At 38.9% G+C, this 72,089-nt stretch overlaps 2 protein-coding genes across 2 annotated transcripts; both read right to left on the bottom strand.

Annotated features, from left to right (window-relative positions):
* Positions 1-13,568: 13,568 nt before the first annotated feature.
* Positions 13,569-16,192, bottom strand: LOC142554682 (uncharacterized). Its single transcript, XM_075665348.1, has 4 exons — positions 15,720-16,192; positions 14,766-14,784; positions 14,332-14,666; positions 13,569-13,896 (listed from the first exon to the last, which is right to left on the bottom strand). Exons 1-4 carry the CDS (start codon positions 16,190-16,192, stop codon positions 13,569-13,571), a joined length of 1,155 nt encoding a protein of 384 aa, XP_075521463.1.
* Positions 16,193-34,756: 18,564 nt separating this feature from the next.
* Positions 34,757-36,250, bottom strand: LOC142554681 (uncharacterized). The gene is made up of 2 exons (XM_075665347.1): positions 35,434-36,250; positions 34,757-34,968 (listed from the first exon to the last, which is right to left on the bottom strand). Exons 1-2 carry the CDS (start codon positions 36,248-36,250, stop codon positions 34,757-34,759), a joined length of 1,029 nt encoding a protein of 342 aa, XP_075521462.1.
* Positions 36,251-72,089: the final 35,839 nt, after the last annotated feature.

Below are 72,089 nucleotides of genomic sequence, written 5' to 3'. Positions count from 1 at the left end.
GATATCGGAGCCGTTCCTGGCATAAGCTCAACGGAAAACTCCACCTCTCTCTCTGGTGGCATACCAGAGACGTCTTCGGGAAAAACGTCTAAGAAATCTCTAACAATCGGAACATCTGAGGCTGACTGGCTAGGTTCCTCGGGGACAGATAAAAGGGTTGCTAGAAATGCCCGACACCCTCTATGCCTGAGCTTCCTAGCCTGAACATAAGGAATAATGCGCGGTAAAGGAAAGTACCTGTCCGGCTCAAATAAGAACTGCTCCATTCCAGGCGGTCGGAAAAGAATGGATCTCCGCTGGAAGTCTATCAACACTCTGTTCCTCAATAGCCAGTCCATCCCTAGGATGATGTCAAATTCCGGCATCGGTAGCACAATCAGATCCGCATAAACAAGATTACCGTGCAACTCAAGGTCTATATCTCGGATAACATTGGTAGCTGCCATCTCCTCTCCTGACGGCAACACTACTGAAAAGGCTGTATCTAGCCCAATGGTCTGGATCTTGAGAAAGTTTGCAAAGACCTCCGAAATAAACGAGTGAGTGGCCCCTGAATCTATCAAGGCCTTGGTAGCGGAACCAGATATAAAAATTCTCCCTGAAAGAGCGGAGCTCTAAGTTGAATCCCACTACAAGATCTAAACTTATAGACATGCAAAGGTCTAGGTTCCTCTAGCTTAATTTCCCCGAAATAAATCTGAGTAGAGCATGCAATCCTATAACAGTTCTAAGTTCAAAATCTAAATCCCGATTCCCAAAATGTTGAAATTCGAAGAATAACTTAAAGTTTAAAGGTACCTGTCAACAACATAGTCTCCGGGTTGGCTTCCGCGGCATGGAGAGCAAAGACTCTGCCTTGGGTAGGCAGATTCCTCTGAGGGCACTGCAGCAACATGTGGTCTGGACTGCCACACTTAAAACACTTTCCTGAGCCAGCCATACATGCTCCAGGATGGCGACGTGAGCACCTGGGACAGACTGGGTGCTCCTGAGTCCTCGGGGCTGGGCGTCCCCGCTGCTGCTGCTGGCCTCTGTTCCTGGGCGGTCCATGAAAAGACCTCTTATTCTGCTGCTGATGCTGAAGAGGAGGAGGGCGGTGCGGTGCCTGGACTGGGCGCTTGCCCTGGCGATCCCTCTCGATATCCCGCAGATCCTGCTCTGCGGCTAAGGCCTTGGAGACGGCAACCTCATAAGTAGCAGGGTCAGATACCCTAACATCCCGGCGCAAGATCGGCCGTAAACCCACCAGGAAGTGCATCAGCTTGGCTCTGGCATCATTCGCTATCAGGGGCACAAAGTGACAGCCCCTCTCGAACTTACGGATAAACTCCGTAACCGACATATCCCCCTGTCTCAGGCTCATGAACTCGGTGGTCAGCCTGGTGCGAACCTCCTCAGCAAAATACTTGGAGTAGAAAACCTCCGTAAAGCGGTTCCAAGAAAGTGTAGCCAAGGTCAGGGCTACCGAAGCTCCTTCCCACCATAAGCGGGCGTCTCCAGTGAACAAGTAGGTGGCACATCGGACTCGGTCTGCGTCCCCCAGCTCCATAAAATCGAAGATAACCTCGAGGGATTTGATCCATCCCTCGGCAACCATGGGGTCAGATGCCCCAGAGAATTCCTTCGGGCGCATCTTCATGAATCGCTCATACACTGCCTCGGGCCCTGTCGGCCTGGCTGCGGCTGCGGCTACGGCTGCGGCATTGCCCCCCGCAAACTGTGCGAAGAACTGTGCCATCCCAGCTAACATCTGGGCATTCATGTCCGGTGGGGGCGGTGGAGGAGGTGGTAGGTTTCCCTCCGGTCTATGCTCCTCTCTGTCCTCTCGGCGAGGCTCCACCTCTCTGTTGCGCTCTAAAATGCGTCTAGGGGGCATACTGTTCCAACATAACCCATACGTAACTAACATGCATAATTCCATAATTTATTTTAAATGAGCTCTGAAATACTGAAAATCTGGAAGCATGCTGACAAAATAATTCATGCTATAACTGAAATGCTGAACAAAATGCTGAACTGAAAAACTTACAGACCAAAGGCGTGGCTTCGTGAGCTTCTCGCGGTCAGTAGTAGTGAAACCCTATACAGAACCACCGCTCTGATACCAACTGTGAAGGCCCTCGAACTACTTGCTTGAAAATTTGCGGAAAATTAAAAATTTTCTTTTTAAAAGAACTTAAATGGCCTCATTCATAAAATCACTGGTGGATCAAGTTCAATATTTCAAAATAATTGCAGCGGAAGAAAATAAAGTTTGCCAAAAATCACAATTTAAAAATATCCAACAACTGATAAAATTGTTTGCGGAAAAACATAACAACTGCTGCACTGAGGTCCTCGGGTGCCACTACTGCCGACCCAAGCTGGCTCACTGGTCCCCACCCTCGGCCCTGGCCTCATCAGTACCTACAACAATCAAGTCTAGTGAGCCTAAAGACTCAGCATGCATAAATCGCAGGTAACGAGTAAAAATCTGAATTTAAAATATGCATGTGATAAAATATCCTGTCCTGAGGCATACTGAAAATAATATGTACTGAGCAATTATAATACGTGCATAACTGAACTGGAAGTCACTGTAAAAATATTTGCTCCTTGGAGCCTGTACTGAAATAACTGATAAAATTTTCTGTTGAGATTATGTTCTACGCCTGTGGCCACTGCACTAAGCTGAACTGATCGGTAACTGGCTACCGGGGAGGCTGAAACTGATCTGAGCTGGCCGGTCACTGGCGACCGGGTGGTACCATACTGAACTGATCGGTCACTGGCGACCGTATAAAATAACACTCCCACATAGTGAATGAACCACAAGCCATATCGCATAAATCTCAAAAATAATCATTTTCTATTTAATGCACGTAAAATAATTAACTGGCATAATGAAAATTCCTGTAATTTTACCAACTGGATTGGATTGGATCGTTCCCAGGCTCGCTGCAACCTAACTGTGCCATGAAAAATATGCAAATGCTTAAACATGACCAACTATGCAATTTACGTTCAAAAGATGCGACTATGACGCCTAATGACTTCGCATTTAATCATGACTCCGAGCCAACCTGAACCGACACTGAACCGACGTATAGTCATGATTAAAATACGCTGAAAAATCATAAAATAATGCTCCTAAAATGATAGGGTCGAAATCTAGGTGAAATGGAGGCCAAAACACGAAACGCTCTTTCGAGAGTCAATTTGGCACATTGCACCGTAAATTCTCGTACGACCTCAAAAATGATCCAAATGACAAACGGTCGAAAACATGACCTTCCCAACTCAATGAGGCACTGTCCAGTCCAGGGCCATGGGCTAAAAGCCAACCAAGAACTCAAACAACGCTTCTGAACAGCAGCATACTTGCTGTCAAAAAATACAGCAGCTGCGCACTACAAGACTTGCATTGGTTTCGAGACTATCGGCCATTAGGGGCGTGAACCACCGACCAGAGACTCTTACCAACATCCCAAGGAATGATTTGAACCATGGCTAAGGGCCCTAGGCCAGCCACAATCCGCATCACACCAAATCTTAACCGAAGGGTCCAACCGAGAGCAACGTGCATGCGTGTGTAGTGTTTATGCTATGATCGATGTCTTGCGTCGTTCCAGTGGCCATTTGATTGACCATGGCACGATCTAGACATCTAGGAGCATGATATGAACCGTGGCTAAGGGCCATAGGCCAACCAAGATCCACACCAAGCCACAAAAGAAACGAACCATATGCTGAAAAATGGAAGGGCCGAATGGGGAAAGGGGCTGTTCTTGTTGATTATTTAAAAACCGATGAGCCATGGACCAAGCCACCAAAAGGGCAACTTATTCACGTCTTAGACATGCTAGGGAAGTGATCCAACCATGGCTAAAGGCCCTTGGGGCAGCCAAGATCAGATCCACAACCCTTGACACAAAACTGAAATTTCGAATCACATTTCTGCACTTATGGGGAACTTGCTGTCATTCTGAATTTCCAGCAAGCATGGGGCTGGTTTGAATGGACCAACATGGTCCTAATGCATCCTACTACATGTATACAAGCCGCCTTGGGAGCCTGGAGTCGATCCAATACCTGAAACCATCAAAACTAAAAGAAACGTGAAGCTTGCCATGAAGTGCCGAAATTCTGCATGTGTTGTTTCAAAATGTTTTGACATGTATCTCGGTTTTTGCTTGCTAAAACATGATCATGTACTGAAAAATAAATGATAATATGACTTGATTGAGGTTTGAAAGAAATCTAGACATGCCTGGTTTCGTTTTGAAAGAAAACGAACGAAACAACGACGACGCGGCACGGAGGAGGTGGAGCGCTTCTCTTGCTCTTTCTAGTTCTCGATTTTTTTCTTGCCTTCCCTCTAGCTAAGACTCACGATTTTTACACTGAAAATGGATCTGAATGGTGAGGTATTTCGGTGGAGAGGGAGAGGGATTGAGTGGTTATGAAGGTGAGGAGAAGGGTGCACAAAAATAGGATCATATCAAGACCAAGTCCACTCCCCTTTTGAATTTGAATTTTGAATTGATATCAAATGAGTTGGTGGATGCTTCTAGGAGGTGGTGGCCGAAATTTTGCTTATTTTCTAGTCTAGGATATGTCCATTAATTAATTAAATTGTGCTCCCAAAAATCCTAGAATTATCCTACAACTTACATGCAAAGAAATGGTCAAAAGGTTGATGAGTTGGCAATTAAATTGTCTAGCAACTATGGGGGCCGAAAATTGCAATAAAATGAAGGGGAAATATTGTTATCTAGTCAACTAATAATCCTTGAAAGCCTTACTAATCCTTTAATTAATTTAGTGAGCTAACCCATTAATTTAATAACTTAAATGAGTTCATTTCTTAATCACCTCAAATAATTAAATTAAAATCCTCAACTAACTTAAATAATTCCTTAAACTTCTTTTTAACTTAAATGAACTTACTTGCTAGCTAAATTAACTTCTGGAAATATTTCTCAAATCTTAAATTCTATCTCAAAACTCCAACTCCAGTCCGGCCTCACTGAAATAACTGAAATGCTAAAAATCAAACTGCTGAACTGAAATAATAAATAATTAACTTCAAACAAATGCATTTAAAATAATCATGCAATGAAGTCAATTAAATTTAAAAATCTAGAATTATGCATGGCTTATACGTCTACTGATTTACGGGTTCTACAAAAAATCTCCAAAAAAAATTCAAATTGATCATCAATAATCTTCTTCCTAAATCTCTGTGGGTATGGAAGAGTCGATTTCAGTATAGGAATCCGTTCAACTTTAGTTTCAATCCGAGACTCCTCAACCTTGTTCTCCTTTCCATTTTCACACTCATCCTCCTCAACTCTCTTCTCATTTTCCTCATTCTCTTTGGATTTTTCAACCTCAAGTTCTCTTCAACTTCTCAAAGTTACAGCTTTGCATTGCTCCTTTGGATTCACTTCAGTATTACTTGGGAATTGACCTCTATTTTGATCTCTCAATGTATTAGCCATCTGTCCAATCTGTGTCTCCAATGATTTCATTGTAGCACCCATATTTCCCATGTGAGTTTCCATGCCATCAAGACGAGATTCAGTCCTAGCCATCCTTTTACTAGATTCAGCAACAAATGTCCCAACTAGATCCTCAAGTGAAGGCTTTCCTTCCCTCTTCAATGTATTGAAACCCAGTGGAGGATTCAACACATTCATATTATTATCACATGAAAAATTCTCATGATTTCTCAAACCAGGATGATAAGTGTTAGGGATAGGGTTACCTCGAGATCCTCCGTAGCCACCAAAATTCCTATTGTTGATATAATGAGCCTCATCAGGAATATGTGGTTCTTCAATAACAACCGATGCATTTTCAACCTCTGCTATACTAGCCTTATTCATAGCTGCAATTTGAGTTTTTAAAGCTAAAACTTGTACGGTGAGTGATGTAATAGGATCTATGGCATAAACTCCAGCAGTCTTCTTTACTCTTGACCTCTCAGACGGCCACTGATAACTGTTAATGGTCATCTGTTCAAGCAAATCATATGCTTGATCAGGTCATTTGGCAAATATCATGCCACCAGCTGCTGCATCCACAGTTCCTCTTTTTTGTCCATTCAAACAATTGTAAAACAATTCAATCTGTACCCAATCTTCAAAACCATGGTTTGGACACCTCCTCAACAACTCCTTATACCATTCCCATGCCTCATATAATTGCTCAAAGTCAGTCTGCCTAAAAGTACTTATTTCAATCTTCAACTGTGCAGACTTCGCAGGTGGAAAATATTTAGAAAGGAACTTGATTCCTAACTCCTGCCATGTAGTGATACTCCCCAAAGGAAACGATTGGAGCCAACCTCTTGCTTGGTCCCCAATAGAAAAAGGAAACAATCGCAATCGAATTATATCATCAGAAACACCATTTATTTTTACCGTGTCAGTGATTTCAAGGAATGTTCTAAGATGTAGATGAGGATCTGTAGTAGCGGCTCCCCCAAATTGGTTCTGTTGAACCATGTTTATCAATGTGGGCTTGAGCTCAAAGTTGTTTGCATTAATAGTCCCTCGTGCTATGCTCGAATAATGAGCATTTAGTACCGGCCTAAAATGATCTCTGATGGGTATTGCCAGGGGGTGGATTTTCATTATCTCTGTTGTCAGTCATTGCTTGAATCTCTTCTCTTCTCGCCTTTTTTAATCTTATTGTGGTTCTTTCGGTCTCAGGATCAAAGGTAAGCAAGTGAAGATTTTGCGATCTTCGCATGCACTGTCAAACAAAGATAAGAAACAAATCAATTTTTAATGAAATACAATAAAAACAGCTCTAAACTAAAATCTAAACTAATTGGAAACAATACTAATATAAATTTAAAATAAACACTCCCCGGCAATGCCGCCAAAAACTTGTTCCTTGTTTTCTTGATTGCTCGCTAGTGCACGTCGTCAAGTTATAGTAAAATGTATTTTTGAGTATAAGTGTCGATCCCACGAGGAGTGTGTATATAAACGTATATCAGTGCTTGTGATTAAAATAGTCTCGACTTTATTTAGAATAATCAAATTAAAAGATTTTTTTGCAAGAATAACTAAATTGAAAATGGATTTAAATATAACATCAAATTGTAGCAAATAACAATGGAATAAAAGATCTAGAGGTCCGATTTCACGCACCCAACCACCATGTGTAATTTCTTGTAACTATGTTATAAAAATTCTTCTTATTCATTAGCAAAGAATCCTATAATTATCTAATCCCTCTCCCGAGTGTTAAGTAGATAATAATTATCTAAAAATGGATTGCGACGTCCCCATCAACAATGTACAATTAAATAACACATCAAGCACTAGATTCTCTATGGGCTTCAATAGCATTATAGGCCCTCCCGAACTCTATAAATACCAGTGACGTATTTTTTCCCTTTTTTGTGAATAATTTTATCTTTCGAGTGATAAATTGTAAACATATAAAATATTCAATTTATGGCCAATAGATTAAAAACATTAAAATTAGAACAATACAAATGAACAATATGAAGAACTTAAATAGCTTAGTTCATAAATTCAAACACATGGTTTCTAGTTTTGTTCCATCTTTCCTCTAGAAATAAAAATTAGTTCATAATAACACAAGCAAACCAACAAATCATGGTTCTAAAACAAGACATATCAAATGAAAAACAAAAGAAAGAAGAACTTAGAACAAAATTTTGAAGTGCTGATTCCGTCCCCGGAGTTGTGCAAAAGATTTCCCAAAAACTTGATGAACTTGGGTCTTCAATCTTCTAGCAGCAGCCTCCACTCCTTCCTTGGCTCCCCAATATCCTAGATGGTAAAAATATGATGTATTTTATAGTCCCAGACAAGCCCTAATTCGCAGCACAATCACATCTTGTACTTCCATGCACAGCACACCAAAATACAGATTTTCCAGATTCTGTCTTGCAAGGACCGCGGGTGCGGTCAGGAAGTCATATATCGCTGGTGCGATGCAGCTACTGGTGTGTAAGCGCGGGTGCGGTGTGATTTCCAGCGCGAGAGCGGTGATGCATCGCGGGTGCGGTGTAAATACAAGCGCGGGTGTGCTGTAGCTTCTGTATTTTTGCATCTTTTGCACTTTCCAATTCAACATTTTAATACTCCAAACTCTCATCTTAAGCTTCCAAGCTACAACAACAAAAACAACAACAAATCGCATAAAACCTGCTCAAAAATCACAAAATTCCAAGTTAAATACAAGTAATAAAAGTGCAATAAATTGCACTTCTCAGAAATACTCAAAATCTTCCAACCAAAAAAAAAAAGAACTCCCTCTCGATTTGAAATATCTCAATAAATTCCAAATAACATTATGTAGACAAACATTTATTGTAATAAACTAACATCAAATTTTAAAATACATGCTTCTGTTTAAACATTAAAAAAATTACACACTATATTATATATGTCACATAACATACTCATATAAAAACATCGAAATGAACATACATACTAGCATGTCATCTTCCTAAGAAAAAACTAATTTCCTTTTATTGCACATGTGGGTCATCATTTTGGTCATTCCCTTCGAGAGTCTAAATAATGGAGCGAAATTCAAAATACGAACTCCAGAATTTATCTGTAAAGATAATATCTTCTTCATATAAAGTTCAACATCTTTCTCCCATCTTTTAATAAATGATGACTTCAACTCATAAAGGTAGATCATTGATCCCTTCTGATTAAGTATATCATCGATTATGCTCTTCCGATGTCCAGTTAGAGAATCTTTTAATAATCCAACTATTACATCATGTTCAAAATGATGACACAAATGCATAAGTTATAAACGTTTGTTATCTCAAAATTTAATATGTTGAGGCAAGGTGTGTAAGGTATAGAAATTCGAACAACGTAACTTGACTGCATGTAATCTAGGGTCTTGCTAAAATATGTGTTTTAATTATTTTTAATGCATTAAATGAATGATTGTGACATGAATATGTATTTTATTTATAAATTACTAGATTTCATTTATTAGGGCTTTTAGCAGTATTTCACGCTCGAATGAAGTACGGAGACCGGGACAATTAAGGCAATGTTTTTATTAAATAATTATTTATAATTATTTAATATATGATTTATGTAGCATCTACTCATTTAAAAAGTGCGGAAATATTTTTTTTAAAAGCTCGTATTCATGAAATGACATTTAAAATAATCATATTTATTTGACAATAAATATAGCGCAGTTTAAAAATAACCAACGTCATCCAAGTTCAAACGTAAACATAAACGAGTGAAGATCATGATATCATCAACGTATAAAAATGTTTAACTCCTCTCAAAAGTCATAAGTCAAATGCGGGAAAACATGCGGTCCTCGGATTATGTCACCGCACCAGAGCTGCCTACTCAGATTTCAGCACCTCCAGTCTCCTCAGCATCAAACTCACCTGCATCACACACGCCTAGTGAGTCTAAAGACTCAACACACATGTACCAGGAATAACAAGTACATATACATGGCACACAATAGTGGAAAATATCATGCTCAACATATCTTTCATGAACTTAAAAGCATAACATAATCGTGTCGTGTAAAATCATATTATGTCAAATCATGTCATCTCGTGTCATCATATACGTATACATTTTTATTTAATTGAATTCAGATCATTAGTTGTGACTTTCATATCAGCTCTATCATATCAGGTCTATCGATGGATCCATCTACGTATAACCACGGTACCGGGCGAATGGGACATCAGCGACAGCATTACCCGTCCACAGAGCCTTGGCCTCAGCTCATCATATCTCATGTCATCGTATACATATATATCGTCAGTCACAACTAATTATCATCCTTCAAAAATATCATCATATTCACCACTTAATAAAAACATGCATTTTACGTAACTTTTTCTTAAAACTTAGCATGCATCGTTTTTACCATAATTTCATTAAAATCATAAACGTAATGCATAAACATTTAAAATATCAAAAATTTGTGCTCAGGGTGTTGCCAGTACCAAAATCTCACCCCAGGTGCAAAATGACCATTTTGCCCCTCGAAACCAAAAAATTACCGTTTTATCCCTGGACCTCTAAAATTGACGCGAAGCTTACCAAACTCCTTAAAATATCCCAAAACATATTTAAAAGCATTCCAAGACGTAAAATCGAGCCTTTAACCGATTCTTTTTAAAACTTGAACCGGGGTCTCGGTTTTAACCCGTATCGAACCGAAACTCAAGTAAAATTTTCCCAACTTTTTACCACCCCGTAAACCCATCTAGAAGTCCTAAAACCTCAAAAATCAGACCCCTAAACTTTCAAATTTTATGATATCCAGCTACTGAAATTTTGTGGCTTCTTATTCCTCCAAATCCTAGTGCACTACTTCCCATTTTTGCTCCCTAGCTCACAACCGATTGGTTCAGCCCTGTCTCGGCCCTCCCTAGGACACTCAAGAACCCTCTAGACCGAATACACATCAGCTCCCTACCCCATGCAGCACCCGCAACTCACACAGCTCCTAGCCCCTCACGTAGTGTTTCCGATCATCACCACATGCACGACGCTCAAGCGACTCTCCTCCTCGTCCCAGCTGTGTTAGAACCACCCTTGACCATGGTTTAGACCCCTCACAATTTGTTCCATATCTCGGGATACCCTTGCACAGCCGAGACTTCCCCAACAGCCGATCTAACCTCACGCATCTAATCCCGCCTAGGTTCGCTCATTCTCCTACTAAACCATATCACACCTCAACCTCAACCCTTAGACATCATAACCTTGATCTTAACAGCACTCAGCAACCCCTCGACAGTCCCCTTGCACGCAAAATATCAAAAAGTGAGTAACAAACCATATGATGCAAGTTTCATGTTAAAACATCACCAAAAACGCAGCCATATAAGAGATCGAAGAACAACCAAACACATACATATATTACTGCATACTTAGGGCGTAAGTGATGAGAAAATAACAGTACAAGCGTGCCTTTGATGTTTGAAGAACAAGAACGAGACGAGGAAGACTCTGGGAGGATTTTTCTCTTGAAGAAATGGGGTGGACGATGCTATTCAGCTGCTGGGGGTGTTGAAACCGAGAGGGAGATTCTGAAATTGAGAGGTGTCGGCTGGAACAAGCTTTAGGTTTAGGTTAACTGGTGATTAGGTATTTAATTAATTAGTAATCAGCTAGCTAATGGGCCCTAAATGGTTAATTAAAGGTCTAAAAAAATATTTAAGGCCAATAAGCTTAAAATTAGGCCCATTAAATCCAAACACACTCCCAAAAAATATTTTGTGTTGGAAAGTTTTTCAAAATATTAGTTGAACCCTCAAAAAGTCCCACAATTCGATAAAATTTACGTACCGCTAAAATTAAAATCATTCTGGTAAAAATACCCAATAAATCTCATATTTTGAAAAATACACTTAAAAACATCTTAAAATAATTAATAAAATTAGTTGTGTAATAAAAATAATTTTCTTGAAAATTCTTTGGTATCCGTTCCTCGCTCAAGCGCGAAATGCATCTAGAAACCCTAATGCCTGAATTTTTAAAATTTCATGAATTAAATCCTACCATGCAATAGTTATGCATAAAGTGCATAAAAATAATTAAAAACATAATTTAAATAAAAATCCTAGATTGCATGCATTTAGGTTACATGAATTAAATTCATGGACCTTACAAATCTCTCCCCCCCCCCCCCTAAACAAAATTTTGTCCTCAAAATTAAGAACGTACCGAATAACTCCGGATAGCGACTCCTCATCTCGATCTCGGTCTCCCAAGTGGCTTCCTCCTCGGAATGATTTAGCCACTTGACCTTGACAATCTGGATCACTTTGTTCCGGAGCCTCTTCTCCTGCCTGTCCAAAATCTGACTGAGTTTCTCTTCGAATGACAGGTGCGGTGTCAGCTGAAGTGGCTCATAGTTAAGCACATGCAAAGGATTCGACATGTACTTCTGCAGCATAGAGACGTGGAAAACGTTATGAACTCCCGTCAGATTCAGCGGTAAAGCAACTCTGTATGTGAGTGTCCCAACTCTCTCTAGGATCTCAAATGGTCCGATGAATCTAGGGTGGAGCTTGCCCTTCTTCCTGAACCTCATCACACCCTTCATCGGTGAGACCTTAACGAAAACATGATCCCCTACTGTGAACTCAAGATCTCGCCGCCTCTGATCAGCATAGCTCTTCTGATGGCTCTGTGCAGTCTTCATCATGTCCCGAATCCTTGCCACTAAATCTACCGTCTGTCTGACAATATCCGGACACAACTCTACTCTTTCTCCTACCTCGTCCCAGTAAACTGGCGACATACACTTCCTCTCGTAAAGTGCCTCGTACGGAGCCATACATATCAATGCCTGATAAATGTTGTTGTATGTAAACTTCACAAGAGGTAACTTCGGATCCCAGCTGCCCTGGAATGCAAGCTCGGAGTAGGTCCTCCAGAAACTGAATCACCCTCTCTGATTGACCATCTGTCTGAAGATGGAATGCAGTTCTGAACAATAACTTAGTACCTAGCGCCTGGTTGAGACTCTTCTAGAATGCAGACGTGAATCTCGGGTCTCTGTCTGACACGATGGACACTGGAATCCCATGCAGTCTGACTAACTCTCTGATGTACAGCTCTGCATACTGAGTCATGGTGAATGTCTTCCTGATTGGTAGGAAATAAGCTGATTTAGTTAACCGATCAAGAATCACCCAGATGGCATTGAATCCTCAAGTAGTCATCGGAAGCCGTGTCACGAAGTCCATAGTAATGTTCTCCCATTTTCACTCAGGAATAGAGAGTGTTCTCAGCTTCCCTGCAGGTCTCTGATGCTCTACCTTAACCTACTGACAAGTCAAACACTCGGAGCCGAATCGCAGAATATCCTGCTTCATGACTGGCCACCAATACAGAGTCTGTAGATCCTTATACATCTTCGTACTCCCAGGATGGATGAAGTACGGTGTGCTGTGGGCCTCGCTCACGATATCTGCTCGAAAGAAATCACTGTCAGGAACCCGTAGGCAGTTCCTATATCTGACTATGTCGTCCAAAATTGTGTACAGTCTCTGGCCCTTAGCCTCGTCCCTCTGTTTCCACTTCTGTAACTTCTCGTCAGAAGTCTGCCCTGTCTGGATTCTGTCTCTCAGAGTCGGCTGTACTGTCAGAGTAGCAAGATTCAGGGCCTCTCCTCTGGCATAAACTGCATGCTAAAATCTCTTAATCTCAGCCTGCAGCGGTCTCCGCGCTGACAGATGAGCAATCACTGCGTGCTTCCTGCTCAAAGCGTCTGCAACTACATTAGCATTACCCGGATGGTATCTAATTTTACAATCATAATCCTTCACCAGCTCCAGCCACCTCCTCTGTCGCATATTCAGCTCCTTCTGTGTGAAGAAGTACTTCAGACTCTTATGATTTGTAAAAATCCTGCACTTCTCCCCATACAGATAGTGTCTCAAGATCTTCAGGGCAAATACAACTGCTGCTAGCTCGAGGTCATGAGTCGGATAGTTCTTCTCATGAACCTTCAGCTGTCTGGACGCATAGCCTATAACTCTGTCCTGCTGCATCAGAACTGCGCCCAACCCAAGCTTAGATGCATCTATATAGACCACAAACTCTCCTTGCCCCGATGGCATAGCTAGTACCAGGCGCGGTGGTCAATGCTAGCTTCAATCTATCAAAGCTCTCCTTGCACTTGGGTCCCCAGATAAACTTGGCATTCTTCTTCGTCAAGACGGTCATAGGCACCGCAATCGAAGAAAAGCCCTGGATAAACTTCTTGTAGTAACCTGCCAATCCCAAGAAACTACGGTTCTCTGTCACACTCTTAGGAGCTGACCAATCTCGGAGTGCCTCTACCTTTCTGGGGTCGACCTCTATGCCATCCGGAGATACAATGTGGCCCAAGAGTGCCACTCTATAAAGCCAGAACTCACACTTGCTGAACTTGGCAGACAATCGTCTATCCTATAGAGTCTATAACACTGTCCTCAGATGTTGACTGTGCTCCTCCCTGCTCTTCGAATAGATCAGAATATCGTCAATGAAGACTATGACGAGCTGATCTAAATATGGCTGAAACACGCGATTCATGAGATTCATGAAGATCGCTAGTGCGTTCGTCAGAACGAAGGGCATCACCAAGAACTCATATTGCCCGTAACGCGTCTGAAAGGCTGTCTTATGCACATCTGACTCCCTCACTCTCAGCTGGTGGTATCCGGATCGAAGGCCTATCTTGAAGAACACATATGCTCCCTGAAGCTGATCAAAAAAATTGTCGATTCTCGGCAATGGATACTTATTCTTGACCCTGACCCTGTTCAGCTCTCTGTAATCGATAAACAGTCACATGCTACCATCCTTTTTCCTAACAAAAAGAACTGGTGCGCCCCATGGAGAAAAGCTAGGGCGAATGAAACCATTATCTAACAAATCCTGAATCTGGTCTTTGAGCTCCTTCATCTCTGTAGGTGCTAACCGGTAGGGTGCCTTAGATATCGGCACTGTCCATGGCATGAGCTCAATCAAAAATTCCACCTCTCTGTCTGGTGGTATGCCTGCAACATCGTCAGGGAAAACTCCGGAGAACTCCCTGACTACATAAATGTCCTCCAGCCTCTGACTGACTGGCTCTGTCACTAATACGATGCTGGCTAGGAATGCTTGGCAGCCTCTCTTGATAAGCTTCCACGTACAGAAGAAGGAAATGACGTGCGGGAATTACTGTGTCAGGCTTCCTCAAAAATAAATGGCTTTCGACTGGGTGGTCTGACAGAAACTGACCTCTGTCGAAAATCTATGACTACGCCATGTGAAGATAGCCAGTCCATACCTAATATGATGTCAAACTCTGGCAACGGTAGTACTATCAGATCTGCCTGTACTACTTTCTTTGCAATCTAAGCTCCAATCCTCTCACTATCCGGGATGTGAACATCTGATCCCCGGATGGAACCGATACTCTGAACCATGAGTCCATCGCTACTATTATGATTCCTAGTCGCTTCACAAAAGGTTCGGATATAAACGAATGTTTAGCCCCTGAATCTAGCAATGCATGTGCAGCTGCACCTGCAATATATATCCTCCCTGCGACAAAACATACCATCATATCTGATCGTGTTAAAATAAAAAAAATTTCTTACCGGCAATTAACCAAAAATCCTCAAAAAATCACTGAATTATCCCAAACATAAATCCCCAAAATTCGAAATTCAACCTTAGAAAATCGAAAATTGAAAATTATCCATCAAAATTTCGAAAATAGCACATTGGTCCTTGAATGATTCGAAAACTACAATTTGACCTCATAAAATCATTGGACGATAATTTTGTTCTCAATCAAATAATTACATTCTTAGTCTCAATTAGTTAGACCATGTATCCTAATTCCTTCTAAGTCATCAATTCCAATAATTAAATCCTCATACAAGCATAAAACCCAAGAAATTGTACAGTAATTTAAAATCTTAAACAAAAGGGTTACCGGTAATCATTGTCGAGTCTGGTGCTGCCTCAGCCTCCTCAACGTGCATAACATAGCCTGGCCAGTAGTGGGGCCTTTGTTCCTAGGGAAATCCGCTGCTTTATGTCCCTCCTGTTCGCAAGCAAAGCACTTGAAAGTTCCCCACCTGCACTCGCCGAAATGGAACCTGCTGCACTGAGGGCACGGCTTTCTGTCATCTGGCTAAGGCACCCCTGGTGCCTGAGGAGGTCTCTGCTACTGTGGCCTCTTACCCTGTCCCTAGGGTCTCTGCTGCCCCTACTGCGTTCGGTGGCCCAATAAACTGCCTCTTGTGAGGCTGGGAACCGGACTGAGCCTGCTGCCTTTTCCTATGCATCTCATGGTCTATGTCTCGCAGTGCCTGATCTGCCTGAAAAGCACAGGCAGTGGCCTCATCATAACCTGCCGGCCTCATTAGCATGACGTCCTGGCGAAGAGTGGGTCTCAGTCCATCAAGGAAATGCCTATGCTTCTGGGAGGCATCTCCTGCTATCATGGGCACAAAATGGCAGCCCTTGTCGAACTTGCGGATAAACTCCACCACAGATAAGTCCCCCTGCTGGAGGCTCATGAACTCTCTCATCAGGTGGCCCCTGACGTCAGCTGGGAAATACTTCCCAAAGAACATCTCCCTGAATTTCGCCCACGTAAGAGTAGCCACATCCACTGCATGTGCAGCTAGCTCCCTCCCACCATAGGGACGCATCATCCCTCAGCATATAAATGGTGCACCTGGCCCGGTCTCCATCCTCCATGTGCAGATAATCAAAATGTAACACCAGCTACCTAATTCATCCCTCTGCAACGAATGGATCAGTGCTACCCCCGAACTCCTTCGGGTTGAGCCTACGAAACTGCTCAAAAACATCTGTGTGAGGCCTAGGAGCATGCTGTATATTCTCCAGTAATCTATTCATATCCTTCAGAACTCGGGTGGCTGGGTCCCCTGACGGTGGTGGCGGAGGTCCTCTGTCCCCTCCAGGAATCTCATCCAGCCTATCAATAATGGGCGCACGTCTGGGAGGCATATCTGAATACAATCCAATTTAAAACGTAATCCCTCATGCAATTAATCTAGTTTGTAAAACAGTAAATTCCTAAATTGTAAAAGTAGTTAAACATGAACAGTAAATCATCGTAAAGCATAAATCATGTAAACATGCAGGTGATAACAGTCAATCATTTAAAACCTTTAAAACATAAAGCTTACAGACTTGAGGCTTGAAGGCTGAGCGGCAGAAGCTGATGGTGGCACAACCCTATACAGGACCCTTTCTCTAATACCAAAAAAAAAAAAAAACTGGTACCAGGATTGCTTTTCCATGACCTATATGTCCAAGAGGTCTTGGGTTCGAATCCTGGGAAGGTAAAATCTCCAGTGCCTGGGCTGGAGAAGTTCTATGATTAATGACGCATGGGAAAGTCCGGGAGGAAAAAGACCCCAATGTGAACCCAAGATGGGACAACGCCCCTGAGGGAGCCCAAGATCGGGATAGCCCATGGTCGTTACAGTTTAAACATGTGTGATTTTTGAAACTGGGCTTTTGTAGGGTATTTTTACTCATCGAGTCATATTTTAAACCGGTATGCAATTTTTAGCAAAACGGGGGGCTTTTTGAGGATTCGGGCAATATTTTCGAAAACGTACTTAAACCAAATATTTTACGAGTGTGTTATTGGGCTTAATGGGTCTATATTAAAATATTTTGGGCCTAGACTCCTACTTATCCTCATTAAATTTAATTAGGACCCATTATGCATCTATTATATGTATCAAACTCTACCCCAAAACCATATTCCCATCCTCACAATCACTCGGCCGCCCATTTATATTGTCCTGCAGCATCTCAAAAATTTCCAGCAGCTTTTGATCCACTTTTTTCACGAAAAACTCGGTAGAAACGTCACCTCGTCCTCCTCTGTTCGTCCATCGCTCAATTAGTCATCGTTTTTCATACGTTTTTACGCAAGGCTCGCCGTTAACCCTTTTTCTTCGCCTCGATCACATCATAGTAGGCATTACGATGGCATTTGCATGTTATAATATAGACACGATTGTTCCAACGATTTATGCATGGATTTTTCATGGATATATAGGACTTTCACCATTTTCAACTCATGTTTTTTATTTGTTGTGTAATGGGCTACCAGAATCGAGAATTATAGGCATGAAACCATGGCTAGAAAATGTTCTTCGAAGGTTAAGAGTAGGTCGACGCTTGTTTGGGGAGTGGTGCGATCGGGTCTTAGGTTTTTGAGGGCACAATCTGGCATGGGGTGTAGTGCAGCCGCGCAGGTGCTGCTCAGGACCGTGGATCAGACCCTGGTGGGTCCGAGATGTTTTCTAGAGTGGCCTAGGCACGGCTGGTTGTGGGCTAGGAGTAGGTCGAATGGATTGGTCAGGGTAGAGCTCGGTTTGTGGTGTTCGTTAGAAGCTTGCACGTTCGCACCTGCATGGGGCTGTGGCCTATGGTTAGGTTGTTCCAAGAGATTCCAGTAATGTCCTAGGGTGGTCTGGTTCGAGGCTAGCCCGGTCTAATTTGGGGTTGGGTCGAAAATCTGAGGTTAGAAGAAATAGGGTTTGAAGGTAGCAAGGTTCAGAAAATTGCAGCCGATGTTCTGTCATTTTTGAGGGTCTTAGGTGGTCTAAAACAAGTGGCTTAAGGGCTAGTCATGTAGGTTCAAGTCATGGTTTAAGTTGAGAAAATTTTGGTTGAGTTTCGGGTTATTTCGGATTAAAACCGGGAACCCCGTACAAGTTTTAAAACAAATAGTATAAGTTCTTGCATGGGCTCGAGGTTACGCCTAGGAAAAAATTATAAATATGTTTTGTGGTGTTTCAATACTTTCGGTTGGCTTCAGGTCAAAATTTTGAGGTCCGGGAGTAAAATGGGCTTAGGGTTTCCAGGGGCAAAATGATCATTTTACACACGGGTCGAGTTAGCAGTCCAGACAGCGCCTTGATAACCATAATTGCATGTTTAAATGTATATGTTAAATATGAACATGAATTTTTATGAAATTACAGAAAATACGTTGCATGCTTGGTTTTAAGGAAATATACGTATATGCATGAATTTTATAAGTGGCGAATACGATGGCATGTTTTGAAGGAGGGGAGTTGGTTGTGACTAATGCGAACACGAACACTAACATGAACACGAACATGTAAGGCCAAGGCTCAGTGGATGGGTAAAACTGTCGCTGATGTCCCCGCCTCCGGGTACCGCGGTTATACGTATTTGTTATAACGGTTTAGGTGTTTATGTTACGATATGTTGAAGTTCATACTTTTAAGATCATGAAATTTATTTTAATTACAGTACTTTTCACTGTTGCTTGATATGTATATGTATTTGTTATAACGGTTCAGATGTGTTGAGTCTTTAGACTCACTAAGTGTGATTGATACAGGTGATCATGATGAGGTAGAGACTGGAGGTGTCAAAGATTGAGTAGGAGGATCTGGGAGTGTGCACGATAACCAGAGGACTTTACATTTTTCAGCATATCATGTTTATGGGTCATAGATGAAAACTATGTGATGGATCGGTTCGGACACTTATGAAGGTGCTTCAAATACAATATTCTCAATGAGCTGCAATAGCTCGTGTTCTAAGAATGTAAACACCAATGAATTAAATTGAGTTTGCTTTTAAACCAAGTAGAAAATACTCGAAGTAATCCTTCGTTAAGAAAGCTAATCAGTTTAAAGCTTTTAACTTGTGTAAACTGATTAACTGATATAAGGGGGATCAGTTCTTGCATATCAGTTCAGTTATGATGAGAACTGAACTGATAACGGCTCGAACTGATCAAATCAGTTTGAAAACAAATGTTAAACAGTTAAGTACACAAGATATGTGTTGGAACTTTTCAAGTTCGCAATCTTGATTTTGATGTTAACAAAACTTGTTATTGTGTTTCTAACATATTTACTCAAGTGTGAAGTTGCAAACACAAGAAGCAAGCTAAAACTGAATTTTGCATAAACTGAATTTCTGGCGATTTTCGGTATTTTGATGATATCTCTCAACTGGATTATCTAAATGACAATCCGCCAACTAAACTGATTAGAAAACTCAATTTGGAACGAGTCGTATTTCACGTCCGTTGGGCAAAATCGGATGTTATCATGGTCTAACTTATCGCTCAATTACCTAACTGATCACACGAAAACTGCAATCAGTTGAGTTTGAACAACTGCGGTATTTTGGTCATATCTCTCAGCTCGGTTATCGAAATGAAGAGATTCAGTATGCGTTGGAAAGATAAGACGATGATCTACAAATCATCTTTAGAAGTCAAAGTCTGAATCAAAGCTTAAGATACTGATAAATGACGATGAAGTTACTGGTTCTGCACAAACTGAAATCAGCTAGGCTGATTTCAGCACACCAGCTGAAACTGAACCAACTGAACTAACTGCTGACCAGCTGACCAACCAACTGAACTGAACCAGCTGCTGACCAAATGAAACTGAACCAGACCTGCTGAAGACCAATTGAACCAGACCAGCTGAACTGAACCAGACCAGCTGAAGACCAGTTGAACCAGTCCAACTGAACCAGTTGAACTAACCAGACCAACTGAACCAGTTGAACTGATTGACCAGTTGAGTTGACCAGTTGACCAGTCGAGAAAATGTCCAGCAAGACGAATTTGACCGTTATAATTCCAAAAACAGTACAGAAACTTTCCAACGGTCATATTCTTGTGTCTAACGTATATATCAGTGTTGGAGCCTATAAATACAACATATTGAAGATCAAACAACAGCTTTTGAAGAGGATTCAAAGCATGGACAGTTAGCATGAAAAAATCAGCTAGTTGAGAGCACAAGCCCTTGTGTGAGAATACATTTGAGATGCTCACTGTAAATGATAAATTCCTCACACACAATCACTCACACATATACAAGAGAGTTGAACTTCAAAGATTAGTTGAGTGAGTCTTGCACAAAGACAATAAACTTGTGTATGTAGTCTTTGCATATGAGACATTAAACAATATGCTGATTGTGAGGTGCTGCCTACAATCTTGAATGCTAGGAGTTCTAGTTGGGTGCTGCCCTTCCGAAATGGGTTTGTACAAGTAGTTGTATAAATCAAAGTCTTCTAGTGGATCCTTCCCAAGGGGAAGAAGGGGTGACGTAGAAGTATTTGAAATCTCCGAACATCCATAAACAAATTCGTCTCTATTTATTTATTGCATTTACTTATCATTTCCATTAGTTTTAAAGATGCATTGTTGAAGCATTTTATGTGTTCTTCAAATACCAAAATATTACATACCAAGTATTTGATAAAATGCTTCAACCCAAAATATTTTTTAGTCATTCAACTTGCATATATTTTAAATGCTTTACAAAATATTTAATTGGTTTCTACGAAGGATTATTTCGAGTGTTTTTCGCTTGGTTTGAATACCAAACTCGATTTAATTCATCGGTGTTCAATATTTCAAGAACCGAGCTATTGTAGATCAACGATTACCCCCTAAACGATCCCAACAATTGGTATCAGAGCGGGTGTTCTTGAAAGAACATTAAAACTGATTTTGATGTTTAAAATTCGAAAATTTCAGATTTTTTACACATATATATGCAAAACTGAATTTTCGCGCAGCTTGTAGCGACCATGGGAAAAATGGCATATCTCCTTGCTCGAGTGTCCAAATGACAAACCGCTTTGTGCGTTGCAAACTAGACTCATAGAGCTTTACAGCGGTATAAAATTTGCAGCCTAATTTTGCACGAAAAAATACAGTTTATTCGTTGAAAGCAGGGCATATGTGCTGCAGCAGAAAATGAGCCATGGAGAAAATTTGTCAGTTATCCTTCTTCTTTTATAATTTTCAAAATTTCAAAAATATAGGGGGAGAACTCATTGTAATTTTAATGGAGTTATTATTTTTAAATATTGAGGGGGAGAAAATTTTGTTTAAAATGTTTTGAAAATATGACTTTTTGATTCACACAAAAAGGGGGAGAAATATGTTGGTCGAATTGATTGTTTATCCAAGTTTTGTGATCATCAAAAAGGGGGAGATTGTTGGAACTTTTAAAGTTCGCAATCTTGATTTTTATGTTAACAAAACTTGTTATTGTGTTTCTAACATATTTACTCAAGTGTGAAGTTGCAAACACAAGAAGCAAGCTGAAACTGAATTTTGCACAAACTGAATTTCTGGCGAGCTTTGGTATTTTGATGATATCTCTCAACTGGATTATCCAAATTACAATCCGCCAACTGGACTGATTAGAAAACTCAATTTGGAACAAGTCGTACTTCACGTCAGTTGGGAAAAATCGGATGTTATCATGGTCTAACTGATCGCTCAATTACCAAACTGATCACACGAAAACAGCAATCAGTTGAGTTTGAACAGCTGCGGTATTTTGGTCATATCTCTCAGCTCAGTTATCGAAATGAAGAGATTCAGTAAGCGTTAGAAAGATGAGACGATGATCTACAAATCATCTTCAGAAGTCAAAGTCTGAATCAAAGCTTAAGATGCTGATAAATGACGATGAAGTTACTAGTTCTGCACAAACTGAAATCAGCTAGGCTGATTTCAGCACACCAGCTGAAACTGAACCAACTGAACTAACTGCTGACCAGCTGACCAACCAACTGAACTGAACCAGCTGCTGACCAACTGAAACTGAACCAGACCAGCTGAAGACCAGTTGAACCAGACCAGCTGAACTGAACCAGCTGAAACTGAACCAGACCAGCTGAAGACCAGTTGAACCAGTCCAACTGAACCAGTTGAACTGAACTAGACCAACTGAACCAGTTGAACTGATTGACCAGTTGAGTTGACCAGTTGACCAGAGTTGACCAGTCGAGAAAATGTCCAGCAAGACGAATTTGACCGTTGCAATTCCTGAAACAGTACAGAAACTTTCCAACGGTCATATTCTTGTGTCTAACGTATATATCAGTGTTGGAGCCTATAAATACAACATATTGAAGATCAAACAACAGCTTTTGAAGGGGATTCAAAGCATGGGCAGTTAGCATGAAAAAATCAGCTAGTTGAGAGCACAAGTCCTTGTGTGAGAATACATTTGAGATGCTCACTGTAAATGATAAATTCCTCACACACAATCACTCACACATATACAAGAGAGTTGAACTTCAAAGATTAGTTGAGTGAGTCTTGCACAAAGACAATAAACTTGTGTATGTAGTCTTTGCATATGAGACATTAAACAATATGCTGATTGTGAGGTGCTGCCTACAATCTTGAATGCTAGGAGTTCTAGTTGGGTGCTGCCCTTCCGAAATGGGTTTGTACAAGTAGTTGTATAAATCAAAGTCTTCTAGTGGATCCTTCCCAAGGGGAAGAAGGGGTGACGTAGAAGTGTTTGAAATCTCCGAACATCCATAAACAAATTCGTGTCTATTTATTTATTGCATTTACTTATCATTTCCATTAGTTTTAAAGATACATTGTTGAAGCATTTTATGTGTTCTTCAAATACCAAAATATTACATACCAAGTGTTTGATAAAATGCTTCAACCCAAAATATTTTTTAGTCATTCAACTTGCATATATTTTAAATGCTTTACAAAATATTTAATTGGTTTCTACGAAGGATTATTTCGAGTGTTTTCCGCTTGGTTTGAATACCAAACTCGATTTAATTCATCGGTGTTCAATATTTCAAGAACCGAGCTATTGTAGATCAACGATTACCCCCTAATCGATCCCAACAATTGGTATCAGAGCGGGTGTTCTTGAAAGAACATTAAAACTGATTTTGATGTTTAAAATTCGAAAATTTCAGATTCTTTACACATATATATGCAAAACTGAATTTTCGCGCAGCTTGTAGCGACCATGGGAAAAATGGCATATCTCCTTGCTCGAGTGTCCAAATGACGAACCGCTTTTTGCGTTGCAAACTAGACTCGTAGAGCTTTACAGCGGTATAAAATTTGCAGCCTAATTTTGCCCCGAAAAAATACAGTTTATTCGTTGAAAGCAGAGCATATGTGCTGCAGCAGAAAATGAGCCATGAAGAAAATTTGTCAGTTATCCTTCTTCTTTTATAACTTTCAAAATTTCAAAAATATAGGGGGAGAACTCATTGTAATTTTAATGGAGTTATTATTTTTAAATATTGAGGGGGAGAAAATTTTGTTTAAAATGTTTTGAAAATATGACTTTTTGATTCACACAAAAAGGGGGAGAAATATGTTGGTCGAATTGATTGTTTATCCAAGTTTTGTGATCATCAAAAAGGGGAGAGATTGTTAGAACTTTTCAAGTTCGCAATCTTGATTTTGATGTTAATAAAACTTGTTATTGAGTTTCTAACATATTTACTTAAGTGTGAAGTTGCAAACACAAGAAGCAAGCTGAAACTGAATTTTGCACAAACTGAATTTCTGGCGAGCTTCGGTATTTTGATGATATCTCTCAACTGGATTATCCAAATTACAATCCGCCAACTGGACTGATTAGAAAACTCAATTTGGAACAAGTCGTACCTCACGTCAGTTGGGAAAAATCGGATGTTATCATGGTCTAACTGATCGCTCAATTACCGAGCTGATCACCAAAAACAGCAATCAGTTGAGTTTGAACAGCTGCGGTATTTTTTCATATCTCTCAGCTCAGTTATCGAAATGAAGAGATTCAGTAAGCGTTAGAAAGATGAGACGATGATCTACAAATCATCTTCAGAAGTCAAAGTCTGAATCAAAGCTCAAGATGCTGATAAATGACGATGAAGTTACTGGTTCTGCACAAACTGAAATCAGCCAGGCTGCTTTCAGCACATCAGCTAAAACTGAACCAACTGCTGACCAGCTGACCAACCAACTGAACTGAACCGAGCTGCTGACCAACTGAAACTGAACCAGACCAGCTGAAGACAAGTTGAACCAGACCTGCTGAAACTGAAACAGACCAGCTGAAGACTAGTTGAACCAGTCCAACTGAACCAAACCAACTGAACCAGACCAACTGAACCAGTTGAACTGATTGACCAGTTGACCAGAGTTGACCATTCGAGAAAATGTCCAGCAAGACGAATTTGACCGTTGCAATTCCAGAAACAGTACAGAAACTTTCTAACGGTCATATTCTTGTGTATAACGTATATATCAGTGTTGGAGCCTATAAATACAACATATTGAAGATCAAACAACAGCTTTTGAAGGGGATTCAAAGCATGGGCAGTTAGCATGAAAAAATCAGCTAGTTGAGAGCACAAGTCCTTGTGTGAGAATACATTTGAGATGCTCACTGTAAATGATAAATTCCTCACACACAATCACTCACACATATACAAGAGAGTTGAACTTCAAAGATTAGTTGAGTGAGTCTTGCACAAAGACAATAAACTTGTGTATGTAGTCTTTGCATATGAGACATTAAACAATATGCTGATTGTGAGGTGCTGCCTACAATCTTGAATGCTAGGAGTTCTAGTTGGGATGCTGCCCTTCCGAATGGGTTTGTACAAGTAGTTGTATAAATCAAAGTCTTCTAGTGGATCCTTCCCAAGGGGAAGAAGGGGTGACGTAGGAGTGCTTGAAATCTCCGAACATCCATAAACAAATTTGTGTCTATTTATTTTTTGCATTTACTTATCATTTCCTTTAGTTTTAAAGATGCATTGTTGAAGCATTTTATGTGTTCTTCAAATACCAAAATATTACATACCAAGTGTTTGATAAAATGATTCAACCCAAAATATTTTTTAGTCATTCAACTTGCATATATTTTAAATGCTTTACAAAATATTTAATTGGTTTCTACGAAGGATTATTTCGAGTGTTTTCCGCTTGGTTTGAATACCAAACTCGATTCAATTCATCGGTGTTCAATATTTCAAGAACCCAGCTATTGTAGCTCAACGATTACCCCCTAATCGATCCCAACAATATGTTTATGGATATTCGGAGACTTTAACTGCTCATACATCACCCCTTATACCACCTCGGGTATGATACACTAGAAAACTTTGATTTATATAAAGCTATGTACAAACCCACTCAGCTTAGGACTTACCCTACTACCTAACTGAACTCCTAACCTAGACTTAAGGCAACACCTTCCAGCCAACAATTGTTTAACGTCTATAAGTCAAAAACTACAAACACAAGTTTAACGTCTTTGTGCAATACTCACTCAGCTATTCAATAAGCTCAACTCTCTATATATGTGAGTGATTGTGTGTGCGTGTGTGTGAGAATTGATATGATTACAACACGAAAATGTTCTCACACACTGAGAGAAAAATGCTCTTAAACTGAGCTGATAACACTTTGAAATATTCTCTCAAATCTGGGCTGATTGCTTCTGTAAGCAGATATGAGTTGATCGTGCTCTTCTTCTTCTCTCTTGTTTTTTTTTTTTGCACTCATGTGTATTTTTCCACACTTGTATATTGATGATCTTGCTCTGGTATTTATAGAGACAATGAGACTGTACACCAAGACTCATCAAATATAAATGTTGCAGTTTGAATTCGTTCCTCGAAATGTGTCTGTACTTTCCGACAGTCATTCTGGAACGTTTTGGCTGTAAGCACTGCAGCAACGTCTATAATTGTCCTTTGACTGGACAAAAGATTTTCCTCAGTGTGCACAGATGGATTCCATTGAATAAGCTTGTCATGTTCTGCAAACTGATTGATTTCTAATTGATGTTCTGAACTGGTCAGTTGAACTGATCTTGAACTAATTCGTTGAAATCAGTTGGCTCGTCAGCTGAACTGATTTCACTACTTCAGTTGAACTGGTTAGCTGGGCTCTTCATTAGTTGAGCTCTTCATCAAATGGCTGGGATTCTAAACGTCTTCTGCTGAACCACCTATCAGCTGGACAATCAGTTGAACTGATTCAGTTTGGATGATCAGTTGGCGCTTTCAGTTTTGCATCTTAATAGCTTCAGTTTTGGCTTGATAACTGATCAATTCGAATCCAGATCAGTTCCAGTTTCTGCGCAATTAGGTAAAATCATTAGAAACAAAATAGCAAGTGTTGTTAACATCAAAATCAAGATTGCGAACATGAAATGTTTCAACAATCTCCCCCTTTTTAATGATCACAAAACTTGAGCTATTAACGCGACCTTTAAATTTAAAATTAAAATTTTAAAATTTAATACTTATTCTCCCCTTTTTTGAGAATAAAAAACGTTTAAAAAACATTTAAGCAAATAAAAGAAATTTTCAGTTCAAGGGATAGCATATTTTTGAAAAACAGTTAAAAACTCCTCCTCAAGAACTGAATTTTAAAACTAGTTTAAAACATTTTTCAGTTCAAGGAAGAAAACTCCCCCTCACGAATTGTATTAAAACTCCCCCTTAAAACTATAACCATTTACGCGTTTTAATGAAGTTTTATCACCTTTTATAATTCAAGTAGTTTAGGCAGCACATTAACTGAAAATATCAGTTCAGTTACATTCAAAATAACTGGATAAACATGATGTTTATTTAATCAAATAAGAGTCCCTTGTATTATACATTTAAGCACACCAACAAGTGTAAGGGAAATGCTACTACACTAGCAAATATTAAACAACATCAAATATCAGTCAGTTTATACATAATAGAATTGGATATACCAATAACTGGTTGCCTTGAATGCTTTCAAATGCTGCACAATCTTGAATCTCTTTTTGCCAGAAGAGCAACTAATTTGCCTTGGACTTGATCTCTGTGCGGGCTAACTATTCGAATTGACTTAAACTGTACTCAACTGATACTGAACTGCATTGATCATCTACTTTGATCTGATATGGCAATGAAACGGCAGTATACTGCTGATGATTAGGCTCCACTTTAATCATCCAGCATTTCAGCTTAGCTGGGTTTCGTCTGTTGATCAGCTAAACTGGTAGGCTGGCAACTGAAATCTAGTGCACCGATCAGTTTAGCTGTTCTGCTGTAAGTTGAACTCAAAACCCTGCAAGTTGCTACAACAACAAAATCTGGAGTCGATAGAAGTGGCTACAATGTTAGTTGCAGATCCAACAATCTTCTCTCTTCCCTCGGTAAGCTCATATAAAATTTTTAAGAGGGTTTTGAAAACCAATTAAATAACATCTTGAAACATATTTTAAAATATCAGCTTTCAAATGTCCTCCTTGTAACAACTAGCTCTGATACCAAATGATGGATCGGTTCGGGAACTTTTGAAGGTACTTCAAACACAATATTCTCAATAAGCTGCAATAGCTTGTGTTCAAAGAATTTAAAAATCGATGAATTATATCGAGTTTGGTTTTAAACCAAGCAAAAAATACTCGAAGTAATCATTCGTTAATAAAACTAATCAGTTTAAAGCTTTTAACTTGTGTAAACTGATTAATTGATATAAAGGGGACCGGTTCTTGCATATATCAAATCAGTTGTGATGAGAACTGAACTGATATCACCTCGAACTGATTAAATCAGTTTGAAAACAAATGTTAAACAGTTAAGTACACAAGATATGTTTACTGATGTTCGGAGACTTTAACTGCTCCTACGCCACCCCTTCTACCACCTCAGGTAGGATCCACTAGAAGACTTTGATTTATACAAAGTTATGTACAAACCCAATCGGCTTAGGACTTACCCTACTATCTAATTGAACTCCTAGCCTAGACTGAAGGCAACACCTTCCAGCCAACAGTTGTTTAAAGTTTATGTGTCAAAGAATACATACACAATTTTAACATCTTTATGCAAGACTCACTGAGTTATTCAATAAGCTCAACTCTCTGTATATGTGAGTGATTGTGTGTACGTGTGTGTGAGAACTGATATGATTACAACACGAAAATGTTCTCACACACCGAGAGAAAAATGCTTCTAACTGAGCTGATAACACTTTGAAGTACTCTCAAATTTGGGCTGATTGCTTTTGTAAGTAGATTTGAGTTTATTGTGCCCTTCTTCTTCTCTCTCGCTTTTTTTTTTGTACACACGTGTATTTTTCCACACTTGTGTATTTATGATCTCTGTCTGGTATATATAGAGGCAATGAGACCGAACACGAAAACTCATCAAATATGAACATTGCAGTTTGAATTTGTTCCTCGAAATGTGTCTGTACTTTGCGACAGCCATTCTGGAACATTTTGCTTTAAGCACTGCTGCAACGTCTATTATTGTCCTTTGACTGGACAAAAGCTTTTCCTCAGTGTGCACAGCTGGATTCCATTGAATAAGCTTGTCGTGTTGTGCAAACTAATTGATTCATAACTGATGTTCTGAACTGGTAAGTTGAACTGATCTTGAACTGATTCGGTGAAATCAGTTGGCTCGTCAGCTGAACTGATTTCACTGCTTCAGTTGAACTGGTTAGATGGGCTCTTCATCAGTTGAGCTCTTCATCAGTTGGCCGGGCTTCTGAAGGTCTTCTGCTGAACCACCTATCAGTTGAACTGGTCTTTGATATATCAGTTGAACTGATTCTGTTTGGGCAATCAGTTGACGCTTTCAGTTTTGCTTCTCGATAGCTTCAGTTTTGGCTCAATAACTAATCAATTCGAATCCTGATCAGTTCCAGCTTCTGCGCACTTGGGTAAAATCATTAGAAACAAAATAACAAGTTTTATTAACATTAAAATCAAGATTGCGAATATGAAATGTTCCAACACTATGTTTTATTCATTTGCATATTTTCTTGCTTGGTGAATTTGTCGAGTGTTGAATTCTTTCAAATAGTAGACCAGGAGTCGAGGATATTTAGATTTATTCTAGCTGCAGTTATTCTTTTATTCAGGGGTTGAATGACTTTTCTAAAACGCATGGTTATTGGTTTTATGCATGTGCATGAGTTCACATATTTCGGTCAAGCATCTTTTAGAAAAAAAATTTGTTAAGATCGGTTGGCTATGATAAAGTATTTAAAAGGGGGGTTGAATAAACACTTGACCATATTCACAACTTTTCGATGGTGGAATCAGTTTAGTGATAAACTGAATTCACGAATCTTGTTAACAATATCAATCAGTTAACTTAATAAAAGTACGTAAATAACTGAAAGATAGATAGAATAAAAACAGATAATAAGAAACACGAGATTTGTGGATGTTCGGAGATTTTAAACACTCCTACGTCACCCCTTCTATCACGAGGATAGGATATTTATTAAAAAACTTTTATCTATACAATGATTTGTACAAACCCACTTCAATTTAGACTTAACAATGCTAAAACTGAAACTCTTAGTATCATTACAATTTGTATCAGTACTACAATCGATCTTACAAAGATCGAATAAAACAACAATGAATGTTTGTGCTTGAAGCTCAAAGTACAGCCTGAAAGCTATGGATAAGTATAATAAGTGTGATCTTTTGTAAGACTAAGCTTTTTAAAGAGTATGCGTAGAGTTCTAACTGAAAATCTTGATAATCAAATGACTAAGTTAACTTTGTATGTGTTGTGTTATATTTTCTTATCGTTCTAAGCTGATCTTCTCGGCTATTTATAGGCTTTGATTCCAACGGTAACAATGAATGCATTTGAATATTTATATCCGTTGTATAGCAATGTCAACATTCTTCTGACAGTCGTACACTATATCTTTTCTGAAATGCAACATTATCACTGCCTCTACACAAACTGTCAGTTGTTGGCTACGTCCTTAATTGATGACGTCTAAAGCTGATAAAATCAGTTGACTTCTTTAGCCGATAGGATTAACTGATTAAGGTGTAACTGATCGTTCATTTGACAACACAGTTCAGTTAGCTTCGCTCAGTTCAGTTTCTTTCAGTTTACTTGATCAGTTGTTCAATATTTTCACGCTTAATTTGTCAAACTCCGAACTTTAGTTTCCAACAAATTCTAGTAGTATTTTAGTAGTAGACGTCACAAGGTGTGTGTGAGATCCATTTTATAATGCTTAAACATGTGAAACTTTGTCATTCGTTCCGGAGCTCTTTGAACTTTAGCTGCTCCCCAGAGGATACTAAGAGTATCTTTAATTCTTGTCATATCTTTAAGATAAGAGAAAATATTAGATTGGACACAAAAACCAACCTTAATATTTAATATTCAAGATAAAAAAATTTTCATACATCATAACAATATATCATTCTCAATATTATATATATATATATATATATATAAGTAGTAAAACACATAAAACTCTCATTATAGATCAAGTATAGCCACACAAAAAATTCCAATACAATATATTTCAATTCCTTCTGAATTTTAAGAAGAAAGAAAAAAAATGGTGAACCATATTTATAGCTAATGTCCCTCTTTATTTATTTCATGTGATCATGTGACCCATCATTTTTATATTTATTAGACCCATCATTTTCATAAATATAAAACATAAGATTATAAAAATTCCACTTTTAAAAAACAAAAAATTGCACCGCTTGGAAACAATACGTGTGGAAATTTAAAAATTTCTTGTAATTGAAACGACCTTTAATTTTTACCTTGGAAATTCTACTTAATTTTTTTATATCCATTAATTCAAAAATCACCATTTAAAAATAACTTAACATTTCCATACATCCAAATAATTTAACAATTTAAAGCTCAAGTGCATAAAATCCTTAAAATCGTCAATTACCAAAGTTCAACTTCTACTTTTAACATGATCAAAATTAACTTCAAAATAAAGCGTAAAATATCCAATAAAATCCTTAACAAAATCCTTTAAACTTTGCCTATCAATCTACTGAGGAAAATAAATGTCCCTCGAGAGTGTACTGCTGTACTCGATCCCACTCAAGCGTCAGCGCCTATCTCGATATTATCATCACCTGCAGCATTCAAACCTAGTGAGTCTATTGACTCAGCATTTTCTAAACATGAGTATCGAATAATACATATACAAGCACATGCATTAAAATCATACTTTTATTTAAAATAATTTTAAGCATAAATAAATCATATATCGTAAAATCATAAAATAGTAAAGCTTTACATCATTTATCGTTTTGGGTGAAATTTGATCCTTGAAAGTGGCTAGCCTTTAATCCTCTGGTCTACTGATCAGTCTTAGTTCACCATAGCGCATGGGGACGGGCACTAGTCACCGTCATGGAAACACAATTGTCGGGCTCCCTCTGGGGCCTTGTCGCATAAACGAGCTCCCTCTGGGGCCTTTTCCCTCACGACATTCCCATAAAATTGTAAGTTCATTGTTCCTTTTTAAAATGGATCCCCCACATATCATCTATCCTTTTGTCACAGTCAATTCACATCCCTCAAAACATTTTTCATTTTTCCTTTTTAAAGCATAAAATATCATGACTTTCCAAAAATACTATTTTAACAATAAAAATTGCCCATAAATCATAAAATATCATATTTTCATCAAAATCATCATTTTATATCATTTATCATGCGTTATGACCCTTCGGACGCTGCCAAGCCTTTTTTTACTACCCAGGTGTAAAATGACTGTTTTGCTCCTATACGTAAATTTTCTCGATCTGGATTTTTTCTTAATTTTATTGACTTTAGACCATCCCAAATAACTATTTAAGCTTAAATTTAACTTTTAATATTTTTATTTGACGTAAATTCGAGGATTTCGACTTAATTTCCTATTTATAAATTCGTGAAGCGTTTTATTCCCGAATTAATTTAAACTTTAATATTTTATTCCCCAATTTTACAAATAGACTTTTATTACCTAAACTACCCTCTTGAACCATGAATCGACCCTCATGGACCATGGTTCGAACCCTTTTTTTTCCCTAGCCCTAGTTCGAACCTAAGTTAGTTCCCTTGAGCCAACTCTCAATTTTAACCATGGCGGAGCCACCTCGAGCCATCCCATGACAAGACCTCCAAGGGACCCTACTGAACACGCCTAGCCTAGCTGACTAGCCCCTATCCCACGTCACCGCCACCTACACGAGACAAGAGCCGTGGCCGAGAATTGCACTAAGACTTTTCTTCTTCTTTTTCTCTTTGACTAGGACTCCTCACTTGAGCCACCCCCGAGCCCATGCCCCCCTAAACCTCACTAGACCATGCTCAGACCTAGCCTAGAGCACCCTAGCCAAGCCCTGACCCTCCACGCAGAAACGATAACAGCTTGCAATCTACGCGCATGGAAGAGTCCATGCGATCATGGACTCTCCACTATCGACAAACCACGGGTCCCAGCCCTGCTATTACCCTCCAAGACCCTGAACCGTGACTCACACCGATCCCCAGCCCAAGCCAAGACCCAGCCACACGTATCCAAGCACCACGTCGCACCATCATTCACGTGGAAGCCATAGAAAATCATAGGCGTGTGCTTCCTAGCCAAGCTCAATTCTAGCCTATTTTTCCACGATAAATTGTCCACTTTTCACTCATTAAACATCCTATGTTGGCATCATACTTGTTTGAAATCATAACACGTTCATAAATACGTAAAAATCATCAAAGCTTTGCAAATAATCGTCAAAAAGTTTAGCAATTTAAACTCCGATATTTTTCATTAAAAATAAACAAAACATGCATATAATAGTTTTAATGATGCATCAAAGGGTTTAGAAAACTTGCCTTTGCGTTTTAAAATGCTCGAATACACGATCGTCAGCGAGGGGCATGAGGAGGGACGAACGGGCGATGAAGAACCCTTGCTTTCTTCCCTTAAGCTTTTTCGAATTTTTGTATGTGTAAAGTGTGTGAAAATATGCTGAATGGTGACTCATTGACCTAGCTTTTCTATTTTATAGTTTTTAATTTGCATGTTAACGGGCTTTGATTTTGGTCCTTCCAGTATATGAGCAATTGGGCCTACTCAAATTAGTTAAATTGGGCTCAATAACACTTATTTAATTGGAAAATAAAAGATTAAAGAACTTAGTTTTCAAAAATAATGCATTTGATATTTTAAAAGTCTCTTGTTTGCCCAAAACCGGCTTCTCAAATAAAATCAAGTTTGATAGCTCAAGATCATGTGTCGGATAATTATTTTCATGTATTTTCAGTTGTCTTGACGCATATGCTATAACTTGATCATTTTGCATTAGAACGGCGCCCAATCCAAGTTTCGAAGCATCAATAAATTCCACATATTCCCCTTGCTATGTAGGCATCGCTAGTACTGGCGCCGTAGTTTTTGCTTGCTTTAATTGATCAAAACTTTTTTGACATTCTGGGCCCCAAACAAATTTCACGTTTTTATTCGTCAATGTCGTCAAGGGTACTGCAATGGATGAAAAACCCTTGATGAATTGCGATAGTAGCTAGCTATGCCCAAGAAACTACGTATCTCTGTCACACTTTTAGGCACTGACCACTGCTTGACTGACTTGACCTTAGATGGGTCGACTTCTACTCCTTTTGACACAATGTGGCCTAATAATTCCACCCTCTCTAGCAAAAACTCGTACTTTCTGAATTTTTCTTATTATTTCCGCTCTCGTAGAACTTGCAAGGTTGTCCTCAAATGCTGATCATGCTCCTCACGGCTCTTGGAATAGATCAAGATATCGTCGATGAAAACAATAATGAACTAATCGAGGTATGGCTGAAATACAGATTCAGAATATCCATGAAAATCGTTGGAGCATTTTGTCAATCGGAAAGGCTTCACTAAAAACTCATATTGTCCATAACGCGTTCGGAACGCCGTATTATGTATATTCGTCTCCTTAACCCTCAACTGATGATATCCAGACCAAAGTTCTTCTTTGAAATTTCCGAGGCTCCTTGCAATTGATCAAATAAATCTACGATTCGATATATTGTATACTTGTTCTTCACTGTCACTCTATTCAACTCTCTATATTTGATGCATAATCTCATGCTCCCATCATTTTTCTTAACAAATAACATTGGCGCCCCCATGGAGAGAAACTAGGGCGAATCAATCCCTTGTCTAGCAGCTCTTAAATTTGATCTTTTAATTCCTTCATTTCAGCAGGCGCTAATCGATATGGTGCCTTAAAGATAGGCACTGTACCGGGCATCAACTCAATAGCAAATTCTACTTCTCTTTCAGGTGGAATACCAGAAACATCGTCAGGGAACACGTCCGCAAAGTCCTTAACTACCTCTACATCCTCAATAGATTGACTGTGAATGTCGGGTGCAGATATAATACTAGAAAGAAAACCTTGGCAACCCTTTTGAATAAGCTTCTTCACACGCATGCAGGAAATGATATGCGGCATTTGATTGTTTTGTGCAACCTCAAAGGTGAACGCTTTCCCACTAGGCGGTCTAATAGATATTGTCCTCCGTCGAAAGTCAATAGTAGCTCCATTCAGTGTGAGCCAATCCATGCCAAAATAATGTCAAACTCGGGTCGGTAGCACAATAAGGTCCGCTCATATAATATTCTTTTGCAGTTTAAGTTCCACGTCTTTAACCATGCTACTAGAGGCCATATGCTCGTCAGAAGGTACTGTAACTCTAAATCCTGACTCCACATCTACTTGTAAGATTCCCAATTTCTTCACGAAAGATTCATATATGAAATAATGTGTAGCTCCGGAGTCTAATAGAGCGTAAGTAGCTATTCCAGCTAGCAATATTCGTCCTGGTAACATTTGCATTGTTCTTGATTAAGGTTCTATAGTTTTAGAAATTTTCCTATCGCCTAGGTCCTTCAAGTTTTCCTTATTAGCACATTAGCCCCTTAAGTTTCGAAAATTGCATGATTAGTCCCTTATGTTTTTGAAAATTACCAAATGGCCCTTTAAAAGATTCAAAAATTGCAATTTGGTCCTAGAAGATTTTGAATTTGCCAATTAACCCCTAGAAGTTTCAGTTTATCAAATTGTCCTCCATAATTTTCGAAAATTTCTTTTTAGTTCCTTAAATCTTCAATCTTCTACAATTTGCTCTCATTAATTGGTATTTGCAAGAATTCCATCCCTTAAACTCTAGATTTTGTAACATGCAATTCTAATTCGTTAGGTTCCAGCATTTCAATTTAATTCTAGCATCCATGCTTTTATCTCATGCAATATAGTAATATAAAATGCTTAAATAGTCGGAGTACCTATAATAAGCGTAGTGTCCGGCTCCGCTTGCTCAGCATGCATCACATATGCCCTTCTAGTCGTGGGTTGCTTGAGCTTCGGGCAATCCCTAGCCTTGTGTCCCATCTCTCCACACTTTATGCATTTGCCATAATGTTGACGATTGCAATCCTTGCACTGTGGCTTCTCCGCTGTCCTCGGGACATTTTCTTTAGGTGGTTGTCCTTGTGGTTTTGGTTGTCCCGGCCGTTTAGGTGGTCCTATGAATGGTTTCTTACTCTGCTGACTCGATTGCGGATTAGCTTGCTGGGCACGATTCCTTTTACGCTGCATCTCATAATCAATATCCTTGAGTAACTGCTCGGCTCTAAAAGCTTTGGCAACGGCAGTAATATAATCAGCAGGATCAGTGAGCATCACATAGCGACAAATCGTGGGCCTCAATCCATCAAGGAAGTGTCGTAGTTTCTCAACCGCATCATTCGCAATCAAGGGCACAAAATGACAGCACCTATAAATCTTTTGCACAAACTCAGCCACAGATAAATCGCCCTGACGGAGACTCGTTAACTCTCTCTTAAGCCTAGAACGGACATCAGATGTGAAATATTTGTCGTAGAACACCCTCTTGAAGTCCTCCCAAGTCAATGTCTCCAAGTTCACTCCTCCCTTCGCCACCTCCCACCATAAGGAAGCGTCGCCCTTTAGCAGATAGATGGTACAACGAACTCGGTCAGCGTCCGCCATATCCATATAACAAAAAATAACCTCCAATGATCGAATCCATCCCTCAACAACGAATGGATCAGTAGTGCCACGAAAATCCTCAGGGTTCATCCTCCTAAGTTGCTCGTAGATAGCTTCCAGTCATCCCCTCGAACCATTACCTACGTGCTGCTCTAGTAAACGAGCCATACCCGCTAGTACACGGGCACTAGCATCCTGATTAGTTGGAGGTTGTGGAATCTCCTCCTCCTATCTATCCCCTTTATCCCTACGTAGAACTCGCCTAGGAGGCATCTCTGTAGAATTTGTCTCAACCACATGACCAACATACACTTAACATTTTAAAATAACATGGGTCTACCCTCCATATTATGCATCGTGAAAGCATTAAAATAATTTTAGCATATAAAATATAAAGCAGTAAACAAAACCTCACATACTTGAGGCGTGACTTCTTGAGCTTCTAGGAGTGACAGTACACAGCCCTTTGGGGATCTTTTGCTCTGATACCAACTGAAACGACCATTACTTTTTAACTCTGAAATTCTACTTAAATTTTTTTATATCCATTAATTCGAAAATCATCATTTAAAAATAACTTAACATTTTCATTAATCAAAATAATTTAATAATTTAAATATTAAGTGCATAAAATCCCTAAAATCGTCAATTATCGAAGTTCAACTTCTACTTTTAACATGATCACAATTAACTTCAAAATAAAGCGTAAAATCTCCAATAAAATCATTAACAAAATCCTTTAAACTTTGCCGATCAATCTAGTGCGGAAAATAAATGTCCCTCGAGAGTGTACTGTTGTACTCGATCCACTCAAGCGTCAGCGCCTTCCTCAATATCATTATCACCCGCAACATTCAAACTTAGTGAGTCCAATGACTCAGCATGTTATAAACATGAGTAGCAAATAATACATATATAAGAACATGCATTAAAATCATACTTTTATTTAAAATAATTTTAAGCATAAGTAATCATATATCATAAATCATAAAATCGTAAAGCTTTGCATCATTTATCATTTTGGGTGAATTTTGATCCTTGAAAGTGATTAGCCTTTTATCCTCTGGTCGACTGATCAGTCTTAGCTCACTATAGCGCATGGGGATGGGCACTAGGCACCGCCATGGAAACACGATCGTCGGGTTCCCTCTGGGTCCTTGTCCCGTAAACAAGCTCCCTCTAGGGCCTTTTTCCTCACGACATTCTCATAAAATTGTATGTTCACCTTTCCTTCTTAAAACGGATCCTCCACATATACTCTATCATTTTATCACAGTCAATTCACATCCTTCAAAACAAGTTTCTTTTTTCCTTTTTAAAGCATAAAATATCACGACTTTCCAAAAATTGCATTTTAACAGTAAAAATTGCACAGCTTTACCAGAAATCATAAAATATCATATTTTCATCAAAATCATCATTTATATCATTTATCATGTGTTATGACCCTTCAGAACGCTGCCAAGCCTTTTTGTGCTACCCAAGTGTAAAATGACTGTTTTGCCCCTAGACGTAAATTTTCTCGATTTTGATATTTTCTTACTTTTATTGATTGATCTAGACCATCCCAAATAATTATTTAAGCTTAAATTTAATTTTAATATTTTTATTTAACGTAAATTCTAGGATTTCGAATTAATTTCTTATTTAAACTTTAATATTTTCTTCCCCAATTTTACACATAGACTTTTATTACCTAGACTACCCTTGTGAACCATGATTCGACTCCCGTGAACCATGGTTTGAATCCTCTCTTTTCCCTAGCCCTAGTTCGAACCTAAGTTAGTTCCCTTGAGCCAACTCCCGATTTTCCTGAACCATGGCGGAGCCACCTTGAGCCATCCCATGACAAGACCTCCTAGGGATCCTACTGACCATGCCTAGCCTAGCTGACCAGCCCCTAGCCCACGCCACAGCCACCTGCACGAGACAAGAGCCGCGGCCGAGAATTGCACTAGGACTCTTTTTTTTTCTCTTCGACTAGGACTCCTCACCCGAGCCACCCCCAAGCCCAAGCCCTCCTGACCCTCACTATACCATCCTTAGACCTAGCCTAGACCACCCGAGACGAACCCTGACCCTCCACGCAACAATGATCACAGCTTGCAATCTATGTGCATGGAAGAGTCGATGTGATCATGTACTATCCCCTATCGACAAACCACGGGCTAGGACCCTCCCAGACCTGCTAGGACCCTCCCACACCCTGAACTGTGACTCAAACCGAGCCCGAGCCCAAGCCAATACCCAGCCACATGTATCTAAGCACCACGCCGCACCATCATTCATGTGGAAGCCATAGAAAGCCCTAGGCGTCTGCTTCCTATCCAAGCTTGATTATTGCCTTTGTTTCCACCATAAATCGTCCATGTTTAACTCAATAAACATCCTACATTGGAAGCGTACTCGTTGAAATTATAACACGTTCATATATACGTAAAAACCTTCAAAACTTTGCAATAATCGTCACAATGTTTAGAAATTTTAACTCCAATATTTTTCATGTAAAATAAACAAAACATGCATATAATAGTTTGAATGATGCATCAAAGGTTTAGAAAATGTGCATTTGTATTTTAAAACACTCAAATACACGATCATCGGCGAGGGGCACGAGGAGGGATGAATGAGCGACGAAGAACCCTAGCTTTCTTCCCTTAAGCTTTTCGAATTTTTGTGTGTGTAAAGTGTGTGAAAATCGGCTGAATGGGGACTCAAATGACCTAGCTTTTCTATTTTATAATTTTTAATTTGCATGTTAATGGGCTTAGGTTTTGGGCCTTCCAGTATAGGAGCAATTGAACCTACTCAAATTTTTTAAATTGGGCTCAATAACACTTATTTAATTGGATATTTCAAAAATAATGCATTTGATATTTTAAAAGTCCCTTGTTTGGCCAAAACCGATTTCCCGGATAAAATCGAGTTCGTCTCGTAAAATAATTTGAATTCTAACATTTTTAGAAAAATTTAATCATTTTTAATCATATTAAGAATACTTGAAAATATTTAATGAAAAATATTTATTTTTAACTCCGTCGTCCCCGGTCTCTCTTCCCCAGCTTATTATCGAATATTCGGATAAAATCTACAATTTCGTGAAATCATGTCATATAATCATGCAATCATATCCTTAATCGTATAATATACATCAAGTAAGAATTTAAAATCAATTAAATAAAATAATTATGTAATTTAATTCATTTGCATGCATGTGATTTACGTATGTTGATTTTTTGGGCGTTACAGTAATACTTCACGTATCATGTGAAACGTCTACTAAATTTTTTTTTTGAAAACTCATTCGAAAATTATAACTATATGCATGCATGAAACCCACTGCAAAATACTCATTTTGAAGTAATAGTAATTTACTAACAAGTAAAAATACCGCAATTAAAATTCATGACAAATCGTCATCCCCAAGCTTATGTTTTAAAATAAATCAAATATGAAGCATGTAAAAAACCTGACAACCATCAACATAGTAAAAAGAATGACACTACTAACTCAAAACATAATGTGCGGAAAATTCGGTCCTCGGGTTTGCGTGAGCACATCCTACTCTGCCTACTCAGTCTTCGGCACCTCCAATCTCCTCATCAAAATTCTCACATGCATCATTCACACCCAGTGAATCTAAAGACTCAACACACCTGTAACGTTATAGCAAGTGCATATACATAACAGGCAACAGTGAAAAGGACAGTAATAAAAATACATTTCATGATATTAAAAAGTCATATGCATAATCATGATTGGCGAAGCATAAACATTTTCATAACATATCTCATAATATCAACATAAACGTGTTTGTTTTCTTACTTTGAATTATGTTCATTAGATATGAATTTCGTGTCATCGTATTAGGCGATGGATCCATCTACGTGTAACCACGGTAACCGGCTGTGGGAACATCAACGACAATATGACTCATCCACTGAGCATTGGCCTTACATATCATCGTATTCATATTAGCACAACCAACTCTCATCCTTCAAAACATGTCATCAAATTCATCACTTAACAAAATCATGCATATATGTAATTTTTTCTTAAAATCAGACATACAACGTATTTTTCATAATTACATAAAAAGTCATATACATGATAACATAAATGTTTAAAACATGACAAATCGTGTTTAGGGGGCTACCAGGACTAAAAACTCGACTCGGGTGCAAAATGACCATTTTGCCCCTGGAAACCCTAATTGACCATTTTACGCATGGACTTTAAAATTTTGACCCGAAGCCTACCGATGTGGGGACCCGGACGCTAATTCATTCCTTAATCGTCTTTAGGAATAATTCAAACAATTATATAATAAACATTGTCTAAATTTTTTTTAAAATACAAAGCGGAAACGTAATGTAATTCAATTCAGATTACATACTAAACATAAACATATAAATCTTGTATTATCTACAAGAATTCAACTATGTTCAACTATATAACAGTGCTTAATCCTAAGTTGCTTCGAAGCCCAGATCTCCACGCTATCTAGTCCAGCCTCGTTCTCTTCTTGACCCTGATCCTATCCCACATGTTGCCATGCACACATACAAACAAGACAACAGTCAGATAACTCCGGTGAGAATTACATTCTCAGTATAAACAATGTAAACATGCAATCATATAAAAATATATACAAAAGCATATAACAAATATCATTCACATGCAGCCAATCAACAAACATGTATGATATCAAAACTGTAAATCAACTAGTCGTATCAGACTTGACTCAAACAACGCGTCGTCTCAGACTCGTCTCAACTCTAACCTAGGGATCCCAATGTCTGGATATTGATAATTATATCGAATCTAAGTCGATAGGAATGAATCAACCCTAAATGGCATCGATATAATTCATATATCTAGTGTCTGGGCGAAACAGCAGCAGAATTGACGAATCAGTCAAGAATTAAGCGAATCAGCCAATAACTAGACGAATCAGCCAATAATTAAGCGAATCAGCCAAAGTTTAGACGAATCAGTCGATAACTAGACGAATCAGCCAATAACAAGACGAATCAGCCGGTAACTAGGCGAATCATCCAATGACTAAACAATCAGTAGTCAATACATGCAGTGGCTATAAATCAATAGACTACAAACATCAATTTCATCAATTACAAATATCAATGCAATAAACTAAGTATGTGATTTAGGGAAACTCGAGTCAAACCTCACTCGAGTTGTGCAATCCCAACTCAACATTAATTTATACCTTTATCTTCTCGCTCTGACGAAGACGAATTCCTTAATTCAGCTCTGTCCATTCTCAATCTGTTAATAACAATACCGAACAGACACAACATCAATATGTAACTCAATTCAGAACCTGTTCTGATCAATACTCAAATCAACATACTATCTGATCAATGTCAATCGACATACAATACAACAATACCATCTAAGTCAATCGTAAATCTAATCAATATCAATCTACTGAGGTTTCGACGACATAACAATACAGTCTCGATAACCCCGTAAATCCCAACATCTCAGAAATAATACCAGAACTCATAATCAATATCGGTATAACTCATACTTTCAATGATAATACAAATCTGATATCGAATCTCCATTAAATCAACTCCGAAAATCATAACAATTACATACACAGTCTGTTCTTCAATCTGACTTCAATTATACGATGTCTACGATATCGAAAACACTATATATGATTCATATTCGATTATGACAATATCATAATTTTAAAGACATATCGAAACGTAGTAAAACTTACGTTGTGCATATTGCACGTCTCGCGCTCGGGCGGTCATGAATTTCCGCTCGGGCGCTTGCTCGGCGCTCGGGCGGGTTAATCTTTACCGCTCAGGCGCGGAAGTTTATGTCGAGATACTCGGTTGAACACTCCTGGCGCTCGGGTGGTAATATTCTACCGCTCGGGCGCCAAACATTCTGTCCAACTCATGGTGCATTGGCGCTCGGGCGGTTCTTTTCCACCGCTCGGGCGCGAGGTGTTCGGTCCAACATCTTGGCCAACATCTTGAGATGTTCGGTTCAACATGTTGGCGCCAGATGTTCGGTCCAACATCTTGGCTTATACTGTAACGATGCCCTGCTTCTTCATTTGAGTTCCTATAACCTCACTTCTGTCAATTAATCAACGTCTGATTACAGTAATTAAGTCTCGGGCATTACATTTCTCCCCCCTTAGATATGATTTCGTCCCCGAAATCACAGGCAGTCAAATTAGATATCAACTCAGATACAAGAAGGAGATACACAGAAGCCAAGAGAAAACTTACCCTAATGAAACAATTCTGAAATTTGCTGTCTCATATTAGATTCTGTCTCTCAGTTAGCTTCTTCGATATTCTACCAATTCTATTGGACTTTCAACAGCAGAATGGTCTTCATTCTGAATTATTTTTCTTTTACTGATTCTGATTTCAATCTGGAATAATACTTCAAGAACTATAACATCATGATATAACTCGAAGAAGTTCTGATAAAATCAATCTCAAAATACTGGCTATACAACATCTGTATATACCAATCAATAGCTCCTAATAACACAATCTCGGTCTCAGATACCAACAGTCATCATCCGACGTTGGCTTATTTCATATCAATTTCCGAGCTATCTTCATTTGTTTCTGAATCAGTTTCATTCTTTTATCAAATATCTGATCCTATCAAATCCAATCTCAGGCATCACCGCAGTATTATCCCCCTACGAAGGAAATCCGCAGTTCTCACTCTACAATACATCGACTAAAGCTATTTCGATATTCATCTAATAGCTATTATTGTACAATATTTCATAAAGTGACAAGACCTCAGGTCACTAGTGCTAAAATCCAGCACTACAGTTCCTGGATATCCTCCAGTATCTAGATAGTTCGCTCCGACTATCTGTCTATCTATAAACCATAGATGAAAAATCATGCTATACATTCTGTTAAAGGTACGAAATCAATCAAAAATCACGGTATGATATAATCACTCTGGCATTCAATACAATTTGACCCCTTTTCTAACATACATCTAAGTCGTCTGATCATATCTATACGTCATCCTGTACAATATAACATCCGCAGATTTGAACAATCGTTCAATAATAATCACATCATATCACCATCATAACAAGATTTTCGATAGTTTCGTCACAAAATTCATAGAAATGTACCCCCATTTCTATTCAAGAATCGATAATCTGTATAACCAATCTCCTGGTTTCTATCTTTCTGTCTTCGTCTGTCAGCGATTTAGACATTTCAATACAAATTTTGACATAATTGATTTCATTTGTTTACATCAAAACTGTCAGTTCGAATCATCACACATTTCTTGTTATCAGAATAATACTGAATCTACTACTGTGTGCCTCTGACAATACCTGTTATTTTAAATTCGAAGTATCTGGCACAAACAAATCAGCTAATTATATAAAATAAAGCATTACCTACCTGGTATTCTGATTGACACATTGTTCTGACTATCGAAATCAAGTTCTGAACAGTTTGATCAAACTTCTGAACTGCTGTAATTCTCAAAATCAACTCTGAGTCGGCTTGAACTGTATATAATCTCAACGGTTCATAACAATCGGCATCAAATACGGATTCAGAATAACAGCAATATCGGATCGGATTCAAAATACCAATCATTTATACTAATCTAGTAAACACATAAAACGCAATTTCTGACATTTATGAAGTTCTGCCATTTTCAATGTCGTTCTCATCCACAGATCACGGTCTCATCTGTGCTATAATCAGTCAATATACTATCTTCAGATATCATAGACTCTGAATACCCTCTGATATCAAATCAAGGCTGAAGTCGCTCTCCCTGATATAAAACAAACCCGGAATTTCATCTGGAACGACTATAGCAACTCTCCTGCTACTGGCAAATAATTCCCTGATAAGTTCAACTCCAGTAATCAACTGAATACATAAGGAATTACTCCATTCTTTTCGATAAGCATCGAATCATACGTAATACGGATATCAAGGAATTCAAAATCGAGAATCCTTACCGTATATCATTCGTTCATCGGCCATTTCAGGTTCGAATCTTACCATCTCCTGGCAAGAATCTATAATAGTTCGGTACTTGTTAGCATATTTGTAACGCCCCGAAAATTCGAAGGCCCACGCGAACCACATGCTTACGATTTATTAAATTCTCTTGTATTTTAATTAATTGTTTTAATTGCATTAAATTAATTATGTTGTGCATGTTGACATATTTAAAATTATATTTTCTACATTGTTGCATTAAAATGTATTTTAAAGATTATTCGAGTTGCGATCGAGGAACGGAGACCGAGGGCCTGAAAAATAGAAAATGTTTTTATTGGTTAATTGTTTTTAATTATTTAAAATAAGGGTGATGCTTTTTCTTATTTTTGAAAATAAGGGGCTTTGAGATGAATTTATACGCCGGGACGTAAATTTTATCGGTGTTGGATTTTCAACAAAAATACGAACGTTTTGGCAACCCGGCTAATAAATTCACAAACTTATTTAAGCAAAATTATTTTTAATATTTTAATTAATCACTAAAGAGCTTAAATGGGCCTAATTATATGCTTAATGGGCCTAAACCTAATTAGTAATTAATTAACTATAAAATATATTAAAAACCCTTCCCCACACTCAACTCACGCCCCACACTCATTAAAAATTCAGAAAACTCTCCCCCACCCCAACACATGACACACACATCTACAATAATTGAAGGGAAAAAGCCGAGAGTTTTGCAAGGAAAAGCCTAGCCAAGGTCTTGCCCCGTTCTTCGCAAATCGTCAATGGTTTTTCGTGCGCTTAAAACGCAAAGGCACGCCATATTCTCCTTTTACTCATCATCACACCATATTATATTTTTATGCATGAAAGTATGGAAAACAAGGGTCACTTTGATTTATTTTCGTTTTTATGGCATGGGTTAATCTTTTGGCTTGTATTCTCCATCAAAAATCATGTTTTGTATGCGTTAAAGGACTGCCATGATTTAGGTTATGATCACACCTTGTTTTACACGTGTTTAGGAGCCTTAGAACTCAACCAAAAACACCACACGATCATAAACAAAGGCTGGCAGCAAGTTGCGGTCTTGAAGAGTTTAGGCTTCGATTTTTTTCTTAAGGGCTAGGCTTGGGATTGGCTTGGTTCTAGGGCTAGCCAGGGCTGTGGGGGAGTCAAGGGTAGGGTCCTAGCCATGCTATGATTCGAAATAAGTGAGCTGGGAGGAGTCCTATCCATCAAGGACTCCTACCCGAGAATTGGCAGCAATTGTGCGCAGGTTTCAGAAGTTTGTGCAGGGTTTAGGGGCTCGGCCAGGGGGCTTGGGCTGGGCTAGACTAGGTCTTTAGGGTCCTAAGGTGATGCACAAGGGCTGGGCTAGGGGCTGGTGCGGCTTGGGTGGCTGCTGGCTCGAGAAAAACATGAGGAAGCACAAGGCAGCAAGGTGCACGCGAGGCTGCTGTCTCGCTCAGGAAGATTGCTGCTCGCGTCCAGGGCTTGGGTCGGTCTGGGCTTGGTCTGAGCGTGATCTAGGGAAGGTTAGGGTCATGAGGGGTCAAGTGGTTATGGGCTGGAAGTGTCCTAGTTAGGCTAGGAGTCCTAAATATCCTAGGAGAAGCACACACGTACACATGCAGGTTTTTGGGCCAAGTTCCAGGACGTTTTTGGAGCAGGCCAGGGCTGGTTTTCGGGCTGGGCTTGGTCAAGAGGGTCCCTAGGTGGGTTGGCTAGGTTTTGGCTCAAAGTGGCTCGGGCGTGGCTCGAGTAAATTGAGAGATGGCTCGACGTGTTCGTCGATGTGTCAAAAACGAAAATTTAAGAAGGAAAAATTTATCCAAGGGTCCATGGGGGTGGCTAATGACTTGGAGGGGTAGAATAAATATTAAAATTTTTATGTTTAAAATTTGGGATCAAAATAACGAGTTTTGGATTTATTCGGGATTTAATTGCCGCAGAAACCCTAATTAACGAGTTAATTGAAAAGCCTAGTTTTAAGCTTTATAAAATTATGAAAAATTAAGTTTAAGCTTAAATAATTATTAGAAGTCTAAGTTTTCAATTTGGGAATTTTATATTAAGGTTTGGTTTAATTCGGGATTAAAACGCATTAATACGTTATATTTAAAGATTAATTTAAAAGTCGTCGAATTAAGCTAAATAAAAATATGAAAAAATTCATGTAAGCTTAAATAATTATTTAGGACATGTTAGAGTCAATGAAATTAAGAAAATTTCAAAAACGGGAAATTTTATGTCCAGGGGTAAAACGGTCATTTTACACCAAGAAATTAGTAAACGTCATGGCAGTGCCCTATTTGCTGTTGAATATGCTAATATGATTATTTCACATGTTTAAGAATTTTTATACGTTGATATATGATTTTTAAAATGTTCATGGATGTTTATGATTTTTAATATGTTAAGTTATGATTTTTTAATGTCTATGATTTTTTTTATGATTTAAATTGGACATTTAAAAGATATGTTGCATGCTTGGTTTCAAAATAAAAATGATATTATGCATGTTTTTATTAAGTGATGATAACATGTTGAAGGACGTGAAGGGATTGTGACTACTACATGTTAGAAATATCGTGAGGGTTATGGTCCCAGTGGGAGCCCGACGATCGTGTTTCCTTGGATACGGATACGAACACGTGATACGAATACGAATATGTTAATACGTTGGCCAAGGCCCAGTTGACCGGTGAGAGTGTTGCTGGTGTCCCCGCCGCCCAGTACTGTGGTTTTTTTTAGATGGATCCATCGCCCAATACGTTTAAGAATACGAGTCACAATCACGATCTGAATTCAACAAACACGAATATGAACATGAATATGAATATGATGATATGAATAAGTTGATATAATATGGATACGAATATGAATATGTTTATGTTTATATGAAAATGTTTATGCATAAGATTATGAAAATGTTTTTATTTAAAGGTTTTATGCATCATGAAAATGTTTACGAAAATATTTATGTTTATGCATCTTCATGAAAACGATATTTTAAGTACAAGTATTTTTCACTGTTATATGTTAACTGTATTACGTATTACTTGTTATCAAGAATATGACGTGTTGAGTCTTTAGACTCACTAGGTGTTATTGATGCATATGATATTGATTATGAATATGATAATGGAGGTCTTGATGGTTGACTTGACTGGAATGAAGGTGCACATAACCCGAGGACCGACGCTAGTTTTCCGCACTAGTTATTATTTATGATTTTAAGTAATGTTAAAGATATTTTTACGTCTTTTATTTATGTTATGAGATATTTTTGAGAGGTTATAGTATGAGTTATACTTTTCAAATAATGTTTTTAGGTTTGGTAAACGATTTACGATTTCATGTTTGACTTCTCTCTTTGGATTTTCCAGCACTAGTAGGTTGTTTTATTTTAAAAATGGTGACAAGGTATTTTAAAACGTTTGTATATAAGTATATTTAATTACGAGGGGAAAAAAAATTTCTAGCACGTTTTAAGAAAACGAATAGCAGACGTTTCAATATTAATCTCAATAATGTAGTCAGAATCAGATAATACAAGTACAATACAATCTAATTCAATCTCATTCTCTTTTTACTGCAGTACACAATATATTACAGAATTCACTGATATCAATTCCTTTCCCCAAAAGGTAAAAGGATCAATACTACAGTAATACAGACCCAGCAGGTACAACATATATCAATACAACTCAGTCAAAGATAATCGTAGGGAATGCATTAGTATATATCATTACATATGCAACATAATCATAAAAGATTATTACCTGCCACTATATCATCACGTGTGTCCTGGGTCTGTTCCACGATCACTACCACCAGATGATTCTGCTCCCTGAAATCTTCGGGAACCTCTCTGCGGACAGACTCTAGCAAAATGTCCCGGCTGTCTACAGATATTGCAACTACCAATCACTCCCTGGCATTGCTTTGTGGAATGTCTCCCTCCGCAAGTCCTGCAATAAACTCCAGTATAACTCGGGCTAGAACCACTGGAGCTAGATGAACCAATCGGTCCACTTCCTAACTTCTTAAACTGTTTCTTTCAAGCTTTCATCCAATCTTGCTTCCCACTCATACTGTCACTATCCAATCGGAGAGGGGATTGTTGTGTCTGGGGTTGCATTGCACACAACCTTTCTTGTTGTCTAATCAGACTCGCCTCAACTCTTTTTGCTTTATTCAAAGTATCAGCAAAATGGTAAGGTCGCTGCATATTTATCAATGCCACTATCTCTGAATTCAATCCTTTGATGAATTGCTCAGTTACAGCTTCATCATTCTCAGCTATCTGAGGAACAAAACGCAGTAGAGTAGAGAATTTAGCAGCATATTCTTCAATATTCAGTTGGCCTTGTCTCAAATTCTCAAATTCTGCTCTTTTGTCCTCTCGGTACGATCCTGAGAAGAATCTTCGATAAAATTCAGCTTTAAAGACTTCCCACGTAATCACCGTACCCCGCTGTTCTAATACTCTTTTGGTTGTAATCCACCAACTCCTAGCGACCTCGTGTAACTGATTGGGCACCAGTTTAATTCTCTGTTCCTTTGGATAATCAAGTGAATCAAACAGTATCTCTATATCATCTAACCAATTCTCACACTCCCCTGGCGTCTCATTACCCTTCAGAATCGGCGGTTGAAACTATTGAAACCTCTTCATCTGTGTTTCCATCAAGGTTTTTGTCTCATCCATCTGATCCGTCAAAGTACTACCCAATACTCGAATTTTTCTTGGAGGTATATCTAATTACCACAAGGGTTAGTACCATATGAGATAAATCAATCTCAGTCCCTTCCTGATCAGCTTACCTTCTGATCAAGAATTGGTTCTGATTCATTTTCAAATCAAACACATTACCAAATCAACTCAGGTATTCAGGTAACATGTATTTAAAAGCAGTAAACATAATATCATGCGAACATATACAATGTAATTCCACATTATAAGTAAATCACATGCTAGCAATCACATGCAGGAAAGAAAACTCATTCTACCCCGCTCACTCTTTTCTATCTCAATCTCAAGAACATACAGTTCTAGAACCTACGGTTCTGGAACCTAATGCTCTGATACCACCTGTTGTGGGGACCCGGACGCTAATTCATTCCTTAATCGTCTTTAGGAATAATTCAAACAATTATATAATAAACAGGGTCTAATTCATTTTTTTTTAAAATACAAAGCAGAAACGTAATGTAATTCAATTCAGAATACATACTAAACATAAACGTTTATATAAATCTTGTATTATCTACAAGAATTCAACTAGGCTCAACTATATCGGTGCTGAATCCTAAGTTGCTTCGAAGCCCGGATCTCCACGCTATCTAGTCCAGCCTCGTTCTCTTCTTGACCCTGATCCTATCCCACCTGTTGCCATACACACATACAAACAAGACAACAGCCGGATAACTCCGGTGAGAATTACATTCTCAGTATAAACAATGTAAACATGCAATCATATAAAAACATATACAATATCATATATCAAATATCATTCACATGCAGCCAATCAACAAACATGTATGATATCAAAACTGTAAATCAACTAGTTGTATCAGACTTGACTCAAACAACGCGTCGTCTCAGACTTGACTAAACTCTAACCTAGGGATCCCAATGTCTGGATATTGATAATTATATCGAATCTCAGTCGATAGGAATGAATCAACCCTAAACGGCATCGATATAATTCATATTATCTAGTGTCTGGGCGAAACAGCCGCAGAATTGACGAATCAGTCAAGAATTGAGCAAATCAGCCAATAACTAGACGAATCAGCCAGTAATTAAGCGAATCAGCCAAAGTTTAGACGAATCAGTCGATAACTAGACGAATCAGCCAATAACCAGACGAATCAGCCGGTAATGCGAATCAGCCAATGACTAAACAATCAGTAGTCAATACATGCAGTGGCTATAAATCAATAGACTACAAACATCAATTTCATCAATTACAAATATCAATGCAATAAACTAAGTATGTGATTTAGGGAAACTCGAGCCAAACCTCACTCGAGTTGTGCAATCCCAACTCAACATTAATTTATACATTTATCTTCTCGCTCTGACGAAGACGAAGTCCTGAATTCAACTCTGTCCATTCTCAATCTGGTAATAACAATACCGAACAGACACAATATCAATATGTAACTCAATTCAGAACATGTTCTGATCAATACTCAAATCAACATACTATCTGATCAATGTCAATCGACATACAGTACAACAATACCATCTAAGTAAATCGTAAATCTAATCAATATCAATCTACTGAGGTTTCGACGACATAACAATACAGTCTCGATAACCCCGTAAATCCCAACATCTCAGAAATAATACCAAAACTCATAATCAATACCGGTATAACTCATACTTTCAATGATAATACAAATCTGATATCGAATCTCCATTAAATCAACTCCGAAAATCATAACAATTACATACACAGTCTGTTCTTCAATCAGACTTCAATTATACGATGTCTACGATATCGGAAACACTATATATGATTCATATTCGATTCTGACAATATCATAATTTCAAAGACATATCGAAACGTAGTAAAACTTACGTCCAGTAGTAGCCTGCGTCACAAGTAACTCAGTACTGTACTCGGATTCAAATTCGGACGGGCGGATCGTTCACAAATCTAGAACTTTGAAACTTTTCCCTTGGACCCTCGGCTTTTTTCCTCATCTTTCTTCTGAGGGAATTTCGAATTACATATATATATATATATACATTCACGCATGCAAGGCAAGTGGCCTGTTGTGCATACTGCACGTCTCGCGCTCGGGCGGTCATGAATTTCCGCTCGGGCGCTTGCTCGGCGCTCGGGCGGTTAATCTTTACCGCTCGGGCGCGGAAGTTTATGTCGAGATACTCGGTTGAACATCTCCTGGCGCTCGGGCGGTAATATTCTACCGCTCGGGCGCCAAACATTCTGTCCAACTCATGGTGCATTAGCGCTCGGGCGGTTCTTTTCCACCGCTCGGGCGCGAGGTGTTCGGTCCAACATCTTGAGATGTTCGGTTCAACATCTTGGCGCCAGATGTTCGGTCCAACATCTTGGCTTATACTGTAACGATGCCCTGCTTCTTCATTTGAGTTCCTATAACCTCACTTCTATCAATTAATCAACGTCTGATTACAGTAATTAAGTCTCGGGCATTACAACCGAACTCCTTAAAACACCTCAAAACATAATAATAATCATATATTAGACGTAAACTCGAGCCCTTTACAAAACTTATACGATTTGTTTTAAAACCTGGACCAGGGTTTCGGTTTTAACCCGAATCAACCCGAAACTTAACCAAACTTTTCCAAACTTGAACCGTGACTCAAAACCTATAAGACCAACCCCTAATCCACTCATTTCAGACCCCTTACGCCTGAAAGTTGCTGGAAATTTCCAGCACACCTACCACGAAACCCTAGCTTTACCATAGCCGCGATTTCTCGACTCTAGCCCAAACCGACAAGGACCAGCTCCGAGCCAACCCTTCCTAGACCACCCTAGGACCCTCTTGGACTTACATGACCCAAGTTTATAGCCCCATGCATGCTGCAAGACGCGAACGCCCAAGAGCCACCAAAGAAGACTCCACCCGCGGCCAACCTACTCTCAACTCAATCGATCGGCTTCGTGGCCAGGTCCAGCAGCGTTCGAGACATCTTACGCCACGTCTCAGACCCATCAGGGTCTGGTCCAAGACTTGTATCAGCCCTTACACCGCCGGCTCAGTCACACCAGTCGATCATCCCTCAACCGAGCCATACACCCAAGGAAAACGTTCGACCCTCTCAATACCTCGCACCCTAACCGACTCCAGCACTTAGGTCCCTTAATCCTTGACGTGTTCATCCCTCTAGCAACACAAAACAGCAGCCCCCTTGCACAATAATAACAAAAAACGTGAGTATGAGTCAAGAAAATGCATATTTCGTGTCAAACCTTTGCAAAAACAATACCACATGATAAATCAAAGTATTTTCCATGCAAATACATACACAACAGCATATAAATGGTGTAAATGATGAGGAAGAGAGATACATGGCGTGCCTTAACGTTTGTGTGCTCGAAAACTCGAAGGTATGCGCGTAGGACTTGCACCGGAGAGGCGGGGATGAGTTTTTATTTGAAAGCTATGGAGGAAATCGAGAATGATTGCTGGTTTTTTTATCAAAAAGTATAGCTGATGGAATGAGGGAGGGGCGGCCACCTTGAGGGGATTAGGTTTATGGTTTAGTTTGGTAGTGTTTAAGTTAAATAAACATGCACTAGTGGGCCCTTAATTAAAATTTAAAAAGGTTAAAAGGGTTTTGGGCCCATTAATCACTAAAATAAACCTAACAAGCCCAATAACACTCCGAAAAATATTTCATTTTGGTACGTTTTTGAAAATATTACCCGAACCTTCAAAAAGTGTTCTGAATCAATAAAATTTGTGTACCGGTAAAAATATAATGTGGCGAGTATAAATATCAACCAAGGCCCATTTTCAAAAAATCATACTTAAATACACCATATATTAAATAATTAAAAATAATTATTCAATAAAAACATTTTCCTAAATATCCCTGATCTCCATTACTCGTTCGAGTGTGAAACGCAACTTAAAACCCTAATGCATGTTACTTTAATAAACCATGAATTAAAACACATATTCATGCAATAAAACATCCATTTAATGCATTAAAATCATTTAATAAAACATATCAGAAGTTTGATAACTTGCATGCATGTGGTTCACGTGGACCTTCAAATTTTCGAGACGTTACAATCTATCTCCCTTAAATTGAATTTCGTCCCCGAAATTCGTTTATCCTCGATTTCAAAAAGTTTAGACTCTTAATTATAGTACATCAATAATTCACGCTTCCAATGCACTACTCCGATAAAATAAGTGTTAAGCTGTCCTTTTGTCTCCTCAATCCTATTTAAATTGCCTACCAAAATCCTCGTTTGTGAATCACAACTTAAAACGACTTATGACGACTTAGTTCTATTCTACTAAGACCTCGAATTTTGACTTTCCTTACAATTCCTCATTGAAGGATCGTGTGTTGGGCACCTTGAAGTGCTTCAAACACAATATTCTCCAAGAGCAGTAATAGCTCGTGCTCTAAGAATGTATACACCGATGAATTAGATCGAGTTTGATATTAAACCAGGCGAAAAACACTCGAAATAATCTTTCGTTAAGAAACACTGATATATTTTATGTCTTGTGTAACTGAATAACTGAAAATAAATGGAATCAGTTGAGACATATATCAGTTCATTTATGGTGAAAAACTGATCCGACGGATGCTTTTACTGATCAAATCAGTTTGAAAACAATAGTTAAACAATTAAATACAAAAGATATGTTTATGGATGTTCGGAGACTTCAACTGCTCCTACATCACCCCTCCTACCACCTCGAGTAAGATCCACTAGAAGACTTTGATTCACCCAGCTTCGGACTTACCCACTGCCTAACTGAACTCCTAGTCTAGACTGAAGACACACCTTCCAGCCAACACTTGTTTAATGTCTGTGTGTCAAAGACTAGATACACAAGTTTTACGTCTTTGTGCAAGACGATATGTGGGTGGTGGTGGTGTGTGTGTGTGTGTGTGAACTGATCTCTGAATACAACATGAAAGTGTTCTCACACACTGAGGGAATTGTGTTTATAATCTAAGCTGATAATACGATGAGGTTTTACCTATGAGCTGATTGCTTATTCAAAGCTAATATGCAATAAGCGTGCCCTTTCTTTTGTTTTTCCACACACTTGTCTACATATTGGTCTTCACTGATCTTCTATTTATAGGCAGAAAACTGATCGTACAGTGAGACTCAATATTGTATATGTTGCAGCTTGAATGTGTTCCTTGATATTCGTGTCTCGACTTTTCCGACATCTACGCAGGAACATATTATCTTTAAGCTTTGCTGCAACGTCATTTATTGTACTTTTGATGTACAATAACTTTTGTACCTTTGTGCGTAGCTGAAATCCACTTAGGTAAGCTTGTCTCGAACTGCAACTGATTGGTTCCTAATTGATGCTCCTAAATGGTCATCTGAATTGATTTTCAGTTGGACTGGTGAAATCAGTTGACTCGTCAGTTGAACTGATTTCACTTTTTCAGTTGAACTGGTCAGCTGGTTTTTTTATCAGTTGAACTCTTCATCAGCTAGCCGGGCTTCTGAAGGTCTTCTGCTGAACCACCTATCAGCTGGACAATCAGTTGAACTGTTCTTTTGATAAATCAGTTGAGTTGATTCAGTTTGGGCGATCAAGTGGCACTTTCAGTTTTCGTCTCAATAGCTTCAGTTTGGCTCGTTTAACTGATCAGTTAGAATCCTGATCAGTTCCAGTTTTTATGCACTGAGGTAAAATTAATAGAAACAAGATAACAAGTTTTGTTAACATGAAAATAAGATTGTGAACATGAAATGTTCCAACACTCATACTAAAAATGGATGTTCAAACTTATTGCACTTTACTTTTCTTATATTATACTCATAATGTTCAACGACATATTAGTTATCATTTATGCAGTTCAACTTAAGAAATCTTAGCACCAAAAATACTAATCGAGTTCCATCCTCGGTAATACACATAAATTTAAACCTTATCTCAACCCCTTATAATATTAGCCTAAGATCCTTGAATCGAATCTTTATCTTACGGCACCAAACTTACGTAACTTAATTATTTACAAGTACATTCCAAATATAAAATTGCTGCAAATCTTAAATTTCGAGTAACGTTAATACATAAATGATGCGATCATGGTAGGTCAAGCTCCGAGGAAAGCATGATTCCTGCTGTGGGGACCCGGACACTAATTCATCTTCTTAATCATTATTAGGATCAAATGTAACAATTAAGTAAACTGGGTCATAAATTTTTATTTTAAAATACATGAGTACGCAACATATGAAATAAATCTTATTTAATTTACAAGATCAACATCAAAATCCAGAATACAAGTCTTGTACAAAAGTAAATTATACAAACTACTGTTCATTCACTACATATCAAGTGACGAAAACAACTCTATTTCTGGGTCCGAATCTCTACGCTAATCTCAATCTCTCATCCTCTTCTCGACCCTGATCCTGTCCCACCTGTTGTCATGCACACATACAAACACAACAATAGCCGGATAACTCCAGTGAGAAATATATTCTCAGTATAAACAACGTATAAATGCAATCATATAAATAGATATAAAAGCATGGAACAGTTATCAATAACATGTATCAAAATTTGAAAGATATGAATCGATATAAAACTGTAAATCAAAATCTTGACTCATAATCTCGGACTCGACTCTTTTATAATCTAGGAATCCCGATCGAATAAGAACGCAACAGTCTCCCACCTACTCTTCCCAGCTAGATGGTGAAACGTTCTTATTCCTAGACCTTGGCATTCTATATCGAATTTCAACAATAGGAGTCGATCTACTCCTACGCACATCGATATCATCAAATGTCCAGTAACTTGATTTTGGCATTCTATATCGAATTTCTACAATAGGAGTCGATCTACTCCTATGCACATCGATATCACCAAAAGTCCAGTGGCTTGGCACATCTGCCAATGACATGGCACATCAGCCATAGACTCGATGCATGCTTTGCTATAAATCAATAGACTAAGCTTAGCAATCTCATGAATTGCAAACATCAATGCAATACAACAAAGTATGTGGTTTTGGGAAACTCAAGTCGAATCTAACTCGAGTCGTATCTTCCCGGGTTAACATTGATTTATACCTTTCTTTTCGTAGATAAGTCTGATCAATAATATCACATATCAATCTGGCTCTGTTCAGTCTTCGAAGTCTTCAATACAAACTCTGGAATATCATACGAGAAGCATAATATCATTATACAACTCAATACAAGTCTGTATTTGATCAATCTCAATCTAATTATGTTTCGACGGCATAACATCGCAATCTCGATATATCCCGCAATACAAATATCAAAAAATACCAATCTCAACTCATACTAAATCAACAAACATAATCTGATACCAAATCTGTATATTCTCAATCAAATCAAATCTGAAAATGATAACAATTTCATACGGTATCCGTTCTTCAATCCGGTTTCGATTATACGATTACAACAATCTCAGGAACAGATAATATCAGTCATATCATTATTCCTTCAATATCATATTTTCAAATCATAAAAGAACATAATAAAACTTACGTTCTTTTGTAGCCTTTCACGAGAGAAACACGGTACTGAACTCGGATTGAAAATCAGACGACCGGATCTTGTATAACACTCAAATTCTTAAAAGGAAAAGCTGGAGGATTTTTCTATGGAAATTTCGATCCTCTCATCTGCAAATTCTGAAGGAATGAAGAATTTTCATCTTTACTTGCATGAGAAAGACATGTGGCGTAATATACATACTGCACGTCTCGTGCATATTCGCGACCCTCAGTGGCGCATATGCGCGAGAGCTACTGGTCTCTGCGCATCAAAATCTTCTGCTCGTGCATATGCGCGCCTTGACCCCGCGCATATGCGTGAGACCTACTATTTCGTCACTTGTCAAGTTCACCAGCTCGCGCATATGCGCGCCCTCTTCTCGCGCATATGCGCGAGGTTCTCTGCCATGCTCGCGCATATGCGCGCCTCGTGGTCGCGCATATGCGCGAGGGGTTCTGTCCTCGCACATATCTCATATCTTCTTTTGTCTTTTCCGTCTGTTCCTTTCCGTCTATAATCACATCAATTATCAATTAATCATTTCAGATTACAATAATAAAATCTCAGGCATTACAATTCCCCCCCTCTAAAATCTGATTTCGTCCTTGAAATCGTAAGTAGTCAAATCAGATAGCAAATCAGATACAATAAGAAATACATAATAGAAGCTAAACATGAAACTCATATCAATGAAATAACTCTGGGAATTTCTGTCTCATGTCTGATTCAGTCTCCCAGGTAGCTTCTTCAATGCCATGACGACCCCACTGAACTTTCACAAGCGGAATAGTCTTTGTTCTGAGCTGCTTTTCTTTACGAACGAGAATCTGAATCGGCTTTTCAAAGTAACTCAGTGTCTCATCAAGTTCGGTCTCATCTGGCTGAAGAATATGAAAAGCATCAGGAAGATATTTCCGCAATAAGGATACATGAGAAACATCATGTATTCCATATAGAGAAGGCGGAATAGCAAGTCGATAGACACGATCACCTATCTTCTCAAGAATCTCATATGGACCGATGTATCGTGGAGACAACTTCCCTTTCTTGCCAAATCTGACAACGCCTCTGAAAGGAGAAATCTTCAAAAATACTCTGTCCCCTGCCTCAAATACCAACGGTCTACGTCGAATATTCGCGTATTTGGCATGTCTATCCTGTGCTATCTTCATTTTTTTCTGAATCAGCTTTACTTTCTCAGTCATTTCTTGAATCATATCAGATCCAAGTTCAGGTACCTCAGATATCTCATCCCAATAGAGAGAGGATCTGCATTTCTTGCCATACAACGCTTCAAAAGGAGCCATTTCTATACTCGTCTAATAGCTGTTGTATGAAAACTCACAAAGTGGCAAAGAATCTTTCCAACTAGTGCCAAAATCTAGCACTACAGCTCTCAACATATCCTCTAATATCTAGATAGTCCACTGTGACTGTCCGTCGGTCTGAGGATGATATGAAATACTCAAATGCAATTTCGTACCTAGAGCTTGTTGCAGACTGTGCCAGAAGTGTGAAGTAAATCGAGGATCACGATCTGATACGATAGACTTCGGCACACCATGCAATCTGACCACTTCTCTGACATAAATCTTTGCCATCTGGTCATGTCTGTACCTCATCTTGTACGGAATAAAACAGGCTGATTTGGTCAATCTGTCGATAACGACCCAAATCGCATCACAACCTCGGGAGGATCGTGGTAGCTTCGTCACAAAATCCATGGAAATGTGATCACATTTTCATTCTGGAATAGATAAGTTATGCAAGCAGACCTCCTGGTTTCTTTCTTTCTGCTTTCACCTGTTGGCAATTCAAACATCTGGATACAAACTCTGCAATGTATGCTTTCATCTGTTTCCACCAAAACTGTCTTTTCAGATCATTATACATCTTTTTTACCACCAGGATGAATACTGAATCGACTACTGTGAGCTTCTAACAATATCTGTCGTTTCAAATCTGAAACATCGGGCACAACTAGACGATTATCCACATACAGTACATCATCACGTACCTGATATTCTGATTGATGTTGTAACGACCATGGGCTATCCCGATCTTGGGCTCCCTCAAGGGCCTTGTCCCAACTTGAATTCCGTCTGGGGCCTTTTCCCTCACGGCCTTTCCACATGCGTCATCACTCATAGAACTCTCCACACCAGGTTGGTGGAGTGATACCTCCCCAAGTCTCGAACCCATGACCTCCTTGCATAAGTACATAGTTCAAAGAGACTTGGTACCAACTAGCTCAATTGGTACCAGGACTCTTGATATCAATGTATTTATCCTATAGGTCATGGGATCGAGTCCTGGGGAGGCGAAACAAACCCCTTGGTAGGGAGGGGGAGATCCTATGAGTAACCCGTACGACGCCTATGGAATGCCCGTGAGGGAAAAGGCCCCTTTGAGGGAGCCCAAGATCGGGATAGCCTTGGGTCGATCGAGGCAGTGAGCCGTATGCGCGGTCCACTGGGCCTGTAATGGGTCGTTACAATAAAATGCGCCTTTTATTGTAACGACCCATTACAGGCCCAGTGGACCGCCCATACGGCAAACTGCCCCGATCGAACTAAGGCTATCCCGATGTTAGGCTCCCTCAAAGGGGCCTTTTTCCCTCACGGGATTTCCATAGGCGTCGTACGGGTTACTCATAGGATCTCCCCCTCCCTACCAAGGGTTTTTTTTCGCCTCCCCAGGACTCGATCCCTTGACCTATAGGATAAGTACATTGAGGGAAAAGGCCCCTTTGAGGGAGCCCAAGATCGGGATAGCCTTGGGTCGATCGGGGCAGTGGGCCGTATGGGCGGTCCACTGGGCCTGTAATGGGTCGTTACAGATGTCCTGATCTGACCATCAATATCGAGTTCTGAACATTCTGATCAATTTTCTGTGCTTCTTTAATTCGAAGAATCAATTCTGGTTCAATTTGAATGGCATATAATCTCAGAGGTTGACAATCTGTCTCAAATACCAATCCAGAAAGACAGTAATATTCAATCAAATTTGAAACATCAATCTTCGATAAAGATAAAGAACATACCTTTCAACTCAGTGCATCAGCTGCTGCATTCGATTTTCCCGGATAATATTTGGTTTCACAATCAAAATCTTTCAATAAATCAAGCCATCTTCGTTGTCTCATATACAATTCTGACTGTGAAAATAGATATTTCAAACTCTTGTGTTCAGAATAAATCTCAAATTTCTCACCGTATAGGTAGTGTCGCCAAATCTTCAATGCAAATAAAATTGCAGCCAATTCAAGATCATGAATCGGATAGCGAGTCTCATGTGGCTTCAGTTGTCTTGAGGCATAAGCAATAACATGTCCTCGCTGCATCAAAAAACAACCCAATCGTCTTTGAGAAGCATCGCAATAAACAACAAAATCACCAGTACCTGAGTACCTGATGGAATAGTCAATACATGAGCACTGATCAATCTCTTCTTCAACTCTAGAAAACTTGATTCACACTCTTCTGACCAAACAAACGGTGCATTCTTCTGAGTCAACTGCGTAATCGGCTTAGCAATACTGGAAAAATCTTTAATGAATCGACAATAGTATCCTGCTAAACCCATAAAACTACGTATCTCTGGCACTGATGTCGGTCTAGGCCAACTGATCACAGCCTCAACTTTGTTAAGATCAACGGAAATACCATCTTCAGATATAATGTGTCACAAAAATACAACTTGCTTCAGCCAAAATTCACATTTCGACAGTTTAGCATACAATTTCTCAGTTCTCAAAATTCTCAATACAGTTCTCAAATGCTCTGCATGATCATTCAAATTCTTTGAATAAATCAGAATATCATCAATAAAGATAATCACGAAATCATCAAGATACTTCTGAAATATACGGTTCATCAAACCCATAAATACAGCTGGAGCATTCGTTAAACCAAATGGCATGATTATAAACTCATAGTGGCCATACCTGGTTCTGAAAGCTGTCTTCGATATATCAGAATCTCTGACTCTCAGGTGATGATATCCAGATCTCAAATAGATCTTGGAATAGACAGAAGAACCTTGCAACTGATCAAATAAATCATCAATTCGTGGCAAAGGATATTTATTCTTTATCGTAGCCTTGTTCAGTTGCTGATAGTCAATGCAAAGTCTCATTGAACCGTCCTTCTTTCTGACAAACAATACTGGAGCAACCCAAGGAGAAACACTCGGTCTGATGTAACCCTTGGCCAGTAAATCTTCTAACTGCTCTTTCAATTCTTTCAATTCAATCGATGTCATTCTATATGGAGTTTTAGAAATAGGAACAGTACCTGGTACCAATTCAATGCTGAAGTCTATATCTCTCTGACTGGAGGCAAACCCAGAATCTCATCTGGGAAGACATCAGCAAACTCACATACCACTTGCAAATATGCCAATGACGGGCTCGATTTCAGTACGTCTACTAAATACACGAGGAAACCCTCTGCTCCTTTCTGTAATAATCGAGTCATAAATAATGCAGATATCAAAGAAATTCTAGCTCTTGAACCTTTACCGTAAAATTTCCATTCATCAGCCATATCAGGTCTGAATCTCACAATATTCTGGAAACAATCTACGGTAGCTCTATACTTGGTCAGCATATCAATACCGATAATGCAGTCAAAATCAGACAAACCGAGTACAATACAATCTAACTCAATTTCATTCCCATCATACTGCAGTATACAACGTTTAAAAGATTTTACTGATATAAGACCTCTCCCCAAAGGTGAAGAGACAGATACTACAGCAGATAATAACTCAACAGCCAAATCATGAATCAATGCAAATCGCTCAGATATAAAAGTATAAGTTGCACCGGTATCAATCAATACATAAGCAGAGGAACCATAAAGAGAATAGTTGTCAGGCCTGAGATTTATTAGTCTTCATTGATGCGATATTCAAAGATATGAGAATGCATGACATGTAATGAGATGGGGGAAGGAGAGACATGAAAAATTAGAATTTTGAATGAAGGGCAGACCGCACCCGCGGTCCAAGAAAGAGTGCACCCGCGGTTGATGGACAGAGAGTTGGAAATTATTTACAGAAATGACCGCACCCGCGGTGCAGAACTGACCGCACCCGCGGTCGACGTTTATGCAAATTTGAATGGACTGCCGAAGCTTGAGCGCACCTGCGGTCTAGAGGGAGCGCACCCGCGGTGCTGCATGCGAGAAAGCCACCTTTGTTTCTCAAGTTGACACATGGCATGGTATATATATAGAAATGTGCTGATTCATTTCTCTCCACTTCCATCAGCTGAGAAACGAGAGAGAGTGGGGAGAAGCTTCAAGTCCTTATGCTTTAAGGTTATGATTTTGAAAGAATTACACATCCAAACTTCATTCCAAGTATAGATTCTTGCTCCTTGCATCATAGGCTACAAGAGGATGTAAGTATGGTTCAATTATAGCATGTTTCAAAATCTACATGTTGAAGAAATTGTGATTTTATTTGAGATAAGTGTTCTTGAGTAGCTAGGAACCGAAATACCGTGAACAGATTTATTATCAGATATTGTATGCGATTTATATGACATTCCAGAATGTATTGGGTGGAACTTATGCAGATTTTCAGAATTTGAAATGGTTATGATATTGATTATGACGTGGAGACATGATTCTTGTAATTGTTATTGTTATGAAATTGACCGGTATCGAGAAATTACGTCGTTATGCCGTCAAATGGTACCGAGGTCAAGTATTGAATTGGATATGTGTTGATTGAGATTAGAGATTGATAGAATATGTATCAACATTTCCATTTCAGATTTGATATTGACAGAGTCTTCATCGAGACTTCGACATCGACAGACATTGTGCGACGAAAGGTATAATTCATGTTTTGTTTGGGGAAGATACAACTCAAATGAGATTCAATTTGAGTTTCCCAACAAAATCACATACTAGAATTGTTATTTATCTTTTGATATGATTTTGATTTATTTATAGACTTATAGTCAAACCTCTTGATATGATGATGCCTTGTTTATAGATTTATATACAAGCATTTGAGATAGGAGAGTCATTGGCAGACTTGCCAAACTAGACGTTCAGTGGTATCGACGCTTCGGATCAGAGTCACTCCGATTGTAGACATTCGATACAGACAGGGCCGAAGTCTAGGAATAAGACGTACAGTTACCCCGATTGGGAGGGTAGGTAACAGACAGTGGCGTCTTATTCATACCGGGATCCCTAGAGTAGAGTCGAGTCGAGTCAAGACATGATTTGATTTGAATTGCATGCTCATATAGATTGGTTTCATATACTATGGAACCCATTGTTATTGCTTTCATGCATGATTTATAATTATGTATTAGCATGCATACATGTTTAATACTGGGATTTATTCTCACCGGAGTTTCCGGCTGTTGTTATGTCTGTATGTGTGCGTAACAACAGGTGGGGCAGGATCTGGGTCGCGACAGAGATGAGATCGAGATAGCGTGGTGACTACGGGCACAGAAGATCACTAGTAGTTTGTACATTTGATATGTAATGTATTTAGTTACTGGTTGGTAGAATATGGATGAAACAAGACATGTATATTATGATGGTTGTAATTAAATAAATACAGACTTTGTTCTTATTTATATACATTTGAATTAATGTTAGAAAACAAAATTTTGACCCGCATTTTTGAATAAAGATCCGATTAATCCTGAAAAGAATTGAGTTAGAGCCCGGATCCCCACAACAGTTACCTGCAACAACATCATCAGGTGATTCCTGGGCCTGTTCTTTAGTCAATGCAAACACTCTAGCCTGCTATCTCGGAGGCTGGCTAACAGTCTGGCTTCCTCATGGCCTCTGCTGTGACTGAGTAGTAGGTGGCTGGAAAGAGTGAACAGCAGATGATCGTCTATCAGTCTGAGCCACTGATCCAGATGATTATGCTCCCTGGGATCGTTGAGAACTTCGCTGTGGACAGACTATAGCAAAATGTCCCTGCTTTCTGCAGATGTTGCAACTACCAAGCACTCCGTGGCATTGCTCTGTGGGATGTCTTCCTCCGCAAGTTCTACAATAGACCCCCGTATAACTCTTGCTCTGTCGTGAACCACTGGAGCTAGATGAACTACTACCAGACTTCTTAAACTGTTTTCCTCGAGCTTTCAAATGATCTTTCTTCTTCCCACTACTACTATTGTCACTCTCACAATCAACAGATGTCTCAACTGCCCTTCAAAGTTGGCGGTTTAAATGATTGAGATCTCTTCAGCAGTGTTTCCGTAAGTGTTGCTGTGACATCCAACGGATTATTCGAGGTACTACCCTATTTTAGGATTCTTCGAGGAGGCATATCTGATTGTCAAAAGGATTAGCAACCAAATATAACAATTCTGTTTCAGTTCTCCTTTGATCATCATACTGCTGATCAAGAATCGGTTTTGATTCATTCTCAAGTCATACATGTTTCCAATCAAATCAGATAATCAAGTAACATGTATTTTCAAAGCAGTAAACATGCTGGCATCACAAAATCAAGGAAAGAAAATTCAATCTACCTCGCTCACTCTCTTCTAAGTCAGTCTAAGGAACCTACTGCTCTGATACCAACTGCTGTGGGGACCCGGACGCTAATTCATCTTCTTAATCATTATTAGGATCGAATTTAACAATTAAGTAAACTGGGTCATAAATTTTTTTTTAAAAATACATTAGTTCCCAACATATGAAATAAATCTTATTTAATTTACAAGATCAACATCAAGATCCAAAGTACAAGTCTTGTACAAAAGTAAATTATACAAACTACTGTTCATTCACTACATATCAAGTGATGAAAACAACTCTACTTCTGGGTCCGAATCTCCACGCTAATCTCAATCTCTCATCCTCTTCTCGACCCTGATCCTGTCCCACCTGTTGTCATGCACACATACAAACACAACAACATCCGGATAACTCCGGTGAGAAATATATTCCCAGTATAAACAACGTATAAATGCAATCATATAAACAGATATAAAAGCATGGAATAGTTATCAATAACATTTATCAAAATCTTAAAGACATGAATCGATATAAAACTGTAAATCAAATTCTTGACTCATAATCTCTGACTCGACTCTTTTCTAATCTAGGGATCCCGATCGAATAAGAACGCAATAGTCTCCCACCTACTCTTCCTAGCTAGATGGTGGTACGTTTTTATTCCTAGACTTTGGCATTCTATATCGAATTTCTACAATAGGAGTCGATCTACTTCTACGCACATCGATATCATCAAATGTCCAGTAAATTGACTTTGGCATTCTATATCGAATTTCTACATTAGGAGTCGATCTACTCCTACGCACATCGATATCACCAAAAGTCCAGTGGCTTGGCACATCTGCCATAGACTCAATGCATGCTTTGCTATAAATCAATAGACTAAGTATACCAATCTCATGTATTGCAAATATCAATGCAATACAACAAAGTATATGGTTTTGGAAAACTCAAGTCGAATCTAACTCGAGTCGTATCTTCCCGGGTTAACATTGATTTATACATTTCTTTTTGTAGATCAGACTGATCAATGGAATCACATATCAATCTGGCTCTGTTCAGTCTTCGAAGTCTTCAATACAAACTCTGGAATATCATACGAGAAGCATAATATCATTATACAACTCAATACAAGTCTGTATTTGATCAATCTCAATCTAATTATGTTTCGACGGCATAACATCGCAATCTCGATATATCCCGCAATACAAATATCAAAAAATACCAATCTCAACTCATACTAAATCAACAAACATAATTTGATACCAAATCTGTATATTCTCAATCAAATCAAATCTAAAAATGATAACAATTTCATACGGTATCCGTTCTTCAATCCGGTTTCGATTTTACGATTACAACAATCTCAGGAACAGATAATATCAGTCATATCATTATTCCTTCAATATCATATTTTCAAATCATAAAAGAACATAATAAAACTTACGTTCTTTTGTAGCCTTTCACGAAAGAAACACGGTACTGAACTCGGATTGAAAATCAGACGACCGGATCTTGTATAACACTCAAATTCTTAAAAGGAAAAGCTGGAGGATTTTTCTATGGAAATTTCGATCCTCTCATCTGCAAATTCTGAAGGAATGAAGAATTTTCATCTTTACTTGCATGAGAAAGACATGTGGCGTAATATACATACTGCACGTCTCGTGCATATTCGCGACCCTCAGTGGCGCATATGCGCGAGAGCTACTGGTCTCTGAGCATCAAAATCTTCTGCTCGTGCATATGCGTGCCTTGACCCCGCGCATATGCGTGAGACCTACTATTTCGGCACTTGTCAAGTTCACCAGCTCGCGCATATGCGCGCCCTCTTCTCGCGCATATGCGCGAGGTTCTCTGCCATGCTCGCGCATATGCGCGCCTCGTGGTCGCGCATATGCGCGAGGGGTTCTGTCCTCGCACATATCTCATATCTTCTTTTGTCTTTTCCGTCTGTTCCTTTCCGTCTATAATCACATCAATTATCAATTAATCATTTCAGATTACAATAATAAAATCTCAGGCATTACAATTCCCCCCCTCTAAAATCTGATTTCGTCCTTGAAATCGTAAGTAGTCAAATCAGATAGCAAATCAGATACAATAAGAAATACATAATAGAAGCTAAACATGAAACTCATATCAATGAAATAACTCTGGGAATTTCTGTCTCATGTCTGATTCAGTCTCCCAGGTAGCTTCTTCAATGCCATGACGACCCCACTGAACTTTCACAAGCGGAATAGTCTTCGTTCTGAGCTGCTTTTCTTTACGAACGAGAATCTGAATCGGCTTTTCAAAGTAACTCAGTGTCTCATCAAGTTCGGTCTCATCTGGCTGAAGAATATGAAAAGCATCAGGAAGATATTTCCGCAATAAGGATACATGAAAAACATCATGTATTCCATATAGAGAAGGCGGAATAGCAAGTCGATAGACACGATCACCTATCTTCTCAAGAATCTCATATGGACCGATGTATCGTGGAGACAACTTCCCTTTCTTGCCAAATCTGACAACGCCTCTGAAAGGAGAAATCTTCAAAAATACTCTGTCCCCTGCCTCAAATACCAACGGTCTACGTCGAATATTCGCGTATTTGGCATGTCTATCCTGTGCTATCTTCATTTTTTTCTGAATCAGCTTTACTTTCTCAGTCATTTCTTGAATCATATCAGATCCAAGTTCAGGTACCTCAGATATCTCATCCCAATAGAGAGAGGATCTGCATTTCTTGCCATACAACGCTTCAAAAGGAGCCATTTCTATACTCGTCTAATAGCTGTTGTTGTATGAAAACTCACAAAGTGGCAAAGAATCTTTCCAACTAGTGCCAAAATCTAGCACTACAGCTCTCAACATATCCTCTAATATCTAGATAGTCCACTGTGACTGTCCGTCGGTCTGAGGATGATATGAAATACTCAAATGCAATTTCGTACCTAGAGCTTGTTGCAGACTGTGCCAGAAGTGTGAAGTAAATCGAGGATCACGATCTGATACGATAGACTTCGGCACACCATGCAATCTGACCACTTCTCTGACATAAATCTTTGCCATCTGGTCATGTCTGTACCTCATCTTGTACGGAATAAAACAGGCTGATTTGGTCAATCTGTCGATAACGACCCAAATCGCATCACAACCTCGGGAGGATCGTGGTAGCTTCGTCACAAAATCCATGGAAATGTGATCACATTTTCATTCTGGAATAGATAAGTTATGCAACAGACCTCCTGGTTTCTTTCTTTCTGCTTTCACCTGTTGGCACGGCATAACATCGCAATTTCGATATATCCCGCATTACAAATATCAACAGATACCCATCTCAACTCATACTCAATCAACAAACATAATCTGATACCAAATCTGTATATTCTCAATCAAATCAAATCTGAAAATGATAACAATTTCATACGGTATCCGTTCTTCAATCCGGTTTCAATTATACGATTACAACAATCTCGGGAACAGATAATATCAGTCATATCATGATTCCTTCAATATCATATTTTCAAATCATAAAAGAACATAATAAAACTTACGTCCTTTTGAAGCCTTTGACGAGAGAAACACAGTACTGAACTCGGATTGAAAATCAGACGGCCGGATCTTATATAAAACTCAAATTCCTAAAAAGAAAAGCTGGAGGATTTTTCTATGGAAATTTCGATCCTCTCATCTGCAAATTCTGAAGGAATGAAGAATTTTCATCTTTACTTGCATGAGAAATACATGTGGCTTAATATACATACTGCACGTCTCACGCATATGCGCGACCCTCAATGGCGCATATGCGCGAGACCTACTGGTTTCTGCGCTTCAAAATCTTCTGCTCGCGCATATGCGCGCCCTGACCCCGTGCATATGCGCGAGACCTACTGTCTCGGCACTTTTCAGGTTCACTAGCTCGCACATATGCGCGAGGTTCTCTGCCATGCTCGCGCACGAGGCGCGCATATGCGCGAGGGGTTCTGTCCTCGTACATATCTCATGTCTTCTTTTGTCTTTCCCGTCTGTTCTTTTCCGTCTATAATCACATCAATTATCAATTAATCATTTCAGATTACAATAATAAAATCTCGGGCATTACACCGTTAGAGTTATCGGAGGGACCAATCACGAGGGAACGACTGAAGAGATTCAAGGAAGCATTGCATTGTCTCGGAAGCAATCAAGAAGATACCGAGGGGTTCATGATTCACGGAAATAAGTTTGGGAGTCCGAGGAACGTGGTTCAAGTGCTAAAGTATGAAGAAGATAACCCCGGACCAGAAGCTTCCGCACTAGGGTGGCCAAATATTACTGCCCCAGTGCGCCATGTACAACTCAAAGGTGAATTCCAGGGGCTCCGCGCTAGTGCGTTTGAACATTACCGCCCAGTGCCCCACACACAGTTCAATGTGTAGAATTCCACAACCCTTCGCGCTAGGGCAGTCAAACTTTACCGCCCGAGAAAATCCCTAGTTTCTTAATTTAGAGTCCAAATTATTTGTCAACTAGATTTTTGAGTATCTTTTCTTATGTAAACATATTGGCACAAAATTTTGGAGACTTTTGATTATTATTCATTGATAGAATACAAAATTTTGAGTTTTTCTCTCAAAATTTTCAAGGCTTTTGCTTTGTATTTCAAAATCAAACTTATCAAAGATTTACTTTGTGGCGTTTTTCGATCGTTCCTTACGCGGATTGTCAAAGACGAGTTCTTTGAAGGTTAGTCGAGTTTCGGTTGTTTTTCTTTGTGATTTTATATTACTAAACCTCGTCGTTTAGGGGTAAAGGTCGCATTGCTTGAATCAAAAGATCGGGACACAACAACGATCTTTGTTCGTTATTGAATTGAGGATACAATTCCAATTAATCGTGTTTGCCTTTTTTACGTTCGAGGATTCATATAATTTGGTATTAGAGCTTTGGCTCATTGAATTCAAGTAAGTTCATCGCTATATTATCTTGTTCTATTATCAGATCTGTTTATTCTTTCGTTCTTTTCTCAGATCTATTTTTTTTCTATCGTTCTTCATCAGTTTCTCGAATTTTGGAGATTTTTTATTTGGGATTTCCAGTTGCACTAAGCCTTGTGCCAAAAAAAAGTACCAAAATTCCGAAAATTCACCATTATTTTGTTTTGGTATTTTGTTCTATTCTCTATTGTGGGTCATATTCAAGTGTCTCTCACAATAAAAAATAATTATTTTTAAAATTTCTTGTCTACGTAGTTCAAGTGAGTTGATCACAATTGTTCACGAGTTGAACTTGATTTTTTGATATACACCGATACAAAGCTTGAGCACTTCTGAGGGAACTCTCAAATTCGAGTCAAAATACTTTAGTGCAAGTGAATCTTCTTTGGAGTGACTGGTGAGTATTTGAAGTGAGAAAAAAAGAGCGGAGAGACGAGAAAACCGTGAGAATTTGGGTGAGAAATATTTTATTTTATTTTATTTCTACTAACGTTTCTTGCAGGTACAATATCCTGAAAGAAAAATTGAGAAGGAGGTAGGAGATAGTTCTAACCAAGGCTTGTCTAAGGTTCAAATGGAGGCGTTGTTTGGTCATTTCTCTAGGATGATGAGGGCCGAGTTGGAGCCGTTACATGAGAGGATGAGTAGGCTTGAAGTTAGCACTAGTGGGAATAAATCTAAGCTTAAAGATTTGGGTAGAGGAGAAGATGAGGAAGAATATGATTTGGGTGGAGACGAGGAAAGCCAAAATGAGAATTGGGGTAGGAATGGAGGAGGTGGAGGGTTTGGTAGAGGAAGAAGAGAAGTTGTACGGAGTAGGTATGATTATAGGGAAGATGGTAACATGGGTAGTATTAAGATGAAGATTCCATCGTTCCATGGGCATATTAGAGTGAGAAAAGAGGGTAGAGTTTTTGTTTGAATATCACCACTACTCCGAACAAAAGAAGGTTAGGTTGGCGGTGGTTGAATTTCTAGACTACGCTCTCATTTGGTGAGATCAACTAGTGGCCACTAGGAGGAGGTATAATGAAAGACCCGTTGAGACTTGGGATGAGATGAAAAGGATCATGAGGAAGAGGTTTGTACCCAATCTCTACTATAAGGAGATGTTTAAGAAGTTGCAAACTTGAAACGGGTACGAGGCGTGTCGAGGACTACTATAAGGAGTTAGAATTAGGACAAATATAGAGGAGGATAGTGAGGCGATGATGGCACGTTTTCTTCGTGGTTTGAACAGGTAAATTCAAGATCAAGTGGAGCTTAGGCACTACTTGGATCTAGATGAGATGGTGCAAATGGCCATAAAGGAGCAACAATTCAAGAGGCGAGGAGTTGGCCGTACCAATCAAATTGGGAGTTCATCATCTTCTTGGCGACCGAATGTAATGAAACGTCAGGAGAGTAAGGTGATGACCAAGCCCAAGATTGAGACAAAGCAAGAGACACCTAAACAAGGAGTGCAAGGTAAATCTGAAACTCCTCTTAATCGTTCTAGAGATATTAAATGTTTTAGGTGTCAAGGAGTTGGTCATACGCTAGCCAATGTCCTAATAAGAGGGAAGTGATATTGAATGGCTATGGTGAATTTGAGTCTCAAAGTGAGGGTGATGATGATGAGATTCCCGCATTAGAAGATTTTGATGAGGGATATGAGGCAGTTGTAGGTAAAGCACTAGTGACTAGGCGTATCATGAGTGCCCAAGTCAAGGAGGAGGAGACTAACCAAAGGGAGATCTTATTCCATATTAGGTGTTTTGTAAATCAAAAGGTTTGCAATCTTATCATAGATTGGGGAAGTTGTACTAAATGTGGCTAGTGTTGAGATAGTGGAGAAATTGGGCTTAGTTACATTGAAGCATCCTCAACCATATAGGCTTCAGTGGTTGAATGATTGTGTGGAAGTGAAAGTGAACAAACAAATTCTGGTGTCCTTTTCGATTGGGAAGTATATTGATGAGGTATTGTGTGATGTGGTGCAAATGAATGCTTGTCACATCTTGTTGGGTAGACCGTGGCAGTATGATAGGCGAGTGACACATGATGAGTTTAAGAATAATTATTCTTTTGTTCTCAAGAAAGAACCTATTGTTTTACTTCATTTGTCCCCAAAGCAACTGATGGAGGACCAATTGGAAAAAAAAAAAGAGATGAGGCCGAAAGAAAGAGTGAGCAAAAAAATAAGATGGCCTTTGAAAGGAAAAACGAAATGGCTGAAAAAAAGAATGATCAAAATAGTGAGACGGCCATACAACAGAAAAAAGAGAGAAAAGAAAATGAGAAAAAAGAGGCCAAGATAAAAACGTATATGACCCAAAAGAGTGAGTTGAAGCAAATGTTTCACACACATGAACCACTTGTATTGATTCTTTACAAGGAGATCCTCGTTGCACACACATGAACCACCCTTCCGAGCATTGCTGTTTAACTCTTGCAGGAATTTGAAGATGTATTTCCGGAAGAGCTACCTCTAGGATTGCCACCATTGAAGAGAATCGAGCACCAAATCGATTTCGTGCCTGGGAGTGTATTGCCAAATCGTCCAGCCTATATGAGCAATCCGGAGGAGACTAAGGAGCTTCAACGGCAGGTAAGTTAGTTGTTAGACAAGGGTTTTGTGCGTGAGTCCATGTCTCCTTGTGTTGTACCTGTTTTATTAGTTCCTAAGAAACATGTCTCATGGCATATGTCTGTGGATTGTAGAGCAATCAATAACATAACCATTAAGTATAGGTACCTCATACCTAGACTAAATGATATGTTAGATGAATTGCATGGTACATGTATTTTTTTTACCAAAATCGATTTGAAGAGTGGTTACCACCAAATTGGGATGATGGAAGGTGATGAGTGAAAGACTGCATTTAAAACCAAATACGGGTTATATTATTGGATCATCATGCCTTTTGGCATAAATAACACTCCTAGCACGTTTATGAGGTTAACGAATCATGTTTTGCATGCACACATATGAAAATTTGTTGTGGTTTACTTTGATGATATCCTAGTTTATAGCAATAACTTGGATGAGCACGTTAAACACTTGAGACTTGTGCTAATCACATTAAGGGCTGAAAATTTATATGCTAACTTAAAGAAATGTGAATTTGTACAAGAAAACTTGTGTTTCTTGATTTTGTGGTAAGCTCACAGGTCATACAAGTGGATGAAGACAA

Source organism: Primulina tabacum, chromosome 8 (genome assembly GCF_025594145.1).
Source record: "Primulina tabacum isolate GXHZ01 chromosome 8, ASM2559414v2, whole genome shotgun sequence".
NCBI lineage: Eukaryota > Viridiplantae > Streptophyta > Magnoliopsida > Lamiales > Gesneriaceae > Primulina > Primulina tabacum.
Note: the sequence above shows the minus strand (reverse complement) of the source record. Positions and strands in the feature narration are given on the sequence as shown.

Bases quoted from the DNA above. Each gene is read 5' to 3' on its own strand.
- LOC142554682 (XM_075665348.1), bottom strand. From the start codon at position 16,192: ATGCGTCCCTATGGTGGGAGGGAGCTAGCTGCACATGCAGTGGATGTG. The intron at 13,897-14,331 runs GTGACTGTTTAT...CTGGCTTTATAG, and splicing joins AGGAAAAAGGATGGTAGCAT to AGTGGCACTCTTGGGCCACA.
- LOC142554681 (XM_075665347.1), bottom strand. From the start codon at position 36,250: ATGAACCCTGAGGATTTTCGTGGCACTACTGATCCATTCGTTGTTGAG. The intron at 34,969-35,433 runs GTACTCCGACTA...AAATGTTACCAG, and splicing joins GGACACTACGCTTATTATAG to GACGAATATTGCTAGCTGGA.